This window comes from Crocodylus porosus, unplaced genomic scaffold, assembly GCF_001723895.1.
Source record: "Crocodylus porosus isolate Cpor-Errol unplaced genomic scaffold, CroPor_comp1, whole genome shotgun sequence".
Taxonomy (NCBI): Eukaryota; Metazoa; Chordata; order Crocodylia; family Crocodylidae; genus Crocodylus; species Crocodylus porosus.
In genome coordinates, this window is record NW_017728906.1 from 34953731 (window position 1) to 35025819 (window position 72089).

Sequence of the window (72089 nt, forward strand, 5' to 3'; positions counted from 1 at the left end):
CCTTTTCTGTGCAAGTAGTCTTGCTGAAATCAGCAGCACTAGTCCCATAAGTAAGGGGCTGCAAAACTCGCATGACAGCTTGGCTCCACAGAAGTCTATGACAAAGCTCCTGGTGACTACAAAGGAGGCCTAACTGATAGACATGTGTTGTCTACTGGCTGTAGGTAAATCACGGCAGTGCAAGCTTCCCCTGTTTTGGATTTACTGGCTGTAGGCAAGGAGGGTGCTTCAGTCTTCCTGTCCATTCAGTCCTTAGGCTCCGTTCTGAACCTTCTACTCAGGATATCAGTAGTCTAAGGAGGGTAAAAATGGCAAATCATTTCATATAAGTCACCATCGGGCAGTAGTGACCTCTGTATGGCAAGAGTTCTACTGAAGAATATTCTCTGCCCTCCCCCTCCAAGGAGGTCTAAAGGGAAGGTGCATCTTGTACCACGAAGTTGTGTAATTAAAAAAATAACTGAAATAATTGTAATAAAAATTGACCAAAATCCAACCAAATTTATGTTAATTTTTTTCTATCATTTTATCTCAGTTTGGCGGGGGAGGGACAGGGTACCCTATACACAGACACATCACATACATAAAAAATGCATACCTTCTTCTGAAGATCTTCAAATCCTTCATAAAACATTTCATAAATTGGATATCTTTGTTCAATTGCTTTAGTTCTAGGCATGAGTTTTCTACCATAAGCTCTGATCCTGCTGCTTCTAAAGTCATTGGAGCTTTGTCATGGATTTCAGTGAAAGCAAAAATCAGGCCCTCTGTAGGTGCACCTACATGTGCAATTAAAGTGACGCAATAAACTCTAGAGCAGTTTGATATGGAGTAAACTGCTCCTGGGTGCAGCATCTACACATGCACCAAGACAGCAGCAATTTGAACAAGGGTGAAGCAGGCTTCCAGGCTGACCGGGTACAATTTATACCTGCAGTGATCATCTACACGTTTCAGCACAGTAAATTACTCTGTCATAAGATAGTACTGTCTGCAACAGTACTATCTTAAGGAGGAGTTTACTGCATCCTAATACCAGTGCATATGTAAACATCAATGCTTTACTGCAGTCTACTCTGCAGTAAAGGGCACATGTAAATACACCCACTGGGCACACTATACGTGCGTATTAAGGTGAGGCAATAAATTCAGGCACACATTGTGCTGGAGTGTATTGCTCCTGGACATGCCATTTGAACATGTACCCAGGATTGCAGCATGTTGAGCCAGGTTGGAGCAGCCCCAGACAGTAGGGGGCTCAGGGGACCAGGCTTGCCAGCCCAGGGCTGCTCCAAACCAGCTCAGCATGCTGTGGAGGAGGTGGCTGAGGCACGAGTGTGCTCCACTGCTGGGCTAGCTGGCAAGGCAGCCCCCAATAGTAAAGCACCCTTGTGCTCCATCCAGCCAGGTCAGCGTCTACATGTGTGTTGCTGTGTATGAAAAACCTCTGCAGCAGGACAATACTTGTATTAACAAGTACTAACCTGCTGTGGAGTTTATTATTTTCCTGAGGCCTAATAGGGCGCCCTATATAGATGTAGATGTCACACATATAGATGCCAAGATGTTTACTATGGAGCTAATTAGGCAACTCCACAGTAAACCTCTCCTGTAGATGTATCCTGTGAGTTCTTAAATAAATCCCATATTTCAAAATTAATACAACATGTAGGGGTGTTATTGGGTAAGAAAATGACAATCTAGGGAAAATCAGGGAAGCCTGATAGCTTGGAAATCTTCAGCATTTGGGAATATCTGTGGGTGTGTGAGTTTTTTTAAAAGTATAATTCCTGTCTTTCTAGACATACAACTGTTATAGTCAGGAACTTTGCCGATTTTTCCCTCTGGTGCCTCCTTACTTAGGGTAAATCCAAATGTAGGTTAAAACATTAAAAAATGACATTCGGGGGGGGGGCACAGAAACCTTCAATTTTGAAAATGAGGCATAACTTTGGTACTTTTGAAATTTTTACCAGCTGTAAGCATACTCTTTACCTTTCCAACAGTAATCTACAAAAATAAAATGGAAACAAGTAGGTTACAATTTACTTTGCTGGATACAAATTATCACTCTTCCATTTCTGTGTGGCTAACTTAGAGAGATGTGTCATGGGTGGCAAAGGCTGAAAACAGAGAATTTGGTGGTGAGGTGTTAACAGGGATAGAAAGCTGGAAAGATCATGCTGATCGCCCTGTGCCACTAACCTGGAAGAAGGGATCCAGCACAGAAAAGGCCGAGAGGAGTGGGAGCAGATTATTAAACAGAAAATGCAATTTCAAGGGGAATAAAATTGTTAACAAATTCAGGTTGAATGTGACAGATATTTTCAATGGAGAAAGAATCAGAGAAGTCAGAACATTTTAACATTGTATGTTTTGATTTTTCATTTCAAAATTATATTTTTATTTTGAAAACTAGTAACATTTTAAAAAGAGCATTTTTCCAAATATATTCATGTCACTGCAAATAGCTGGAAAAAATTATTTCAAATCAACCTGAAATAAAACATCGTGGTTTGTTTGTTTCTGTGTTTTTGGGGTTTTTTGGGGGGGATCTGTTATTTTTTAAATATTTTTTATTCCGTTTAGCCACTGAACCAAAAAATATCAATTACTTGCTTGGGTCTATTGAGAACCACTTTTTAATAGCATCAAACTTCAGTACAAGCCTAAAAACGAGCCAATGGAAAAGTGGCAGGCTTTATGTGCTTGATACATTTGATTGAGGTATAAATTTGGGTTAGTTCTAAATCAAATTCCTTGATTTCTTTAAAAAAAAACCATAAACATGTGTTTATTGAAAGCTATTTTTAACTTAATCTTTAGCTATACTCCACAAGTCTGTGCATCTATTATAGAAAGCCAAGCTCAGTTTTAACAACCAAATATCTAAAAGGGGAAGGAAATTATCAGACTCTGCTAACAAACAGTAGCCAATTTTTATTTTGGTAAATGATATTCTATTGTCTAGATGCTTTCTTTAAATCTCATCACATTTCATTTTTTATTATTTATTAGATTTGTATGCTGTCCTTCCAGACAAAGACTCAGGACAGCCTACTGTAGGACCATGATGTTTTGAAGAAGTAAAAGGAAACTGCTGCAGTATTTTTCTTGGTTTTAAACACTCTATTTCTCTCTGTTTGTAACAATTAATTTTTGTGATTAGTTTTATTAGGACTATAGATTACTATAGGGGAAATGCATAGAATTTCATGAATACATGAAAAAACAGGTCCAACAATCTTGTTAGTTCTCTGCTGTTGGATACACATCAAACAGATGGATAAATTAGAATTATATCTTTAAAGATAGATAATATTAATTTAGAATAAATTAGGGCATTAGTCATGCAATTCTCTCAACAAATGGTAACCAGTTTTAATTATGTGCCATAATTGAACGATACCCTCATTTTGTGACCTTTTCTTTGTTTCAGTGCAAATATGTAGGGAAAAGTAGTCAGAGCACTTATAGTGCTGAACAAGGAATGTATTAACTTTCATGTATATGATGTGTAACATTTAAAAATCCCAGAGGAGGCATCTTTGTAAAACATCATGCAAAAACTCACTATCAGATAGATAATTGCTGCTGTTATGACACTGACCTATGGATTTCCACCTCTGGCTGTGCTTGATTACTAACATGCTACTAACGGCAGTAAACACAAAACTCCATGTGTATTAGTTTAGCAATTATGACTATCCACCTTTTTTAATGGTGCGTAACATTTATTTAGCGTCTTTCATCTGGAAGGATCCCAGAGTACTTAAGAAAATAACATCTACATTGTACACCGAGAATCTTGTTATCCACCATGTCATTAAAGCACAGGAACTGTCTAATTAGGCCCAGTAACACTGTACTTTAGTTAGAACGCTTTATCAAGTTAAAATTTCAAGGGTAATCAGTCACAAAACCAAAGCATTATTCTTCTTCCTCCTGGGAAACTGACCACCAGCTGTCAAATTCATCCCAACATCCCCCGGTAGCACAGTGCTCTGGCTGGAGCATTTTGATTCAGCAGGCAGAGCACCACCTACTGGATCACCAATTCCATTACCTGAAGCATACAGACCTTTCTCAGGTCTGGCTCTGACAAGCTTGTAAGAGTTAATAAGCTCAGAGAATCATGTGGTATAGCTGAAGGCCATGTTTACAGTTCTGCTTACATGCCCTTTCCAGAGAAGGATCATGATTTTCACATTATCTAATGAGCTTGTCATTTCCTGTACTAATTGTAACACAGCTAAATATTTTCTAGGTTACCTAACCAAGCTTCTACAGAATCACACTGTCTATGCCTGCGACGGGGATCACTTGAATCTGCAGTGTCCTCGACATTCAACCATAAGTGTCCAGTCAGCATTTTACGGGCAAGATTACCAAATGTGTAGTACACAGCAGTCTGAAACCACGAGGAAAGACCCTTTAAACTGTGTGGCAACTACCACCTTGCAGGTATTGCATACTGGAGGTGTTTTGTGTGTCTAGAATGTTTTTGGAGAAGATTTTTGGTTGTGCGCCCCAAGTGTGTTCCAACTATGTATGATGCTAAGTAAATTGAACAGGTTTCAGCCTGGCACGCAACACCAAGTGCTATACTTTGAAGAACTAAATAGGCCAGCAGAAATACCAGTCGAATAGGTTCTGTTATGTTTGCCCCGGGCTTTTGTAAATAAATGACACCAGCCCCAAGTGTGGGAAAGAATGCTGTCAGACTGGCAGGCACACAATATATTGGAAACAAAGTAAAACTATACTTGCATTGGCATTCACAGATGCAACAAACAGTAACTTTAGATTCACATGTGCAGATTCATCACATTCACATCTCACAGTTTCAGTATACCCATAGGCTGGAAAAACATTCTCTGGGTTCTTTTTATTCCATAAGATACCTATTTTTTCACTAAATATTTTATATTCTTAAAACTCTCTACCATAACCACTGTTGTTCTGGCCAAGGAGCACTAGGCTGAACAAACAATCTTATTCAATCACAAGAGCCCGTAACTTCTTATCCCTGGGCAGCTGGATGTACAGAACCAAATTTATCTTTGGTGTAAGTCCATAGACACACATGGCAGCATGCCCGCATGTTAACATAACATTGCTTATTAAGAGCTTCAGATAACCGGACTTGAACCAGATCACCAGCATGAACCTACCATCAGGCCAGGGCAATGTATTTTATCATAAGGAATACCAAAGTTATTACTATACTAAAGGTTGCTTCACATGTATATTAAAGAATGGTTACCCTAACTTACAGTTCATAAAGTATTGCATCCTGTCAAGGGAATCTTTCAAATGAGCCCTGGGAGTCCTATCTGACAATGCTGTCAAAAGCTTTATTCATAATGGTAAACTAGCCTGGCATTAGGCCCTGATTCAGCAAGGCATTGCTGATGGGAAGTCAATAGGATTGAATATGTGCTTAAAGTTAAGTTCTTTAACAGGCTAGGGATGCTTGGATAAATCAGGGTCCTAGTGCTGATAGCTATGCCTGTTGACATGGCAGTGTAAATTCCACTCCCATGATTGCTAGGTTAAAGAGCTCTGTTGAGCCATGTAGTACAATACCTGTTACCAGTGCTGTGACAGGGGTTTACAAGTGGCTTGTACATGCAGTACTGCAGCTAGTATCTAAAGTTATTCCATGAATGACCTCTAGGTCATGTGAAGGTACAGCTGTCCATTACAGAAAAGTAGGGTCAGATCAACGGAGTGATGCCAAGGATTTTCTTGGGTTCTTGAATCTTCAGGGTCTCTCTGAGGTTTCCATGGACAGGTTTTCTTGAACAGACTACACAAGTCAGGTAACAAATACACTTTAAAATAGTATAAACTTTCACAGATGCTTTCCTTTTCATTGATCAAAGGCATGCCCTTATTCTAACAAAACTGGAAATATGTAAGCTATGAAAGTGCCTGGCTTTGAATCCCAGAGAGCTCTGACTGTCAAAGAGAATAGACACACACTGTAAACTCAGTTCTTGGAAAAGAACTCTGATGATCTCATTCTCTCCCTCCCTTTGAAATGGAGGAGGAGTTCTGCATAATCACGATGCTATTATCTTACATAAAGGAGGAAGCAGAGTGGGCACTTTATACCGTAGCCTGCTACTGAAAGGGTAATGACAGGCTAGATCTGCCACCTCTATGTTAATCACCTGACCCTGTCTAATGATGATGACTGCTTACATTTTAGCCTGGTAGAATCAGTGAGTGCCCTCTGCAAAAAAAAGAGATACCCAGTATCAACAGAGGAGTCAGCATAGGTGTTAGTACACACAACTCTCACTAAACTCAATAGTTGCTGGGGCCTAGATGAAGCTGTTGTGACTGAATCCAGTGAAGGATTTTTAGGTTTTATTACCAATATTTAAAAAAAACCCCAAGTGTTATGTTCTCTGTGTTTTTTCTTGCCTTTCAGTCAGTTTCATATTAATGTAATGTTCATGAAAACTGTTGCATTTAAAGTTCTCTTTCTCCATCAAAGAGGAATGAAAAGAGCCAGAGTGTTGTAAGATGACTGTGCTGGTAGTGCTTGCAGGAAGGAGAGGATTTTTCAGTCCCTGGCAGCAGTTCTGAGTCTGGAAACAAGAACCCCAGCCAGTGCTAATTATGGTGGTACCTCTGTCATTTGGATATTTGATTTCAATTTCATCCCTGCTGTTACTCCACTAAGGTCAGTACAGTGACACCAAGGATGAATTTGGCTCCTTTGAACTAGAAATTGGACAGAAAGGGCCCACATGATTTACACTGGCATTTACAGCTATCAGACAGGAGTATATTATATCATTACTGACTTGGGCTAGATTATAATTGGTGATCTAGAGACTGGTGATCTCATTATTACTGTTTTCTAGATGCACAGGGATAACAGAGATTACTCAGAAATAATGCTTGGGAGAAGAGCCTAAAAATTTGAAAACCAAATTTGAACTTGATTAATATATAGTTTCACCTGAACTATTTTCACAGAATATTTAGCTTATAGAACTGCATTAAAAATCACCTTTGTCAGCATCTATACTACTTAAACTTTCCAACCACTGCAGTTACTGATTTGCTCCAGCAGTAGTAGCAAAGTGGGAACACTTGTGTAGATGGGCTGCTGGTGTTACAACTGTGTCCATTCTAACTTGGACAACAGCATGGTTATAACATTGGCCTATCCCAGAGGCCTGAGAAAGGGTACTGTGGTACCCAAAGGCCTGCTTATGACCTTCCTAACCATGCAGTTGGTCCAATCAAAGATATCACCCCCAAGAATTCCTGCCTCTAGCATATTTCCTGGACTATTGTGGCAATAACATCACGTTAACACTACGAGAGCATTGGTGGTATTCCTACTCTAGTTGCAACTACTGATGAAACAACAGCAACAGAAACATGGGGCTGGGGTATTATTATGAAAAAATCTGGTGTAGATCAAGATTTGGAGATAGATAAACACACACACACTCTCTTAAAGTAGTTTGACCACATCTATGGTAGCTAACCAGGTAAAATTTGAACCTGATTTAAGTTCTTGTTCAGAACGGTGCTTCATATTTGCATAAATCTAAAGACATGAGTAGTACCTATTGAAGTCAATGGGTCTACTTATGTGCTTAAAGCTGGGCATGTGCCTGATTCAATCAGGTCCTTAATTTGAACTGCTTAAAATGAATTCACATGAGATTTTCAGCTGGAATTTGAAGCCCAGCTTATACATGGCTTCTTCACACCTATCATATACTGTCCTTAATATAGTTATGACAAAAGTCCAATGCTGGCAAGTGATTTTTCTCATGTATAAAACAAAATACAACTAAGCTTTGGTTGCTGTATAGCCTCGTATCTTGTTTTCAAGACTATCCTTTCTGCCCATTGTTCTAGAAAGTACTGGATGAATGCCAAAACCAGAGAGCCTGCCAACTCCTTGTCAATAGTCGGGTTTTTGGACCTGATCTATGTCCAGGAACCACTAAATACCTCCTTGTCTCCTTTAAATGCAAACCTAGTAAGTAATTTCCACAACAGGCGAGTGCATTTTTGTGTGCATTTAATTATTTGTGTTGGTTAGAATGCCACTGCACAAAGCTTTGCATAAATCCAAATGAAGTTCCAAGGCTCTTAAGATTAATAGCAGACTGTTTTTTTGTACGTTATCGCAGCTCTTCATCTTGTGTACAATATGAGTGAGTGTGCCTGCTGCTGACTTAACTGCCGGTGCAATTTGTCAGAATCTAAGACATAAGGTTTAAAAAAATTGGAAGAGCTAGTATTTTAGAGAGGGAAATCCTAACATTTTCACAGAAAGATGAGGAATGGAGAACAAAATACAACTTGGATTAACTATCTGAATATTGAGGGGTTAGGTGTCATGGTGATGAGTTGGGGGAAATGTCTTGGGAATTAGAACCAAACCTCAGAACCTTTTGAAGTGCTCTCAGCACTAGCCTCTATGCCTAGCAGCAACTTGAGGATAAGGATGCACAATTCACTGCGTTACAGTGGTATGCAAAATGTGGTTAGGTGTCAAAAAACATTTATCAATGGACTGCTTCTACCTCAAAAAAAAAGCAGAGATGCTACAAATGTGAGGGAGACATAAAAACGGTGGAAATAGGATGGCACATAATCAAGATTTTAAGGGTTGCCTAATGAAATACAAGCAAGTCCCAACTCCCTTTATATGCAGCCTTTATTTGTCAGCTAATTTCTTGCCTAACAAAAATGGGACTTATGTAAAGGGAGTGGATTTCCAAGGCAGTTCAAAGAGGACATCCTGTGCTTAGAAGAAGCAGCATGGAAGTAACAAGAGAGACAGTTGGATCCTGAGCATTGAGACTAGTGTCACTGGTGGAGCTAGAATGTGAGTGAGGCAGCAAAGCAGATAGGGGCAGAGTTGTGTCAGGCCTCGAAGTAGCAGACAAGAAGCTTGAGCTTGAACTGGAGGAGCAATTGCTAGCTTTGAGAGACCACTGACACACTGAGCTCCATCATCCAGGAATTGCTGGACCAATGGCCAGTCTGTATCTGCAGCTTATTTTCTAGTACTGAAATCTCATTTTGACTTCTTCAGTACTCATTTTGGACATATCTTGGATATTGTAGTTAAGTCCAAGTCATTAAAAACCTTTTTCATTTTCTTGGTCATGAGAACATAAGGACTAAAATTTACTGGGTCAGACTGTAGGCACAACTAGCCCAGTGTGGATGCTGAGGGGAAAGTAAACAGGGCATGCCCAGAAGCCTCCATCCCCTGGCTCCTCTCCCATTGCAGCTTACAGAAATCACAAAGATTGGTAAATGGACTGGGATTTTCTTAAAAAAAAACTGAAGCTACTTGATATTTTTCAGGTATTAAACATTAGATATTTTATACCTATGATTCTCTTTGTGATTTGACTTTTACAACAACTAACAATAAGTGTATTAATGGACAGCTGTCTTCAGAATGAAATAAAAGGTTTAAAGGTTGGGGTAAACAGTCTAGTCTATCCTGACAGGCAGACAGTGCTTTATATTGTAAGCACATCATTAACATACTCAGTCCCAATTCTAGAAAAGATCCTATTCAGGAAAACCCTTATGCACAGACAGGGGCAGATCCAGGATCCGACAAACAGAGGTCCAGGGGCAGCAACCCACACTGCAGGACTGGTTGACCCCAGCTTCTAGCTACTTCCCCTAACCCCAGCAGTGCAGGCAAACTGCCCCTGCAAGTGCCTCCATAATCTTTTTAAAGTCCCCAAAGCAGCTAAGAATCCCTCCCTTCCCCTCTGTTCTAAGAGGCATGTTCTCTTCTCCGCTTCCATAGCTCACTGTCTAGGGGTGAGGGAAGCTTGAGAGCTGCTCCTGCCTGCTTCAGGCAAACTGTGTGAAAGCTGGGCTCAGCTGGGACAGCGGCAGTAACAGTGGTAATGGGTAGGGGGGGTTCTCCCTCCCCTGCCAGCTCCTAAGGGGATCAGGCAGGGCATGGGAACACACCCTTCTGCCTATCCCTGCTATCACTGTCACTGTCCCACCTGAGATTGGCTGGGGTGGGCAGGACGCTCTTGAGCTTCCCTCACCTCTGGGACAGAGGGAATGCAGCAGCAGCAGATGAGCAGGGGGAAAGGAAAGAGAGGGTACACGGTTCTGAGCACAAAGCAGAAAGGGGGGATTTCTCACCTGCTTTAAGGACTTTAAAAACATCCCCAGAGAGGCTCCAACTTTGCAGTTCAGACCATAAAGGGGGTGCAGCCATGCCACTACACTGCACCCTCTCTGGATCTGCCTCTCTGCACAGGTGTCAGCCCCATTACATTTAGGCACAAGCTGAGGCAGTGCCACAAAACCCTTAGATTTCAGCAGACTAGAGTTTTTCATCTCAGGAACGTTACATTTTCTCTGTTAGTGTGCCATACCCACAGAAGTCTTCACTGTATTTTTGTCCTGGGCAATGATGTTGTCTTGTCCTAATTACATCAGCTTATGCTGTTGTTATTTGTGGTGTGATAGCACCTAGGAGCCTGAGTCACGGACCAGGGTCCATTTGTACAAGACACTGTCCACAGAACAGGCCTGTTAGTCTGCCAGGTCACAGAACAATTATTAGGGCTGTGCGAAGCTTCGGTCACCAATTCGATTCAGAGGACATTTGGCCCAATTCGGCAGCCAAATCTCCAAATCCTAATCGAATCAGGAAACCCATTAAAAAGGTCTGAATCTAATTCAAAGCCTCCAAATTGATTTGGAAAACATTCGGAGATTCAGATCTGCTGGGGAGAGGCAGGCACAGCCATGTGGCTGCAGGTTCTCTGCAGCTCCTCCAGCTGTGCCTGCCGCTCCCTGGGCATTGGGAGCTGCAGAAGAAGCCCCCATGGCTGCCCTGCCCGGCCTCATCCCCCGCTTGCCCCAGTCTTGTGTGGCACGTTAAAAAAAGCCCTGCACTCAACGACATTGGCAGCAGGGATCAGGGCCTCTGGGGGCTCGGGGCAGGGATCGTTCCCCCCCCCCCCCCGCCTGGCACTGATGCAATAGCTGCCCCATGGCACAGGTGCAGCACAGCTTGGCAGGGTGCCACATGCTGCCTGTGAGACCGCTGGGGCCAAGTGCTGCTGGGCTCTGGCTGACGCATGGAGCCGCCCCAGCTCCTAGACAGTGCATGGCACCTGCACCATGGGGCAGCTGCTGGGGTGCCAGGCGGTGGGGGGGAAACAATCCCCACTGCCCTGTGCTGTATGTGTGGGGGCTCTGCCATGAGGCCCCAGAGGCCCTGATCCCCTCTGCCAGAGCCAGTGGGTGCAGGGCTTTTTTTGATTCCCAGACTGCTTCAGGGAGAGCAGATGATTAGGGAGCGGGGACTGCATGGTGGGGCTGTGCCGGGACTAGGCTGGGGCCTGGCAGGTCAGCCATGGGGGCTTCTCCCACAGCTTCCCCCGCCTGAATCAGCACAGAATCGCCGATTCTGATTTGGCTGAATTGAATGGGGACAGTGATTTGAGTCACCAAATTGAATCACTGTCCTCTGAATCAAATACTTCCCTATTTGCACAGGCCCAACAATTATTGTTCTGGTCTTGCTCTTCACTTGTGCAGCAGCATGTGGAGAAGTACCCAAAATCAACAGCGAGTCAAATTTTAAAATATTTTTCATTGACACTCTCTAACTGTAATTGCTGTAAAGCTAGAATGGACGGAACTGGAGAAGAGTCCCTGGAAAACCTGTTTTTGATTATTTCTGTTGTAGTTCAAGGAGGATAGCAAAATTTATCTTGTCAATAGATACAGTTTCCAACTCTCCATTCCCAGCTCAGTACTTCATATCAACATCTCCCTTTTAGTCAATACCATGGCAGATAATAATAATAATGGTTCCTTTTTCTCCTTCTCATCTCCTTCCTAATTCTGCCACGTCTCATAAAAGAAATTAAACAGGATAGGTTGAATGCTGATCCAAGGCTTGTCTATGCTCAGTGCTGTTGGTATATGCTGTACGAATGGAGAGAGTTAGGGAGAACTGCTCTAGAGGAGATGCAGCTTATTGCAGTGAAAGACTGCTTTGGCCTGTCCAACTTAAATGCATTTTATGAATGGAATAAGCCAGTGTTTCTCAACCTGTGGTACATATACTCCTGGGGGTATATTAAACACTGGAAGGGGGTACATGGGTACCGCCTTCTGAGTTTGGCTTATTCCCCTGCTCGGTGGGTTGGAGGCATCTTTGCCTGTTCAGGCCAGAAGTTATTTTGCCATGTCGATCAGTAGGTGGTATGGAAGGTACGAAAGGTTGAGAACCACTAGAATAAACAATACCTGCAAAAGGACATTTTTGCTGGTATAACTGCATTTATGTCAGCATTTTTGCTGGCATTGTTTGTCAGTTGGGGAGGCGGGGGGATGCAATATCTCCCCCGCAAATTACACAGTTATGCCAGCTAAGCTTTTAGGCATGGACCAAGCCAAAATCACACCTGTGAAAACACAGACCTCAGTAGAGTTAAAGGGCTATTGCAGAGAGAAGCATTTAGCCTAAGCAAATGAACCATCCTTGTGCCATCGCACAGCTATATGCTATGGCACCCAGAGATGCAAAGGGTTGAGGCAGTGAGCACTGAAGCAGACATTTGAAATGAGTGCAGAATGTGACAGTGCCCACCGGCAAGGCAACAAGGGATGAGATTTACCTCTCTGAACATTATTGTAAAGGCAGCAAAACAATTAGGAATCAAAGTTGAGGGTGCTGCACTGGGAGAAGAGATGGGGGAAGGAGTTACTTTTTATTAATTTTAAAAGGGGGACAGGAGATCTTGAATGGAGGGAATACTCTGCAGGATTTCCTGTCTACTCTTGGTTGTGTCCCGTGTAGGTGTGCCATGACTCATTAAGGGTAGAGCTGGTATGAGTGGGGCGGGTTTTGTCATGCTTTTAGCCATTAACAGTCCAACTAAGTAAACTGTCTCTTAAGATAGCATTGTTGTTTCCTTCTGTTATAGCTGAATATAAAACCAAATCGGCATGTGAAAACCAAGAGCTGAAACTCCACTGTCACGAATCAAAGTTCATTAACATCTATTCTGCCACATATGGTAGGCTGGCTCACGAGAAGGACATCTGCTCTACAGAAGCGGACCACGCCCCTCCGTTTGGTAGGTTTGACACGGTTTCTTTCAAGAAACCATGGGTGCATCTCTAGAAAAAGAGAACTTCAGACAGAATAGAGTCCTTCAGAAAAGCATCTGTTTCACATAATTTACAAATACTTGTAAAATAATTTGTTTTTTTTAAACACAAACAAATCCCCCATAATGAAGGGCAAATAAAAGATCAAAAGTGTAGACGAGCTATGACATTCGCCATTTATAAAGTGTTCAACAATAGCTTAAAAAATTGATTCCACTCTCTGTCAAGAACCTTGTTAATTTATTCTAATAATATAAAATCCTTAGTCTGTCTATCCGTAATGTTTTATTTACACTCCGATTGCCTCGGCAGCCAGAGTGCTCTGGACAGACAGAGACGCATGGTAGAGTGCTGCCATGACAGCGGGCACTGAGGGGCCGGAGTGGAGGCTGGCCTCAGCTCCTCACCCCCTCGGCTCCTTGTAGGCAGAGGGCAACAGGGACTGGGGCACCGCCATGACAGAGGGGTTGGAGGAGGGGAGGTCCCCTCACTTGGAGGCAGCAGGGGCGCTGGGTGCTGGCTGCTCGGTGTTGGCCTCACCCCGTCACACATGGTGGAGCACCACCATAACAGCAGGGGACTGGGGCCAGCCCCCCCCTCCAAAACAAGATCCAGTAGAGGGGAAGGCAGCAGGGAAGAGGGAAGGAAGGGAGGGGAGCAGGCGTGACTGATGGCTGCGTGCCTGAAGTGGTGGGGGGAGCTGCTGCGGCCTGGCCCAAGGTTGGGGGGAGGAGAGAGGGGACCAGATCTAGACCTCTGTCCCCACCTGCCCTCTTCCCCCACCCCCAATCATTCTTGATGGGCAGTTTGCTAGTATTAAATCATCTCTTACTTGCTTTCTGTCTTCACTTACCTTTGAGTGAAGGTACCTTATTTGTTCTTACCTTACTTCACATAGCCAATATACTATGACTCATCTTATTCCCTTGTGCTTCTGTCTATCACTATCTGTCATCTCCCGTCTTGTGCTTAGATTATAAGCTTTTGGGGGCAGATTCCATCTCTGTTGTGCACTCGGTGTTTGTATAGCATCTACTGCAATGGGGCAAGTCTGAATATTACTAGTACTGACCCTTTTTGTTCTTAGACTGTGAACACCTTGAGGCAGGGAAAAGCCCTTTTCAGTAGATGATAGGACTCCAGCATATTGCCAGTACTGCTCAAATAAATAACCACCAGTCAGTAACTTCAAGCCCACTGTCTCAACTGGTATGTGACAGAAAATAAATTAAATTTAAAATACTGTTGCCTCAACATTAGTTACCTTAATAACCTGCAGCTATAGGAGCACTGGAGGCTTGTATTATAAACAAAATCCATGGACAGCATTGAGAGGGTCCAGAGGAGGGCCACTTGCATGATCAGGGGGCAGCAGGGCAGGCCCTACGAGGAGAGGCCAAAGGACCTGAACCTGTTCAGCCTCCACAAGGGGAGGCTGAGAGGGGATCTGGTGACCATCTGTAAACTAGACAGGGGGGACCAGGAGGCAATGGGAGAGTCCCTGTTCCCCCAAGCACTACTGGGGGTAACAAGGAATAATTGCCATAAGTTGACTGAGAGTAGATTCAAACTAGACATCAGGAGGCGCTACTTCACTGTCACGGTGGCTAGGAGCTGGAACCAACTTCCAAGGGAAGTGGTGCTCGCCTCTACCCTGGGGGTCTTCAAAAGGAGGCTAGATATGCACCTAGCTGGGGTCGTTTGACCCCAGCATCCTTTCCTGCCCATGGCAGGGGGTCGGACTTGATGATCTGCTCGGGTCCCTTCTGACCCTAGCAACTATGAAATTATGAAAGATTCAGAGGGTGACATCCAAGACATTTGAGTGAAAGGCCGCAATATTTAGAAGGGAGTACAACAGTGATGTGCCACTTAAGTTCCTCTGTAGCATCATATGTGGAGGGCTGCTGGAGGATGCAAGTGAGGAACATTTGTGCTGGCCTTCTCAATAGTTTGTTCACTATTGTGAAATTCAGATGCAGACAATCTGAGACACTTTTGAGACATTAGTCAATCCCAACGCAATAAACACAGAACATTCCCTTTCATCCTACTGCTTCAGGGGGTGCAAGGACTGAGCCAACAGGGTATCTGTTACAACAATATGCTTGGACTATCTAATCTGAACATTGACAGGTCAGGGCTTCAGACTGCCTAAGTCCCTGATCTTCTGAAATCCTTCATGCTTACCTGGCATTTTAGGAGCTGGCACACCTGTATTGTGAAAGAGATATCTAGGCACAATTTATGATGAACTCACTCAGATACCACAGTTCTGGGTGCAGTATAAAATCCAAACAGAGCTAAATAGAGTATGTGAGCACTCTCTAAAGGTTGCCACCATGTTTATTTCTTGCAGGTCATCCACCTGCAAAAGTTACTTTAATACCCGTGTTGGCTCATTTGTAGCTCACAGATGAAAACTTTGGAATATTACTAACTAGATAATGTTTCTCCATTATTAACAGTATGACATCTGCTATATGAACCAACCCCTCTTTCACCCCCAACCTCCAAAGCAAAAAAATACCATATAAGAGGTAGAGAGTCTGGAGTCCCCATGAGACCTTACTATTTTCACTGTTACTGAAGTATTGTAGCGACAAGTGGCAGATAAGTGAATGTACTTCAGAAAGTATCTTTGTTAACTTCTTTCCCTACTGGACGTGTGATGTTGCTTAATAGGTTTAAATTTTCAAGTGTGCCTAAGCAATTATGCACTTAGAAACCCATTAACTTTTAGTGAGACTTAAACTCCATAGGGATGGATTTTTTAAAGTAATTAAGTTCCTGCAGATGCAGATGATAGATGCCTGGTAGATTTTTGAACAGTGCCTACACATCTGTCCCTCACCAAAATCAATGGCACTTTGCTGTAGAAACACTATTGAAAATCCAAGTCAATTTGGCTAGAGTCAGTAACAAAATCAGTTTAGCTAAACTAATTTTGACTGCTTTTATTTCAGAATCAGAGCATCCACATGTGGGCTTGTACCAAACTAAATCAGCTTCAGTTCATAGCAGTAGTTATTCCTGTGCAAGTTTGTGCATACATCTCTTGCCATGAAATAATACCGCTGAACCTTATTGCCACTTTCTTTGTGTCATAATGCAGACATAAGAAACTGATTATTTTTTCACCAGGAAAGAAATCCCCTTCAGGCTTCTCCAAGATCTGTGGCAAGAATCCCATCAGTTCTGTTGGGACTAGGGTTTTCAATCGGTTGCTCAGTACTAGGTCAAAGCACCCGTGGTGCTCGGCACTGAATTAATTAGATTCTTTGCTAGGTTTTGTTGACCTTGAACTGCACAGAATATAGTTGATAAGTAACTAGTTACAAGAACAGAGACTGCTGTAGTCTCCATTCTTCCTTTTCAGCAAACAGTTTATCAGAGCAATTGACCAATGTTCAGAGCTCTGGTTCAGGTGGAACCCAGCTGAAGTACAGGAAACTTCAAAAGTTAAAAATGTGTGTGAAGTGTGTGCTTCTCTGGTATCTAAATACAAGTTTAAAATGCAAGGCCCTGATCCTTTGGGTGACTGGGTTCCCTAAATGCTTAGCACCATACAGGGTCAGGCCCTATGGTGATTATTCACTGCTTCTTAGAAGCAGCTCCAGCCTCCTAAGACTCAGCTTCAACAAGCACTGCAAGCACTCTGAGGATCTGGTCCTAACCAGGGTGATGGAAATGCTTGAAGTCCTGCTCACTGATGCAGCTTAGTTTATTATGTCCTTAAGGGAGGGACTGTAATACTGGATAAAGCTTGATGGATTTATTTTCTCTCTGTCGAATGTCTTGGTCAAAAGAGTGCAGCCTTGGGGCAGCAGGGGATACTTGTGACTATGGGTTGAATTGGATGGACAGTTTTAGTCAAGGGAAAAAAAATGTTGAAAAAATTTATTTTGACATTTCAGAAACTTTGTGTCTTTTGGCTACATTTACAAGAGGACTTAGGATGCCAGTCAAAACAGTGGAAGAAAAGGAAGTGGGACTGGAACCCCGATATCCAAGCCTTCCCGGGGAGTGCCTCACACTCTGACCATAGAGAGTCACTCTTACATAGTCCCTCTGGCCCAATGAACATTTAAATATTTTATACATAGTGGAACACTTCCAGCAGGACACAGTCCTACCCCCACAGTGTCCAATGGCAAGACACTCATCTTTGATGTAGAGGACCCATGTTCAAGTCCCAGCTTTGAATTAGGCAGAGATCAGATTTGAACCTGACTCTTCCAAGTTCCAGGTGAACCCTGGCCCCAAGCTGTTGTGTATAACGTTAGCATACTAATACTGACTCAGTTTTGGGAATGATGGCAAATTCCACTTGTAAATCTAGCCCTTCCTTGCAAAACATTTGCTTTTGTTTGATACAAAATACATTTTTTCCCATTAGTCAAACACAAGAAAAAAAAAGTTTAATTTAGGATGGATAGAAAATATTTTCCCAGTTTGGACAATGAACTGAAAAAATCATTTATTTACCTCTCTTAGATACTCTATTTGTTCTAGTTCAGGAGGCTGCTTCCTTTACTGGGTGGTACCAACTACTTCAAAGGAAGGTGCAAGTAACATTGCAGAAGGTTGTTATAGAATAGCTTGTCCACAGGAAAAGTTTTTTCCAGATGCTAATTTGGTAGAGGTTGGCCTTGATACAGTAGGCATTATTTCCCATTGCAACTGCACTGGAATATCAAACCTCTGAACCTTAGCCTGACTCCTTGCCCACTGAAGTTAGTGTCTATATAGCAAGGGTTGTCAGCCAGGGGCACATGTACTCCTGGGGGTACTTGGGAAGCCCCAGGGGTACATGGCAGTGATGTAATGGGGGGCACTTCCGGTTTCCCCACTGGGGCTTCCAGTTTCGCAGATGTACGTGGATGACACCCCTACCTCATTGATTAGCCAGGGAATTCCCTGCTTCTTGACTGGCCACCAGGGATACACCAACCAGAAAAGCTTGAAAACCCCTGCTATACAATATAGCACAAAGATATATAGAACCTGACTGCCCTTTTGCACAAAGGTTATCAAAGCCATTGTGACAGAAGTGGGAATTAGTTGATCCCAGTTTAATAATGGAACAGTTTTTCTGAGAAGAATTTGTGGTGCCAGGTATTTTTAACTTACTCCAATATGGCTCAGCCAGACCTGGAGTTTATAGCTGCTCAGTTTTGTGTAGGTCATTGTCTTTTCCCACACATTTTATTTTTAAATCCCTAGCAACATGTGAATGGGAACCAAATGCAAGAGAGAATTTGTTGACCAAAAGAAAATAAAGGGATGGTGCCAAAATAGAGTTTCCATAGAGAGTGCAAGGAACCTTCAAGTCAACAAACACTCCTAAAATTGTAAATTACTCCAATTAACACATGAAGCAGTTGAAGGGAGGTTTGGTGCTCCTCACTGGTCAGACGCATGCATTTTCTAAAGCGCTGAAGTCCAAGTTGTGCGTGTTCAATTCCTGTTGAGGTTAAATCCATACACAAAACTCCCATTTAAGAAAGAATTTGGCCCAGAATCATTTATTCACTGATTAATTTGTGAGGTATTTCTACACATAACTATCTTTACACTGGGATAAAAATACATCCAAGTCAGGTAAAAATTGTAAGTCACTGCAGGCAATCTTTGGAATATGCTTGCAGAACTGTAATTAGTCCCATGCTAATTAGATACACTTGGTTACTGTAAAACCTGAACACAGTGTACTGTGATGAAATCAGAATCTAGTATATCCATAGACATGTATTTAAATACAAGTCAGTAAGGGACAATTGATATATTTATCATCTTGTGAAGTCCAGCAGGATGAAAGCTCAAAAGGATGTCTTGTTAAGCAGCTACATGACAAGCTACATAACGTTTTGAATACACAGGTTTACTGGCCTATGAAATCCAAGAACAGTGGTGCCTACTCCTGAGTGCCATCCATTATCTCTTTACATATGCTAGACACTCGTGTAACACATCTCATAAAGCAAGCAAAAAAGCACTGGGCCAGTACAGAGACTGCCAGGAGCTGCTGCACCCCTACAGTGAATGTCATGAGAAAGGCAAACAAAGGGTATGAAGTGGTGCCAGGATCAGAGGGAGATTAATGAGACTCCTACAAGGTAGAAAGAGTGTGACAGCCATTTTGGGATTCTCCTTCCATTCTATGCTGGCAATAAAGGAAGAAATAAGGAGCTATTTGCAAGCTTGGTTGGGCATGTCCACATTCTTTTAGGATCAAGCTAGACAGCATAGTGCAGAAACACAGTATACCTATTCTGTGCCTGCTACACCCTGGATTAGATATAATGGAGCCACCTGAGGCACTGGGCATACACCTACCTGCATGCAAAGACAGCACACTTATTGGCATACACCTGGCACTGCACTGAGATGGCTACATTATATCTGCTTCTGGGTACAGCTCCTGTGCTGTTCTTCACTGTGGGATTTCCTAACCTATCCCTTTCACATAGTAGATTTTTCTTTTAAATACACAAATACAGCTTGGAGGAAGGATGGCTTTCCTTTGAAGCACAGAGTCAGTTTGTCTGTGGCTTGAAATCAATGAGAGATCACTTGCATACAGGTACACATGGATTTCAGTATATTTGCTCTGAGAAAAAGAGTGTAATTTTGATCCAGATGGAAATGCAATCCACACTCTTACCTGTTGTTTGTTTTCCAGCCAGTTCCTCTTTAATCTGTTCTCCCTCTGGATTTAATGAAGTCAGGACTCACACAGCTCTTCTAGTCTGAGCGCACCTGGTTAACAACTCTTCCTGTAAGCCAAGGGTTTAAATGTTACTATAATGGCAAAAACTTCATTCTCTTTCATTGCTATATTAAAGCTTGCATTAGAAAGATGCTGGATTAAGATTATGTGGTATCCCAACTGAACATATCCCTTCCATCTCCAGTGACTGTAATTTAAAGGACTGGGTTTCCCCCTCCTTGTCCTCCTGAGCTAGCTGAGGAACATAGGCCAGAAAAAGATTGAAAACCAAGCCAAGGCAGGAAGTCTGTTTCCATCAGGTTGAATAGATATTTATTCTCGAGGCTGGTTTGGTTTTAGAAAGGTGGTGAGGGTTAGACATTTAGCGTTTAATAGGTCAGAACCATGTGTTGGATCCTGAGTGCTGGATTTTGCATTCGAGTTGCAGCCTTCTCTCAGAGGGGTGAAAAGCACATGTATGAAGATGACCAGGCTACCCTTTGCTGCATGCCAACCGGTGCGTTAGACATAAATTTGGCAACAGAAAGCAGGTGAGGCTTTTTGGTGCATCACCGCTTTCCCTCCCTCTTTCATCCAGAGGTGCTGATTTTGAGATTGAAAAAAAGCAGCAGTTGGGTTTTGAAATTGTTTGTTCCCATTAAACATAAACATGTCTCGTTTCATTGTCCCTCCCCAAATACCTGCTGCAGTGCCACATGTTAGTGATAAGTTGATCAGCAATAAAATGATTAAAACTGGTGATATTTAAAGTGTCCCACTATACTTCAAAATTAACAACTCATTGAGGTAAACAGGGTAGTTCAGATTTTGCAAAGCAATTGTCACATTGTCTGCAAATTCCAGCCTAGTCATTGCTACAATTAAAAATCTGTGTCTTCTGCCATCATAAAGGCTAGCAACTGTGATACTTTTAGTGGAAGCCGAAATTTCTGAACTATTTGAAAGTGCATTCTGGATACCATTTTAAAACAAAATAAGAAATTCCTTTGAACCATCTTTATTACATGGGAGTGCTGAATTTGCCAAAGTGCAACAGTAAGCAGTTGAGAAGCTTGTGTTTGAGAATTTTGCCAATCCCTAAAGGCTAGAAGCTTAACTTAGACCTGCTTGCGCACAGGACCAAAGTGGATTAATCTTGTGCAAGGCTGATGCTGTCTGCACAAGCACATAGACTGTTGCTCTGCAGAGACAGGGCAATCTTTCAGTAGCATAAGGTATTGTACTCACCTCTAGGGAATGGCATGCTATAACTATCAGTAATCGCTGTAGCCTATTGCACTGCTCTGGTTGCTCATATTTGGATCTGAAATTGGAAAGGTATTAGAAACACATTTCCTGAACACAATCTGTTCCACATATTCACTAGAATCAACAACATGGCTGAGCCTTTTCTGATGCACAAGCTTGTCCCTGTGCATCACGTTCCTGAATAAATTACCATATTATTGTCTTTCTTTTTGAATTTGTGCTCCAGAATGGCATAGTCCCCTACCACCCGCTGTCAATCCCCATTCCCAGCAGTGTTGTGTGGACTCTATAAAGCATGAGCCATCCGCATTCAGTAGTGTGAAATTTCTGCCATCATTTTAAAAAGCAAACTCCTCATTCTTTTTATTGCAGAGACAGCCTGAAAACAGACAGTCCTGTAAGCCAGTGGTCAGGGAAGAGAGCAACAAGCAGCTGGGGTCCAGAGTAAGAAGCTGGTTAGGATCCCCTCGTCCAGGCCCTCCACACCCATAGACATGTTTTGCATGCAAAATAGGTCTATTCTTGGGTTTCATTACATTCACACAGTATCATAGACCAGCTCCATGTATAGCAGTGTGGTGCTACTATGCAAAATTAATACTATTTGGGGGAAGGCCTGACAGAACCTTGTAGCCCAGCCTTGACTAAAGAGGCTACTTAGCCAGTTCTTGTCATTTCATTGCATTGTAGGTTCTGTGTGGTAGGGAAGCGGGAGCCATCTGAAATGTGAGAAGCTTTAGGCAAACAGAAGATGAATAGCTGCTCATTAAATCCTGCACAATTTATGGCAACCGGGGTGCTGTGTAATTAGCATGCCTAAACATTTCTGACTACAACTAATTAGGAGCTGAAAGAGCCCTTCCTTCAGAAACAACACATTTTAATCCATTAAATAGCTAGAGTCAGGTCTGATATTTTACTGCAATAGAAACCTTTCTTTGTGAGGGCTTGTAGTCCTGCTCTAGCTGGGTAAATATCTATTTCACAAAAGCCACCAACAGAATTGGCACCTCTCAGGCTATCTCAGGAGAGGGGCCCAACAAGTTAACTGTCTTCTGGCCCTTGAGAGGGTTCTCTTAGGTCAGGTTACACTCCTGCCTTCTGTCATGCCCTTGTACAATAGAGGACTCTAGCAGGCTCCAGACATGTCAGTCAGACACATTGTACAGGCAGTTTATTTCAGACAGTAGCATTCAGACTTCCTAAAGATATGAAACCATTTCATTTTGCAAGAATAGGCATAAGTATGAGCTTAGTTTTAAGCCTGTGATTAAGCTTTTGGAAGTACTTATTTATGGGCTTCAGGTTAAGCACTGGCTTAACTACCCTGCTGAGCTGAGACCATAAAAAGAGTCCACATCAAAAACCATGCTGCTGCAGCTAGACTGCATCCCTCTTGTGGTCCACCCCACTTGTCGGTCTTTACCTGGCCCAACCTCATCTCCAGTCTCTTGCCTGCCATGACTTTGATGTTACCCTGTTGGTTGTTGGGGAAACAGTCCTTGGGGCTGGATGTACTCTCACTGGTCCTGGTCTACTTGATCAGGCCAACCCCACCTTGGGACCTTTGCTTTCTCTATGGTACTTCCCCTTTAAACTAGGGGAGGAGGGAGGTGTGCTCATGTAGGATTCCAAGGATTTGTTGGGGTTTCAGCTGTCCCAGCCTTAGCCCCTTTTTTCTCTGACCATACCATCTGCCTTGGTCTGTTGTTCAAGACCTCAGCCTTCTGAATATCATCCTTGCCTTGATGGCACCCCCCTCCTTTTCTGGGGGTGTCCACATTCATTTGTAAGCCTCTGCCCCTCTGGCTTGGGGCTGACTTCAAGTACCTATTGCAGGGAACTGCATTCAAGCAGTCCTACTGCTCATGGTCTCCTCTGCCCTTATAGCCACAACCCAGTCCCTCCAGTTTCAAGTCCAAAATGAGATAGCAAAAAAGAAACCACAAGCCAACTGATTCATAACAGATAGTCTCCCTCCCTTGGGGTAGTGTTCCCCACAGGCCTTACCTTTCATCAGAGCCATCTCATCTGCAGCTCCCTTGTGTTGCTTGTGACATCTGTCTACCTGCTCAGAGACTGGTCTTATGGCCCCTAGCTCAGCCTCTTTCCAGTCATCTGATTGGACCCTCTTCCTCTATCTGCTAGGGCCAATTGCTTCATTAGCTGTCTGGCCTTTTCATCCCTGGTTCAGTCTACCTGGGCCTCTGCACTGGTTGCCTTGCCTGGTTTCCTACCTATTCAGGTCACCCTATCAACAGGGGCAGGGGCTCCCTGTTACACCAGACCAAAGTTCCATAGCTGAAAACTGTTTTGAACATCTTATGCTGCAGTTACTTCCACAACTGCAGTATGGACATGCCTGTTTCAAGGAATATATATATGTACAAACTTGCAGGGTCATGTGTTGAAGCTATTCTTGAAAATGTGATCCTTAATATTCAGAACATACAGTTACTCCTAAGTGAACCCCATGCTTAGCCAGTATCTTTACTGGCTAGTGGAATACTGGAAAGATAGGGACACACAAAACCTAGACATGAAGCTGTAAACCCCTGTGAACCAAACTGTTTAGCAGCTAAACATTGCATAGCCTACAGGTAGCAATCAAATAGTTCTCTTTTGTTGTAATGCTTTCCAAGTAAAGTCCAGAGAAACTACATTGTCCTGCAAAAGAAAACAAGCCAATTAATTAGCATGAATAGTTGGACTGGGTCCATCTACCCATGATACCAGGCAGATCTGGAATTTCCTCCAGAGCCTTGGCTGCCAAGAGCCTATAGGGCTGTATAACGTGCCAAGAATGGTTCAGGGAAGACAAGTCCAAGTTTGACTGGAGGTGTGGCCTAAAAGGAGCTATTAATTTGAACAGCAACAGGGACCAACACGTTAAAAAAAAAAAGCAGCCCTGAAATGAAATGTGTAATTAGGATATCATTGAATTTTCAAGAAACAAGCAGAGCAGCAAACTCAGCCTCATGAAAAAACATAATACATATCAGTAACACTAACTGCAGAGGAAGAGAGGTTATAGAAAACAAAACTCAACTTGTAAGAGCAGCAAGAGCAGCCTTGTGATCATGAACTGTTCATACAAGGATCATCTGATAGTTTCTCCACAAAAGATTCCTTGGTGCCCCTCAGACTTACCAGGATAAATTCTGTTTTCTGCCTAAAGAGTCCAAAACATATCCAGCCCAATCTACTTAGTTTTTTAAGGTCCAAGATCACCAAAGGGTGAGAGTCTAAAACAGCCAAGTCCTTTTAATTAAAGCTCTTCTCTTAAGGAGTTGTGAGTTGATGAAGGTTCACTGTGATAGACATAACATGTAAGATTTTCAGAATACCTTCCAATCTAAAGATTTTGGTCTACCAACTTATGTCAAAAGTCTTTGAGTTTGGGGAATTAACAGTTTATTTGCCTAGTTGGGAGTGATTTCAAAGGAATGTATATTTTAATGTCACCCACAAGTCATTTGCTAAAAACAAAGCAACTACCCCTCACATACACCATAGTAATAATGCTGGACCTCCTGATTGTGATCTTAGGCCTATCACTTATTCATAGATGTTTACCTGTGATCCGTTTCTGCGAGCATCAAATCGATCAATGACAAATTTGTTCTGGCTCCAGCCCAATCTTGAAACTTGAGTTTTCTTTGTCAAGAATTTCAACAGTAAATCCCTGTTTTCTTAAATCTCCCTTTTCTTTTAAATGTGACTTATTTTTGCTACAGATCAAATCCTTTCTGATCCTTCATGCAAAGGTACCCTAAGGGTATGTCCACAGTGCAATGAGTACTGTGACTTCAGTGTAATTTAGATGTACCCAAGCCACCTTTAAACTAGGTATTTCAGTACTGGCTGTAGCAACATGAGTTCAGAACAAGTTGCAAAATCAGCTTGAGAAGTGCAGTAAAATTCTCTAGTGATTAGTCTGTACTGAGCTGTTTGGTACCGTATTGTACTGTAAGATTGATACTTAGCTGGTTAGATCATCATGCTCAACAGAAAAGACTTGATTCTAGTTGCAGACCCCTGGGGGACCCCATCTGATACCTCCTCCCAACTAAACATTGAAATGACTATTCACTGAACATAATGATCCAACCAGCTATGTATCTACCTTACAGTATAGTCTAGTCTGTATTAGCTTGTTAATAAGAATGTTGTGGAGGATAGTGTGAAAAGCCTTGCTAAAGGCAAGGTGTATCACATCCACTGTTCTTCCTCCAATCCACAGAGCCTGTGTCTCCTTATAATAGAAAAAAATCAGGTTGGTCAGGCATGGCTTGCTCTTGAGTCATGCTGGACGTTCCTGGTGATCACCTTGTTTTCTTCTAGGTGCATCACAACAAATTCCTTGAGAACCTGCTCCATGAGCTTTCTAGGTATAAAGGTCAGGCTGACTGGCCTGCAGTCCTCTGGATCCTCCTCCTTCCCTTTCCTGAAGGTGGGGACTATGCCCTTTTCCAGTCATCCAGAACCTCACCCTCATCCTTAGTGTTAATTGCTAGAGTTTACATGGTGAGCTGGCATGGAGGAGCTAGTGAGCTGTTAATTTACATACTAGCTTACCATGCACCAATTGCTCCACATACACAAGTCTTAAGATGCAATTCAGAAATTCTACTTAGGTCAGACATCTTCTGAAATCAAGTAGGGGTTCTGCCTGAGTATCAATGGCAGGTTCAGGTCCATGTATACACATGTAGTAAATATTGCCTTTGAGAACACAAGTATATGTATGTATAAACACTGGATATGTTTTTTCCTTTCAGACTGTTTGTCTTACACAGCTTTAGATGTTTTATCAAAAAGATGTTATGGGAAGCAAAGGTGTAAGATTGTGGTCAACCATAATGATTTTGGAAGTCCCTGCCTTCCTGGAGTGAAAAAATACCTTAACGTCAACTACACATGTGGTAAGAACAAATATGTGATCACTGAAGACTTCATTCTAGTTGCAGAATATAACTGTAATATAGAACTGCATATGCATATGTGTGTGCACATGCACAGGACTGGATCCTCAGATCTGACCTTTGTTCTTAGCATATGCAAAATCTATGACATTTAGGGTGTGTCTACATTCATTAATGTGCTGTAATTACTGGTATCCAGGTTGTAGCCATATTGGTCTAGAGGCAAAAGCAATCAAAACTTGTGGTGGAGGTGATACTGGGTATTAGACCAACTAGATTTTTGCAAAAATAAAATTTAATTGCAGGCTTTTGGACACAAACGTCTTTCACCAGGCTAGGAAAAAAGATTGTAAAAGTTCTCCTGGGTAGAAATAAAAGTTTATCTTTCATAGGAGAGTGGAAGGTATGGTAATATCTCCGGTTTGGAACAGTTCATTTTATTTGCAGTTAGGCTTGGAGAAAAGTTGGAATAGTTTGATTACCTTGAAGTTGTTTGGTGGTAAGCAGGATGTAGTCACATTAGTGCTTGGTTAACCAAATGCTACATGAATGCTCAGTAACTCAAACTATGAGCAGTAGCACCACCGCATGACTTTTTAGTGATGCTTACTGCGCAGTAGCCTAATACAGGCAATCCCTGCTTAACGCTCCTAATTGGTTCCTGAAATACTGAGCAGTAAGCGGAATAGTGTTAAGCAAAACCAAAAGTTTTTGATGAACCAAGATGGCGACCGTGAGCGTTATAACGAAACTCACTGAGTGCTAAGTGGAATCAGGTATCAATGTAAAACAAGTGTTAATAGCAAAATAGTGCTAAGCAAAACATCATTAAATGGGGGTTGCCTGTACTACTGTGCACTAGTGTATTAGCACAGTTTTTGCCCAGCATGCTACTGCACAGTGTTATTAGGCTACTGCGCAGTTAGTGTCTTCTGTAGATGCACCCTTACAGGACTAATACCAGAGATGCAGCTACAATCACATAGCTAGAGATTTACCATGACATACATTTAAATCACTAAAATATAATCTTGACAAATGCATTCCACATGATTCACCTATGGCTAAGCTAACTGCAAACAAGTCACCATTGCATTGCGTTAGCCCTTGTAAAACACTTCAGAACAATCACAGCATTGTACACAGGCACCAGTTCTGATACCTTATCCACCAGGGCACACCTCAGACCTTCAGCTCTTCAAAGGGATTTCCTTTCTCCTGGACACAGCCTGATTAACAGTAAGAATCTGAAATTATCCTTTTGCAGGATTGAGACTTCATGAAATCCATTTCTCAAACAGAAGAAAACAGGTTTTGCCCCCCTATTCTTTATCATTGTTTACTATACTTAAATTGCATGTGCGTAGAATTTTATGATTCTCTCTCTTTTAAAAATAAAGGTTTATTAATGACAGTGCCTAACAGGAATGAAGTTGATGGTTAAAAATATCATGCATCAGGTACTCTGAAGTTACTGCCTGCATGTATCCTTTTGTCTTGTGGCAAGTGGGAGGTATGCTGCAGTAACTTAATTCTCATCAGGCACATCTACATGACACATTTACTGTGCAGTTGCCTAATTAGCCAGGCAGTAAATGTTTCAGCATCTACACATGCACCCCTGCTAGGGCACATGAAACTAATAAAAGCTGCAGCAGGATAGGACTTTTAAATACAAGTCCTATACAGCAACGCACGTGTAGGTGCTGACCAGCTGGCTGGGGCATGAGGGTGCTTCAGTGCAGGGGCTGCCTGCCAGCTAGCCCCACACTGAAGCACCCTCGTGCCCCAGCCAGCCCCTCCACAGCACACTGAGCCTGGTCAGAGTAGCCCTGAGCTGGCAGGGGACACCCCAGACTCCCTGCCAGCCAGGGCTACTATGACCTAGCTTAATGTGCTGCGGTCCAGGCACACATGCAGACGTGTGCCTGGGAGCTTCCCAGAAGCAATAAACTGCGGAGCCATAAGCACTGCCACTGCCCCCTAATGTCACATGTAGACATGCCCATCAAAGGCTAAACTACTGCAGTTTAGCCTCCACGTACCGTGGGGTAAGAGCATTCACATGAGCAGTTACCATGAAACAGAGGATGTGCAGTCAAGTCTAAATCCCTTTCACAATGCAGTACAGTGTACCTATGCCATGCCCTTCATGTGCTTCCATTAAGTTTTTCGTGGGGCTTTGCTTTGACCTCTCTCCAAGAGACTCCAGAGACTGGAACTAATATTAACTTCTCCCCCCGCCTCCTCACCAGCTCTTCTCTCCATGGCCTGAAGAGTGAGGGAGGATGCAAGGATAACAGGGGAAGCCGATGGAAGTAAACCGTTGGTGGGAAGGAGGCACCAGTTCTTGCCAATATCACTGGGGCTCTGCAGTCCTGAGTCTCTGTTCTCTGTGTGCAAGAGAGAGCTGACCTGGGCTTCTTCTCTTCACGTGAGGAATATGCAGAATTAACCCCATAGGCATACACTGGATTTTTGGGCTTTCCCTCTGTTGGAGCTTTCGGTTTAGAAAGGTGCCAGAGTAGGTGACAGCTGGGATTAGATCTTATTTTGGATACACAAACTATGCATTTGAAGAGCAGAGAAGAGTGATCCTATAGTGCAGCAGAATTGCAGAACAAAGGATAGCTTGATTGGTGGAACATCAGGACCATTAAAAAGAAGGGGTCATTAACACCTGTGGAATGAAGAGTGCAGAAGGGATCAGGTAGATTATAATGAACCATGAAGTCAAGTGCCTCCATTAGCACGGTGTGACCCGAAGTGCTGCTGCCACTGCCAGGCAGTTGATTTTGAACTTTGGGTGGACCAGGAATCAAAGGGTCCCCTTTGTGTGTCTTAGGAAAGCAAAGTAATTTCTGTGCCAGAATGGAGGCAGGGGAATATTGGAATGGCAGCAGGGGACTGTATTCAGGACCAGGTTGCTTAGGGATTATTGAGGACCTCAGTATGTCAATGGCTACCTGCCTTCTGACTGACTTCAAACTAACATGGCTAACTACTTCTTTCTGTATCCTAGTGACTACCTGGTACAGGTACCCCGACTACAATTCTCTATTTCCTCAGAACTCACACCCCTGCTCTGGTCACGTGGAACAGGGGTAGAGTCCTGTCACCACTGTCACTCCCCCTCTTCCTGCTGGATTTAAGGCTGCAGGGTTAACCCTCTCAGAGATGTGTCTGAATTGGCAGTAGCTATATTGGCCAAAGAGCAAGGGAAGGGGGTGATGCTCATGATGGGATTCTGTCTCGTTCCCTATGGCCAGCGGGTTCAGTCCTGGCTGAGCTGGTGCCATGACAGGCAAAACTCTGTAAAAATCTTTTTTCCTTCATTCTGCCTTCCCAAACCAAGGTGTGTATCTTATTTGAGAGAGGATATGCACATAATATACATACAGTAAAAAGCTTAAGCAATGACATCCTTTGATCCTTTTATGAATTAATTACATCAATAATCACATTTTACTCTTTATTCTACACACCTTGGGTAGGGCAGTAGAATTGAGGCTCATATGTGGTGACATTACTGCTACTATTTGTTGGTGTAGTGACGTTGCCAGGATACATAGGGTAGAAGATAACATGCCTCTGTGTTGCTGGCATATTATAAGGACTTTTTCTGCCAACTACCACTAAATTGTGCAATTTGAAGCATCAGTAAGTGATTTGCAGATCTAATTATTTTACAGATCATCTGTGACCATGGGAAAGGACAGGTTTGGGAATTCCTGAAATTCTACACACACACACACACACACACACACACACACACACACACACACACACACACACACACACACACACACACACACACACACACGGTAGGGGCTCCTCTTGGTAAAAGAGCATTCAAGGGCAGACAGATGCAAGAAAAAACATTTTTAAGTACATTTGAGATCATGGCATTCAATCCAATTTCATTTTGTTGGTGTTTGCTGCACTGATTAATCAAGTTGCCTGTTGCAGCCAAGTGGAAGTGAATCTGTACACACTGCACTGGTAACAAGAATGGTGACATTTACCAGCAGGTCACTTTCTTAAGCCGTAGGTTCGTTAAAAAAGATTGCAGAACTATTTAGGACAAGGAGCAGGCCACAAAGGTCTGAGACCTCATTGCAGAGAAAATGCCTTTAGGACTATTTCTAATTTTGTTTCAGACTTTCATTTTACCTCCTTCCTCCTCCTCCTGAAGGAGAGAGTGCTGTCTGTCATGGGTATGGCACCTGGCAGTACTTTTGCTGGTCTTTCTGCAACACCGTAGCACAATTAGTTATCATTTGTCTCAGGATGGAGCCTTGCAATTCTTTCACTCTTAGACCTGATGAACTCAAATGTACTACATGGTGTTTACCATTAACTCATCATCCTGCAGGTCTGACTGTGTTTGGACCCCTAAGCTTCCTCCGGTATTACCCAGTAATATAACATCCAGATCCAACCAGTTTACACTTGTACAAAATTCTGCCCAGACCAAACCTAAGAATATGGGATCCCTTCATCCCACTTCATTTAGAAGCCAAGTGAAAAAGCCATATTTTGGAGACAGAGTAAAATATGCAAATAATACATACACTTATGGTCAGACTTTACCACATGATGAAATATTATGCTATCCATTAGTTTAAATTGTAAATGGTCTACTACATTCAAAACCATATGAAGAAAGAGGCAGCCTCAAAGCAAAAATGTGAATTTTATAAAGCCTATTATTAGTAGAAATGTCTTCATAAACCTATATTAAAATTAACCATGTCAGCAGTTGGAGGTTTTATTCTTCAGTTGGCATTATGCATCCTCCTGTAACAGGCAGCCAAGCCTTTCCAACCCACCAGGCAGTTGTGGACTCAGACGTTTGAGTAGACTCATTTTTGTGGAGATGAAACTTTAGAGCCCTGAAAGAAGGAGATGGGCTCTCCTTCCTTTTTGAGTCCACTTAGTCACTGTTTATGGACCTTCTCTTTGGTAAAATACACATTTGTTTCTGCAGCTTTTTGCCCAGTGCATGCATTGCCTCAGCTATCTGTTCCTGTAACACCCCTTTCCCCTTTAGTGCCCCAGGTTTGAGCTTCCACTGAATCCCAGCCCAGGGCCCTAGGCATCACAAGGGACCTGGAAGGTTTGCCCCACTCAATGCCATATTCCCTGGGCTAATTTTTATCTGTTGCCCAAAATCCTTTGTCTTTACCTCTCCAGTATTCCTCTTCTTTTTGATGATCATGACCAGCCTTGAACATCACCTCCTCCAGAACAGGTCTACAAGGCCTGTTCACTGGGAGCTGTCCAGCCACAGTCTGAGTGACTTGGAGAGTGTGTTCTTCTTTGGCCTCTCAACTTGGACTGACTGTTGTGTCCTGGCTTGCTGTCTGTATAGTCCTCAGATGTGCAGAGTAGGCTTTTAGTTTTTATTAAAGGGACCTCTGTCTGAATGTAACCTGAGGTCCTAGACAATACTATATTGCATGGAGTTCACAAACTGCATCACAAGCCCTAAGAAGTCATAAGAATATAAAAGGTGTTTTTCAAGAAGGAAGGAGCTGGTGCTGATTCAGATATCAGTGAGATGACTTTAGGAATAAAAGGAAGAAGTGGTGGTATGAGAATGGCTTTCTGAAAGGAAACATGTAGAGAGAAGGTTTTTGAAAGAAATGGAATACTTGTGCTGACATGGGCAGATGGAAAAGAGCCGTTTTCTGCAGAGGATTAGCTGAAGGCTTCACAAGGGTTTCAGATACTCAAGAGCAGTCTGAGCTCAGCAGAGATTTGAGAAGAGTAAGAAGGTGAGAGTTGGAAAGTGCTTTCCAAAAACAGGAAATGTCATAGCTCTTAGCCATAAAGCCAGTGAAGTTTGGGATCTGACCTTAGAGATAGGCAAGATTAAGAGATAGGAAACTATCAACAATTTCTAGAAGTGACATGCAACAGGGCTGGCTAAGCAGTGGGAGCGGGATGAGCTCCTTTGGTTTTTTTGGAACTGTACTTCAAACAAGAGTATGACTAGTATTACTGAAGAGTAACTTGAACAGGGGTCAAAGTTTGGAGGACTTGCTCATGGTCTGGAGGACTCACCTCCAGATCCAACCTACAAGGCCAGAAATTCATATGTAGAGTGAGAAAATAACCCTTGTGGCTGCCAGAGCCACAACACTGATAGCGCCAACATCTGGGGGGGTTAACACTGCCACCACTCACCCTGACATTAAACTACTCCTGTAGGGATCCCCATTGGGGATGCAGTTCTGTAGAAGTGGGATATGTTCAGGCTGTTTTAACCCTTAATGCTGCCAGAGCCGCTATGCTGGTGGGGTCAGCAGCCAGAAATGCTTTGTCTAGCCTGTGAGGAGTTTGACACCCCTGGACTTTGATGGAGCACAGGATTTAGTGGTGCAGACCTGCTTCTATAAATAGGGCTTGTCAGCATTATGGAGCCTCTGCCACAGTAGCTCTACAGGGACAACTGTGCCAGCACAGTTCCATAGCAAGGATGCAGTGTCTGGCACCAGGAGCCTCTCCAGTGGGCCCAAGCTAAGTGGACTAAAGCACATTTTCACCGGCAGTCAGGGAACTAAACCAGGGACAGCCGTGGGGGGCCATGGGGCATGATGCCAGATGTTGAGTAGATCTGAACTTAGAGAATGACAAGGAAACTGGCTTTTCCTGGCTTCTTTGCTTCAGTAATCACTGACTTGCATTTGCATAGACATTACAATTCCCAACCAGTTCGCAAATTCCTAAACCCTGATTCACTGTAGCATTTATCTACCTGTGGATAATGAAGCCTGCTGTGCTGAATAAAAACAGACTTAGACAAATGTATGTGTGCTTTGCTGAATCGGGGCCATACAGAAGCAAATGATTAACAAATTATTTTCTTTCAAAACTTTCCCTACACACACTTAACAGGGAGAAATGAGATTTGGCAGCAAAGGGAGTAGCTTATTCCAGAAAAAGAAAAGGCTCCCCAGGGAGCAATCAAATACCTTGTGGCTGAAGGTGGCCCGGGGAGCCTTCATCCCCTTCATATTTGTGGGGATTGTCAGAAAGGAGTAAACCCAAATAATTTTCACCAGACAAGGCACCTAGGCACTCAGATAGAGTAGCATAGATAGAGTAGCATAAAGGGTTCCAGCTTTTCTCATTTCCTCCCAGAGAATGCCAGAGCACAGACCAGTATGTTACAGAATATTTAGACCTCCCCCTTTCATGAAAACACTGCTCTCAAGAGATCTTAATATTTCAAGATAAATAACTGATATGGTCATAATGGTTGATCTCTGAAATATAAATGTAACATTACTTTTTTTTTCCCTGAGCAATGCTGAGTCTCTCTTTCTCTCTCAAAATATATTCCATTTAATAGATTTCTACCTCCTCTTTTGAAACAGCTGAGTCTCTAAAATAAAGATATCAAATTATTCCCTAGAGATGCATCCCTTGTGGTGATAATCTTCTCATAATAACATATGCATCCTTTCTAGTAACAGACACCATACGGCCTCTGGCCCTTTTGAACATAAGTGTTATCTTGATAATATCTTACTAGCTCTCATTTATAAACACAGCACCATGGGATTCCTTGTCTGATGCCTTTCCAATATTTTAGATCATATTTTCTTATCTCACGAGTAAACACATTAGTCTTTTTTCATACCTGCCAGCCTGGCAAATCCAGCTTGCGATCTGAAAAGCAAGCGGTGCATTTCCCGACTTGCACGTCAACAAAAAAGATTCTAAATCAGAACTTGCTAATAAATTCAGATATGCAAGCTAACACAGAACTCACCTCACTCTTTTATATATTGGTGGGGTTTTTTAATGCTAACAGGAAGGAAGAGTCCTTTAACAGTAAAGGAAACAACCTGGACTCTGAGCCCCAACACAAGGAGAGGTTGTATTCAGTGAGAAGGGCTATTTTTATTTGTCAGAGAAGCTCTCTGCTTTCAGCCCCCAAGCTCAGTCTCCCTTTCTTTTCCCATCAGCCTTCTTTTACACTGTTTATTGGCAAATGTATGTATGGGGGATAGAGGTGAGCTCCATACTTGTAATTTCTTCTATTTTTTTCCCCAAATCAGTCTGAAAATCCATCAGTCTGTCTTCATCCAGCACAGAGAACAGGCGCCAAGATCAGGATGTCTGAAGGACTCATTCATCTGACATGGAATGTGTGCTCTCTGGCCACGTACACGGTGTGCTTTCTGTTAGCTCTTTTTAATCCTTTCATGAAGAGCGTGAAAGCTTCCAAAGAAAGTGCAGGAGAACAAAGTTAATTGAAAAGAAAAGAGTTTCAAACCACCTATGCTAGGAGCTCTTTCCGCCTAGCACACTATCCCTTAAGTGAAAACAACCACGCTGTCACTAACGCACCTCATATGGGTGAACTTTAAATACCTTGGGGTTAAAAATTACGTTCTCATCACAATTTGATGTTTCTTGCAATTCTGACTCATTCTTTTTCCTGTTCACTCCTTGGCACTACCAAAAAAGCAAACATAATGACGATGACAATGATACCAACAACAATCATGTATCTGATTATTATTTTGGGGTATAGTTTATAAAGCATTTGTCGTGCCTTCAGTGTGTTTAAGGTAACATTTAGGGACAATGGAACATTCTTAACATTGTCATTTATGCAATTTTCCTTTCCTCTTTTTAGTTCCTAAAATCATACTTACAGCAGTTGATCCCATGGTCGCTAATCTAAATCCTACTCTGAATCAGAAAGATAGCAAATATGGTAAGTTCTGTGGTTTATCACAGTGGTGCTCAATCTTTTTGTTCCCTGGGCCATGTGACTGGTGCAGAGTGGCTCTGTGGGCTAGATCCACTCCATGAGCCTGGTCCATTGCTAATGGGGCAGGGCCCAATCTGTCATTTACTGGATCAGGCCCTGGTCCCACACACCATATGATGGCTGCAGCCTCATGTAGGATCAGTCCCACATCCTCAGCTTCAGCCCATCATGTGCTGGATTGGGCCTTGCCACCCTAGCCCTAGCACTTACTTGTCCCAGCCTCACAGGTTCAGGATTGGGCCTAACCTCCAAGGCTCCAGTGTGGCACATGCAGGATTCGACCCCACTACCTGTCCCCCACCTTGGAGTGTACAGGATCAGGCCCTGCTGCCCACCCCCAACCCTGGAGCTTGCAGGACTGGGCTCTGCATCACCGACCTGTGTGCATGCAGGGCCATGTCATCTGGCCCACAGGGCTTGGAAACTTGGTGGCAGAGAAGAGGTGGCAGCATCAATTGCCACTTCTTCCCTCATCCACCAAGTTTCTGGACCCTTGAAGAGCCCCCTGTCCTGGATCACAGTCTGCAGGTGGGATCTGGCCCATGGGTGCAGGCTTGAGCACCCCTGATTTAGCATCATCATCATAATTTATTTTAAGTGAAATAGCTAAATTGATCTCAGCAGAGGATAGGATAAGAGCAGGTAAAAAGTAATGAAATCATGTGCTAATATAGTTGGCACTTTGTGCCGGGTGTTGTGTAAATGGTGACTAACAGAATGAATCCTCCACAGGAGAGTCCACAGGGAGTCTGAAATAAAAACTCCATTCAGGGACAGACTCTAGGACCTGCTATTTAATAAGCTATTGTAGGCCAGATCCAGGAGTCCCTTTCTTAGGTCAAACCCCTGTAGAAACCAATGGGACATTGTCTTGAGGAAGGACTGCAAGACAAGGCTTTAAGTTTTAGAGGTGATGTCAGTAAGCTTGTAGCCAGGAGTCTTTCATGCACCTATCAAAGGAAACTAGAAACTGAATGGATGTGGTCAGTGAGGGGTTACCTAGCTTATCAGGGTCCTCAGCATGACTTCAGACTAACATGGCTAAGTACCTCTTTCTGCCTCCTAATGACCACCTGGTAAATGTGTCCAGGAGCCTACAATTCTCTATCTTCCTCAGAACTCACCCCGCTAATGTGAAGTGTAGTTCAGAGCTGCTGAATTTTCCAGATTTAAATGGGAGCTGTGCTAAAGCACAGAGAAGACTTTTGCCTGAAACTGAATTTTCAGATCAAACAAGCTAAGCAGTGTGGTTGTACATACAGCCAAAGTCACTCTAAATAAACAAACTGCTGCTTATACATTACCTATGTACTTATACAAGACCAGGTAGGACTTCAAGGACAGTGGGGTCCAGGTCCATGACCTGGGCTTTAAGCCATTCAGTAATACAAATATTAATAAGGAACGTTCAGCTTGCAACAAAAATGCTTCCTGTTTTTTCACTGATGGTCCTCTTGTGCTTCTCCTACAACCACTTGAATCCCTTGGGAAGAATGGCAGTAGATCTTACATCTTAACAGATTTCATTCTTATTTAGTAATTTATTAAAGTTAGACTGGAAATAAGGAAACTTCATCTAAAAGCACAATTACCTGCCAATCAATCCTTGTACTATATAGTGAATTATAACTAAGCCAATGAGTGGTTGCCAGCTGGCAATAATTTTCTCACTAACTTTAGCAACTGGTGTGCGAAACTGCTCAGCCAGTGCTTGGAAAGTCCTTGCACTTATACCATGGCTTTTGTCAGAAGTTCAGTTAGACAAAAAAATAGTTCAAGAATTATTTTTAAGAAAATCATGATTTCGTAACTACATCAACCTAACATAATCCGACTAAATTAGTCTTGCATTTTCACTTCACAGATGTCAACTTTGACCCAAAAGGATCAAGAAGTCCAAAGAAAGATGGAACTATTGTTAGCAGCTCTCTGGCTACATTTGCCTACATTCGAGGTAGGACAGTTTTTACATTAGAAGGGAGGGTGGTGTTTTTGTCTTTGATTATGAGTGTTGAAGGTGAGGCAATTATAGCTTAACTGATATGCTATATAACATTTTCTATCTTGAAGGATTCCAGATTCTTTTAGAGTGAGAGAGAAGCCAAGACATGTAAAATGGGTCTTTTCAATGGAAACAATTGGATATTGAGCATATTTTAAAATCAGGCCACTAATTTAGGAGCTTACTTCAGGGCACTCTTTTTTGGAAATATTGGTCTGCATATATTTTGTATTACACACACACACAGGCCACTGAGACAATAAGAAAAAAATCTCCCACGTCTTGGGTAGAACATGACAGGAATTCTAGCTCAGCAATACTCAAAAACTGTACTTTGGAAAAACAACTGTATTATCATCAGCTGAAAGAAGCCATGGAGGGAGTTTTAGAGAGAGAGACTTTAATACAGGTTTACGTTTGGGTGTAATTCTGAAGCTAACGTTCTTGCTCTTGCAGACGGTGTCATGAACGCTTTCAATGAACACACACTTAGGGTTTTAGTTGCATCACATCTGAAATGGGACAAGTACCACAACACCTCCTAGCACCAGATGGGGCAGTCATTAAATAGTAAATCAGAAAGAAGGGTGCTCTTTACTGAGTTGTTGTTATCTTTACCTGCAGCACACCTAGGCACTGCAGGGCTTTCCTCCCTGGTCTGATTCTGCTTTGCTTATGAGATTTAACAATCACAGAGTCATGCCTACAGATTACAGCACAGATTCTCAGCATTTGCAGTTTTGCAGGTGACACATTTTGAGGGAAGGAGAAGTTGCAAAGGGCAATGCTACTACTGTGTACAGGTTACTACAGCCCCTAAGGTGCACTGCTTGCAGCCAGAGAACAGGGGCTTTTTTCTAGGCCACATCCACTATAGCAATAGGGCTTGAAAAAAGTGGCAGAGGCCCTAGTGGGTGCTTCAGTGTTAGTAAACTAGTACTAACTATATAAAACATGGCATAGTGCTATTAGGGTGTTAGTATTTTTGCACAGCAATTAAAAACAAAAACAACAGAATAGGCAGGTTTCAGATCCCAAGTACACATTTTATTCTCTATGGCAGAATATACCAAAAAAAGCACTGGCCTTCCCTGACATAATGCAGGGCTCTTTTCGAAACAGTACCTGCATTTTGCATCTGGTCTCTACCTTCATTTCAAGTTTGGTCTTTTGTGTTTAATTTCAGATCACCCTGAAAGAGCTGCTTTGCTGTTTGTTTCCAGTGTCTGCATTGGTTTAGTCTTCACACTGTGTGCTTTGGTGGTACGAGTGTCATGCACTAATGACTTCCAAAGACTGCACAGAATCAGAACTCACTTTGAGCCGGGAAGCGATCAAGCAGATGGGAATAGTGAGAACGATGAGGAGGAAGATTCTTCAGATTCAGACTTTCCAGATGAACTCACAAGATTTTGCAGGACTCCTTACTCAGGTTATAACTCAACAGAAGCAGCAGAACTGGCTGAAAGAATAGAGCGCAGAGACCAGGTAATACAAGAAATCTGGATGAACAGTGGGTTGGATATGACCCCTCCTAGAAGTATTGATCCATTTTATATTCCTAAACAATAAAACATTTATTTTGGATTATACAAACTTTTTTTTTAAATGTACCTTCTGTGAAGGAACATTTGTAACTATACATAATTATTTGTAAAATAAAAAGAAATATATCTATATATAAAATAAAAGGGACATTTTCAAACTCTAAATTGCAACCTATTCAAAAGTACTGTCCACAAGCATTCAAAACTTGTATTTTGTTTTACCTTTTTGACTATGTGCAATTGAATTCCCATGTGCAAGTTAAAAATACACCTTTGCAGTAAGAAAAGTATAGCATAACCATATGTATTCTGGCATTTGTGTTCTGACAAGGCTTATTGTTTAACAGGTTAATTAGTGCAGATTGGTATAACCCTTAGGAAATGCAATGTGCTTTATCAGGGAGATTTTTTTTTTTTTTATTATCAGTGAGGCAAAAGTGACAAAAAGCTACACACACATGCCTGAGGCTTTTCTGTTTCAAACCCAACATTTCATGCAATAAAACTGACCTTGCTAAAGGTAGGGTCAAAGTCAGCTCAGACAGTTTAGTTCATAAGGGATGTATGCAAAAGAAATGCAGAGGTAACCAAGGTCTGCAGAAGGCCTAGAAGCTAAGGCAGAGTGAAGCCTTGTGTTTTATAGTTAGTTACTTCCCTTTTTGGCATTGGAAGTCATTGGGAGCACATTCAGGGCTAGGCTGTGATCCAACCGCAAGGGCAAGGGCAAAGCTGAGGGCAAAAGAGCTGCATCACAAAGGAATTCAAGAGTTTGAAATGTGCCTGTTTTGAACCAGATTTTTTAGTTTTCTATGAGGGAAAATTTCCCCCCATAATTTTAATTTCTGGTCATTTGAAATGTTTCCTTTGAATTTCATTGCTTTATTATAACATCAGATAATATAAAATAAACACAAACTAAAACAAACAGCTATTGGTTTATTTCAGCTTTGGAGAAACAACCGTTCTGGCAGTTTTCATTTCCAAGACAAAATTCCAGCGAAATCAATCATTTCACGAGGCGGTTATGATTTTGCCAGATCAGCATGCTCTGCAGGCACAGGGCTCTATGCACATTTTCTGACCGCTGGCTTACAGAGAGCAGGCCTTGACTTCAGAGGCAGGCCCCTTGACTTCAGTGAAACTATGGTCGGGAATAAGGTGCTCCATACTTTACACGTATGGCCCTGACTTCGGATCTTTTTTTTACATACGTACAGCCAGCATACGACTGGCCCACTGGGAAAAAAAAATCCATAAGTAGAGAAGGCAGATACATTTGTACCTGAATGCCAAAGGGAACCAGGAGCCTTCAGTGTCAAACTACTGAGAAAAGGATAAAAATAAAAGTATTAAAAGACACTGGTCTGGGACCAGGAGCGGATGGAAAATTTTGAAAATGGGGAGTATGGTAGAGAGTTCACTGGTACAGGATGGAAGCGATCAGCTGCAGAGACCAGAGCTCTGGGTAGTGGAGAGCTCCCCACATGCACCATACATCACACTTTCCTGGATCCGCCCCTGCCTGGAACATATTCATTTGTTACTTTTGTGCATCCCTGAAGTACAAAAATTAAAGAACCTTTAAATGCGTAAGAAAAAAATGAGTCCCCGCTTAGAATTAACAGCATGTTAAGGTGTTTTTCTAATTCTTGTGACAATTTTTTAATGCAGTTTCATTTGCTAATATTAAAGGATATATGTACAGCCAACTGATCTGAGTTAAAGTTATTCTCAGCAAGGGTCTGATAAAGTTCACAGTCTTTGCCTAAAAATTGTTCACCGCCTGCTCGCATTTGGTTTAGTTCAATCAAACAGAAAATTAAATCAGAAATTTATCTAAGCTGAAAAGGCAGTCTTCCTGCCTTTAAGTAAAATGTCTCCATAACTTGAACTACAGTCTGTAGGGATTTAGCAGAACAAAAGGAGGAAAAATGTCACTTCCTATTGGTAATACTTATGAGTTCACTGCACTGTCCCTGTGCAGACTCTGTGCATCTCTGTACAGTGAGGTAGTATGAAATCCTTTGAAAGAAAAAAAAAAAAACTATAGGGCTTGCCATTTCCTATTGTTTTAAAGTCATACCCAAGCTTGGGAAAGATTAGAAAAGAGGAAAGGAACTTGCTCAAATGACTAAGCAGCAATTGCACGCTGAACTGGAAAATCTTAACACTGATTAGCCTCCTTTTAGGGGAAGGAACACATATTAAAGAGACATAAAAGAATGCCATTAGCCTACTTAATTGAATTTGGACACTCCAAAATTCTGTGCACTAACATATTCAATATGCAGCACACTACATCTACAGCTTGTCTTCAGCTGGCAGTAGAGAGTTTCACCACTAAAATCAGTCAGTTACTCTGATTAGAGCTATTATGTTTACTGAATAGATTTTCGAGGATTTTTCTTTATCCCCTAAAGGTGAAAAGCAAAAGCAAACACTCCCCCCCCCCCGAAGTTTTCTGTTGACCTACCCTGTGAGTAGGTGTTGGAAACCTGCAAAGCACTTATTTCCTTTGAGTCATGGTAACAAGTATGGCTCAATAATGTCATTCATAACAAGGAAGAGATTGCAGTATGTTTTCGACTAGAGGGGTGCTAAGGGAATGTAGAGATGATCACATACTCCAGTGTAATTTAGATGGGTTCTGTACAATGGTGTGAATTATTCCAGGGTATGTAATGTATACCGGGCAGATGCACAGTTTATCCTGGCATAACTTGGCCTATAGGCTGTTATTATTGTGCCTTGCCACTTGGTAGTGCAGGAGCAGAGGGTAGTAGCCTGTTCACCTTGAGCACATGGCTACAGAGGCATGAGGTAGAAACAAAAAATGCCTCAACCAGGTGTAACATACACTGCCGCAGTTTTACCCTAATTCTTTCAGGGATAATCCTCCATGGATTGGGTGAAGTTACCCAGACAGGTGTGGGTGTGAATTCAGATTGAGAGAGTCCTGGACACATGCAGAGGTGCAATTCTAGCACCTGGAGAACTTTTAACCCCCACAAGACCTCCATAGTGTAAGGTAGCAGGGATTCCTAGGCACCTGATTTCCTTCTAAGATCTTTATCAGATCTGTCCGTTTCCAAACCTGATAAAGGTCTTAGAAGGAAATCAGGTGCCTAGGAAACCCTGCTAAAGTTCTCCAGGTGCTAGAATTGCACCTCATCAGTCGCTGCCCTGAAGAGCCTCTGGGCTAACTGCCAGGTTGAGGGTACAAAATATACAGACGGGCAAAGGGATCATGGGCCACATCTTGGTAAATGGTACTAATTTGGTACCGACTTGCACAATGTTCTTTTCTGAAGGCAGAGGGCTTTTCCCTGCATATTATTCAGAAGAAAATATATTTTAATATTGTCATGTTCAAGTGTAACAACCATGGGAATATTTTGCTAACAACTGGAGTCACTGGGACTGCCTGCTAAGTTGCTGCCCTTTGTCTGCACAAATCTTCTGCCCAGTCAGCCCCCTTTAGCACTGTCATGCCCCATGTCTCGGAGTCGTTCCTTCTCATTTCTTCTTCCCTCCTACCCTAGCCCTCACTCCATTCTTGCTGCTTTTCTACTTCTCTACTTCTCAACCAACATTTTCTTCTCAGTGTCACTTTAACTGCAGTGGTCAGGTTAGCTTTCTTGTTGGCTCCCATTCCCCACCTCCACCTACATAAAACTCTAATCTTCTCCATATAAACCTCCACCAGTCTCCCCACCTCTTTCCTAAATAGCACTGCCAGCTTTTCCTTGCTTTCTCTTACCCATCGCATATATGATCTTTCCCTGTCTTCTGAAACAACACATTAATGGTCAAAGTATAACATCTATTTAAAGTACAAAACCTTAAGGGTAACAATCTGTAAATCTGCAGTTCTCAACCCAGGTGCCACAGAACCCTGGGTTGAACTGAGATCCTTTCAAGGGTGCCGGAGGGTAATGCTAGCTCTGTTAAGTGTGCAAATGTGATTCACAAGACAAACCCTGACACTTCAAATAGGAAGAATTTTTAAGAACAGTCTGACCTGTTATGAGCTTCTGAGCTTTCCAACAGAAGAATGACTCTATCATTTTTCCTGCTCAAAACACAAGTGAAAACAAAGAGGTGGCATTTTCCGTTTGAGTTAATGAGGGGCACCTTCAAACTAACCAGGTTGAGAATGACTGCTATAAATCAATGTTGAGGATGCTGACAGAAGTAAATGTTTCTTGCTGGCTTGGAAGAGTTTAAAACAGGTATTACTTCAGCCATGGGATCAGTTGTTATGGTGCTGCACAGCTGGAACACTGCTGCACTGCTGTGGCTGCATGCAGTTGTGGTTTGCCAGCCAGGAGGTCCTGCAGTGACCTGGGGCTTCCCCTGCCCCTGCCAAAGGGCAGGGGAGTGGGGAATCCCAGCAGTAGGGGCCAAGGTGCTACAGGTGTCAGGGTCTACAACCCTGATCCTTTAACCTCTCCTCTTCTTCTCACTGGAGTGGACAGCTAGAGGAGATCACAGCTGGAAAGTCTAGCAGTGGCAGTGGCGGGGAGGGTACCCAATAGGGGTGTGCAAAACAGGCCCCATTTGATTCAAATTTGGCCTGAATCAGAGACAGTGATTCGATTAGTTGATTCAGATCACTGTCCCCAATTCAATTCGGCCAAATCTGAATCTGAAGATTCAATGCTGGCTCAGAGAGCCAGTGATTCAGTCATAGGCACAACTTCAAATGTTTTTTCTACATACCTCAAGCTACCAGGCGCAGCTCATGAACGCTGCAATGCTGGGGTGCATGGAGCGTCCCACAGGAGTGCGGGGGGGCTCTCCGCATGCTTGGCAGCAAACCTGGAAGTGATTGGAAATACTTGTGGTCCACTTCTGGGTCCACCAGGGAGCACACTGGAGTGCCCCCCTGCACTTCCCAAGATCAGCAATTGGCCACGGAGGGACCCTGGATGCCCCCCCAGACCCAGGAGGCACCGGTTGCCGAACTGGGGAAGTGTGGGGGGCCCCCCACTGTGCTCCCCAGCAAACCCAAAAGTGGACCGGAAGTGCTTCTGGTCCACTTCCAGGTCTGCTGCTGAGGAGCCCCCCACACTCCTGAGGGACACTCCATCGCAGCATTCACGAGCCGCCTGGTACCTTGACGTATGTAGAAAAAACATTTAAAGCTGTGTCTATGTCCGAATTGCCAAATCTTTCTGAATCAGTTCGAATCAATTTGGAAGGTTCTGATTTGATTCAGAAAGATTAAAGAGTCCCTTGATTTGACTCAGATTCAGAGATTCAGCCACTGAATTGAGCTGAATCTCCGCTGAATCAAATCAGGGACCGAAGCTTCACACAGCCCTAGTACCCAAGTGCTGGAGCAGGCAGAACCAGGAAGTGGGACATGGGCGGCCAGTCTGCCAGCCAGCCTACCAGACTATCTACCCTGCTCTCCCTTCTTTCCCCCTTGGAAGGGCAATGGGCAGGGGGAGAGCAGGGAACCGTAGGATTCTGGGACCTATGAAGTCCCTGTCCCCATGAAAATATGAGAAGTGAAATACTTCATCATAATACCTCAAGTAGGTGCTATAGGATGCTGTATTTTAGATAGCTTTAGTCACTTCTGTAGCCTTTCAAATGGCTTGTACTTTTGCACAGCTGGCTCACTGAAGCATTGCCAAGGCATTGGAAATGTCTCAACTGCTACTTCTGTCACATCCTCATGGGTTTGTGAATGCAGTTTAATAAAGACTACTAGGCAACAGGGATTATTTGGGGCTCCATGAGGAGCAGGCTGTCACCCTTTTGAAAAAACAAAATGTTCTAGGCAAATCATTGCTGATCCATCACATGTGCAACCTCCATTAGCACATTCAGGACCTTGCAAGAATTGTAAAGCCCAACAGGAGACCTGCATACAGGGGCCTGGAGAGGCCTTGGGGCTGAAAAGCCTCATGCTGAGTATTCACTGCATTTAATTCTGGATTTATGTACTGGCAGATGAGCATGGTTTGTTCAGCTGTGTCAACAAGCATGAATTTCAGCATTTCATTTTAAGATGGAGAAAAATAGGACAGCGTCTACTTTCTTGAAGGTAGGATTAGTAGTATCATTAGTGAGATTACAAGAACGATCTTGTGTTTAGGACACTAGCTTGAGAGTCCTGGTTCTGCCACAGATGTCTTGTATGATGTCAGGCAACTTGCTTCAGACATATCTACGTTGCCTCTGTAGTGAGCCCATTAGTGCTGTTTGAAATATGCTTTGCTCACTGATTGCTACTCAGTGTACAAAGCTCCAAAATTAGGGACCACCACCAGTTTGTTCTAGTTTTGAGAACATGCCATGTAGGGCACTCACAATAGTCTGAGAACAACTCCAGGCCTGTATGCAGGGCCTCACTGAACTGGTTGCACTGATTTCTGGATTTGTCATATGCAAAGCAAGAGCAGGTAAGTGGTGAGGGCTTCTTGCAGTGGAAGACCTGTCTCCCCATGTTCTCATTCGCTCACATCAAAATGGGACTGCTTCCCTGCCTCATACGGGTCCTTTGAGGAAAAAGACATCAAATAATTTGTGAGTGGCTCAGAGGCCATATAAGGAACTTATGGGCACATCCATAGACCCCAGGTGGGTAAAAGTGCATTGGTGGACCTTATATGAAAGTGTTTCATTATCCACTGCAGTCTCTATGCAGCTTGTTATACTCATTGCAACTAAGGAACATTAGATTTAATCATTTTCAAGTCACTGTGACAAGTCACAATAATGCAAGAAGCAAAATCAGATTGGGCTGATGTGGCAGAAAAAGGCAGTTTTGCCTTAAGATAAGGACAAGGGGAGGAGAAGGTCATAATTTCCTCCTGTTCAAGCAGAGTTTCTCTTCCTTAATTGTTTACAATTTGAATGCAACTCTGCTTCATTCATTTTCTTACCTCTAAATCTTCACAGCCTCAGGAGAGTTATCAGTGGGTGTCCTGTTTGCTTCTCAGCTCCTATGCTAGTTGTTGTTAAGTATCATACCAGTTAGTCAGCTTTGAGTTGATTGTATTTTCCTCGGTGTTTTCACTAGAAGTAAGATACAGTTACCAGATCCTTTCCCTGTCACTGAAATCATAGCTTGGCTGAACAAAGATTTAGTGTGAGAAACTTAAAATAAGTGAGGAACAAATCTGACACCGCAACAAATGACTTACAACTTCATGGCAAACAAAAGTATATACAAATTAAACAGAAACTAATCAGAACTGAGAGATTCATTTTCAATACAAAACCAGTTTAGCTCTATAATTGCAGGAGCAATGTTAAAAAGCAATTGACTCTTCCTAGCTACCAGCAGGATGCGTAAGTTGAGAAACAATGAGAAGCACAGCCAGTACGTACTTTGTTTCCAGGCTAAAGACAGAGACACAATAACAAGTGTGGCATAGGTCATGAGCAGCACCACAGGAAAGCTAACAAGATGAAGTCTCAACAGTACAATCTGTGCTGCTAAGAAGCTGCCAAAGAAGACAATATTACAAAGGAGAGCCTGTAAGCTACTCAGCTAGTCAAATCTGAAATGCCCATGCCAAAGCATGAAGGAAGTCGCAAATAAGCCCTTTTAAAACTCAGGCTTTTTATCAAAGTTCATTCATCTGTTCCACATACAACACTTGTTTGACACCAAAACCAAAAGCATGCAGCTGCACCTCTGTGGTTTCGCAAGAAGCTATTGTGATCAGCAGAGCAGTGCACAGATGCTTGAAAGGTGCCACAAAGGAGAAGACAACACAGAGGGTGTTGTACGGCAGAAAAACAGTTCCAAGGTCTCCCACATCTTTAAGTGACAGCACCTAAAATATTTGGGAAAACAGAAATGTGTGTGAGTAGGAGACGGGGAGCAAAGAGAGGCAGGTCTGGAAACCATTCAACTGATTTTGGTTGAGACAGTGAAGCTTGCAAACAAAACACCCAGAACCTTTGTAATATGACCTCTCCCTCTATCACATGGCTGCACAGAGCTGCGCTGGGAAACTCTGTTCAGCTGCATGGTGACAAGAATTGTGCCATACTTGTGAAGCCAAAGCCTAACATGGAATTTCTTGGGCTCCCAAAGGCCTCATGAAAAGTGCTCTAAAGTCAGTGGTAGTCTGCCCAGTGCCTTTAATCCTTAAGGGGCTTTACTGAGTCAACAGTTATATTTCTATGCAGAACTCTTGCCAGAGGTGATACCTTTTATTAGATCAACTAAATAGTGGCAAGCTTTCAGGCTCACTCACCCTTCTTCAGGCAAAGGAGAATGCACCAAGTGTAACATTTCTCCCAGGTAGAAATGAAACTTCATATTGCACAGGAGAATAAAAAGATGTTATATGTTGCCCTGGGTGGAAAAGTTCATTTTATGCAAATTAGGCTCAAAAAAAGTTCAAGAAGTCTGTTTACCTCCAAGTTGTTTGATGGCAAGCTGGGTGTTGGAATTTTTCTTGCTTCTTGGTAAGATGTTTCTTCCTTCCTGTTCCTGTATCCAGTGAACAGAATTCAGCTTTGTGGCACTTGTGCTTTTGGAATCTAACTCAGAATACAAAAATTATTTGCTGAAGCTTTGCAAACAGTAACTGGGCCCAGTGTGCTTTGCAATGAGCAGAACCATAGGACATGACATGGTAGTGTCTCAAGATCCATGACATCGGTAACATTGACCTGCATTGCCCTGAGAAGGGAATGAAATATATGACATGATTTAAGATTCCAATAAATACACACAAATATATTTGCCTGTACCACTATCCTAATTCTCACACCTTCCCTAGGTGTGTGAAAATAGGATGGCCGCTCCTTCAGATACATACTCCTGTCCATATGGAATGCACACATCCATTCAGTTCTAATAACCCCAAGTATATTTGAATGATTGCACATTTGGATGCCCATATACCTGTTGCTCCTGGAGTTTAATACTTGGGTATTAAATACTCAAATTAATCGCATGTCCGAATATGTGGAATTTGGCACGTGCAAAGCAGCACAAAAGAACTCATTTGCACAAGTTTTATTTTAGTTTAGTAAAGTTGTATCTTAAAGAAAACTTTTGGAACAACCAGTCTCTGGGACATGCCAGTTCTTTCCTGCCTGTCAAAATTGTCTAATGTGCATTCATTTTGGTGGCTTCCGAGTTGGAAGAAGGGGTGAAGATGGACTCTAAGTGGGTGGGTTCCTAGTGGGGAAAAAGGAAGGCACCATAGGGATTCACTATAAAGAACAATTCAGATTGGGGCCCAACTCCTTGGCTACATCTGTACTGCAACTAGATGGTGTGACTGCAGCATGTACATACATACCATAGCTAGTCTGAAGCTACCTAGCTAGCTATGCTGTCTCCAGTTGTTGCTGTCATACCTCCAACTGCAACATATGTAGCCTTAGGGTCTGAAGCTCTCTATTCTCCCAGGACAGAGCCCACCGTGACACTCCCTTACTCTATGGGAAACAAGGCAGTTCCTTAGGGAACAAACAATTACTGAGATATCAGGAACAGAGATAATACTGAACCTCATTATGAATTAAGACACAATTACCTTTCCAGTGCCATAGTAAGGCAACACCTTCAATTCAAGTCCACGGACTCAAATAGGTTATGCAGATTACCTGAGTTATGTAAATAATTCCATTTTCCCTCTGTGTTTTTCTTCTCAAACTCAGGTCAACTACATTCATTGACCTCCTAATTGTTATAAAGAGCATTACAATTTCTTAGATACTGTTCCTAAGTCCTGTACTATTTTGAGTCATCGGTAGCATTTGGATTTTCTTTTGCAGATCTAATAAATGCAGAAGTAACAGTTCTTTCGCTGAACGGGACAGACAGACAGAGCCATGCCTGGGGGGTGTGGTGCCCAGGGCATATCAGTCTGTGGGAGGTTGAAGGGGGGGGATGACAAGTGGCCGGACTGCGGAGTGGGGGGAGGCAAGTGGCCAAAACGTAGTACCGGCAGCACGGAACGGCCGCGGCAGGGCCCCCCAAAGTGAGCTGCCCCACTCGCCCACCCCTAGGGACAGCCTCGCAGCCAGACATTGTGAGAAGAGACAGAGGAAATGAAAGTACACCCAAACCAAAAAGTTCTCACTGCTATATGGAAAACTGTGGGGAGTGGAAGGAGGAGAAATGGTGGGGGGGACACAGACTTAAAATTTACAGGTTATGTTTCGAAGAAAAAAAAAATCACACCAATCCACCACAGCACACTATTTAAATAACATCTAGTGGATGACCTGAAAGTGGTCAGATGCGTAGCACTTCTGTACTGCTCATTTGAAGAAAATTCATAAACCTTCCAAAATTCCTAACTGCAACATTTAAAGTAATTATATTTCTTATTAGCCACCCCCTATTGAAAGGTATTCTCAGAAACATAATCCTTAGGATAAAAAATAATTGCTAGGGTTTTTTTTACGGAAGTGCCAAATTTCCTATTTTTGCTATAAACTTCCTCTTTTTAAATCCAAAACAGTTTATCTGCTGTGCAGGGTATACCTGTTCCTGTATAATGTGAGCACAAGAAAAGACCTTGAATCAGGCAGACAGCTGCCCTGTGGTAAAGACACAGTAACTTCACATGCTAATTTTGTTCAATGTTACCAACAGAGGGGGTTTGTTCATGAAGTTTTATGCCATTTATAATACCACCCACCACACTGAGAGCTGAGGTCGGCTTGGGCAGACATCATTTGGGAATACAGATCTTCAGTCACTCCTGTTGGAGATTCTCTGTTTTGTTAATATATGTCTTGCATTAAAGTGCAACATTTTGTGGAGGTGCTCATAATACACCTCCAAACATGTGGTGCCTGATTCTCTTCTCATTTTCACTGTTGTTAATCACAAGCAAATCTACTGAAGTCCATGGAGTTACGTTAGTGTGTGTATATATATATATATACATACACACACCTAATATGAGAGAAGCATCAAATCTTTGTTTACATCCTCTTTCTGATTTGGGGGGAATTACTGTTCATTCAGTTCAGAGGGTGGGGAGTTCCTGAAGTACTGTATGTGAAATATAGAAGATAAAAAGGTGTTTTTGGTTCCTTCTGAGTTATTTGTATCCTTGTGCAGCTCTCTCAGGCTCTGCAGACTTCTACCCAATTCATACCTTCGAAGTCAAGCACCACTTCCAAAGTTTTCAGGTCAGAAATTTGGCTGGATTTCTCTTCAGAGCTAGTTAATCCTATCTTAATTGAAGAGCTGGACAAGGTTTCACCACCTCCTTTCAGATTAAATTGCTGTCTTTAAATTGCTTCAAGCTTTTGCTTGCTCAGCGAAAAAGGAGCTAAGAACAAGAATCAAATAAAGGCCCTCCACACCTTCCCAACTCCTTTCCAGGCATCAGTGCAGCGTATCTTTTCATTAGGTCTCTGGGCAAACCTATAGTTAAATTTTTCAGTTTTTGAGGGGGGAAACAGCGAAAACAACAGGGGAAGCTGCCACAATGGAAGATCCCAAAATCATTAGCCGTATTCAGACTGTACATTAAAATATTAGTTTTATCTTTTTTGCTTAGCTTTCTACCTACCAATGTAACAGCAGGGAGAGAGCAAACAAATTTAAAAAAAAAAATCAAGTAAAATAAAAAAAGAAAATGTGATTATTTAAAAAAAAAATAACCACAAAATGGAAAGGTCAGCACAGGTTTATTGCCTGAAGCTACTTACTCATCTCAAATGCAGATTATGACTCAACAGGATCTGTTTCAAATCCCAAGATTATTCAATTTCACTTGCAATACTTGTTTGAACAAAAACAATTTCAATATTCCTTTGCAAAAAATGCCTGCAGAAGTCCAGAAGGAATCAGAAAAAATTAGTAATAAATAAAAATAAAATGTTTATTCAAATTAAGCAAATATAGGGGTTGTGGTGATATCTGATTGAGTGCTTAAGATCAGTTATTTTTTAAATCTCTCCAACAGTTCATTTTGCAGAGATCTGTGTTTTATTTAGTGCTCTTCCCTGAAAGCTTATGTAATTTGGTCATAAAAAATAAGTAGATCTCCAAATACTTTTTACCATTAACAACACAAAGTAGCATCGATTCTCTTGGCTTCTTTCCAGCTAAACAAAAAGAATCTAGGAGTCACTAGAATAATGCTGCTATTGTGTCTATGTACCTTGTACAGTCAGTATTTTTAAGATCTGCAATACAATATAGTTTCTACAGCGTGTTTTATTTCATATTGTATGCTATAAGCCCAATGACTTTTTGCTTTTTATTTAAACAATTCACTGATAGAATATTGTAAACCACAGACTCAAAGGCATAACTTCAAGTGCTCCATGGGGATTTAGCCTACAACGGTAATTAAAAAGTCTCTGGTTAAGTTTTCAATGATACACCTCTCAATGAGACATGGAAATATAATAAAACTTCTTAGACTCCTTTGATCAGTGTGCCAACAGTAATGAGAACTCCAAGGAGAAAGGACACTAGTGATATTAAAAGACAATAAAATGGTACCATATCCTAGTTTCTTTCTCCGTTGTAGACTTTCACAGTTATCAAAGAAATTAGTAGAAGAATTATAAGCCTTGTAACAATGACTTTAGTTACTCATAGTCCTCAAAGCCTATACAAAACAACTATTCAAAATAATGTTAACCTAAGATGAAAGCACTTTTTTTAAAGAATGGATTCATTTGGATACTTTCAGCCTTCCATTAAGGCTGATCCAAAACATCTGGGAAACTTCATGCCAAGGTCACTGATCTCAATGCATTTATAATAGACCAAACTAAAAAGTCAGGAGGAACAGACAAGTAACTATCCCTCTGAGGAATTAGAATACATATATACTGTCTGTCTGGCATGGCTTCATGTTAAGTCGTTTTGGATACACAGTACATTGCACTTAAATCTTTTGATAATTTTTAGAGTATTTTAAAACATTTTCTCTAATGGGGCTGCAATTCATTTGTTTCCCCACCCCCATTGCAAAAACCATAAATTGGAACGGAACAAAAAGGTAATTCCAATCTTTCTCCCAAAAGATTGTATATGTGATGCTGTTATACAAAGGAAACTAAATCTGCCTGCAATGACAGACTGAATTATTCATATACAAGTTGAATCATTTGAATGTTTAGAAAACTTACTTCAGGCTAAACTGTCCAAACAAGGAAAATGACAGACTTATGACAGAATTAATGTCATGGAGTATGAACATTCCCAATTCATTATGCCTGCTGATGGTATTGGTGCTAAAGAATAAGATACAGATATTTTAAACTCAGAGCACTCCTGCACCTTCTTTGACCTCTACAACTAGGGAATAGCTTTCATAGATGCTTCTCAAGCAAATCCCAGGACGTCATTCTCCCCTTGTACTCGGTCTTGGTGAGGCCTCAACTGGAGTACTGCATCCAGTTTTGGGCTCCACAATTCACAAAAGGATGTGGAGAAGCTTGAGAAAGTCCAAAGAAGAGCCACGCACATGATCAGAAGGTCAGGAAAACAGACCTTACAACACAGGCTGGGAGCTATGGGGCTCTTTAGCCTGGAAAAGCGCAGCCTTGGGGGTGACCTGATGGCCGCCTATAAGTTTATCAGGGGTGACCACCAGGATCTGGTGGAACGTCTGTTCACCAGAGCGCCCCAAGGGATGACGAGGTCGAACGGTCACAAACTCCTGCAAGACCGTTTCAGGCTGGACATAAGGAAGAACTTCTTTACTGTCCGAGCCCCCAAGGTCTGGAACAGTCTGCCAGCGGAGGTGGTTCAAGCACCTACACTGACCACCTTCAAGAGCAAATTGGATGCTTATCTTGCTGGGATCCTATGACCCCAGCTGACCTCCTGAACTTTGGGTGGAGGCTGGACTTGATGATCTTCCGCAACCCCTTCCAGCCCTAATGTCTATGAAATCTAAATAACTATAAAAGATTCATTCACATATGCACCCAAAAAAATAGCAGATTAGCAATTCTTTTATAACTGACTCCATTTTCTTGCAGTGTAAAACTGATTTCCAAATTGTTTTTATAAGAATGAAAAGGCAAGGTATTTTATCTTTGCAAGTTAAAGACCATACAGTAAACCTCCATCTGTTTGTTAGTGTTCAGTTGAACTCTGTGCTCAAAGCTACCCCATACCATAAGTGCAAAATCCCTTGAATTTTTTAAATTAATACTATGATGATCAACATAGTCAAGCAATTAACAATGCATCAAGCAGCCCAAAGTAACATCACATTCCAACTACGTGAACTCAATGAGCATTTAAGTGTAGCTTGCTCAAAGTTTTTCACTTACAATTATACAAATGAAACACTTAAAATCTCCATGATGATGTAAAAATATATGGAAAACACCTTCTCTCTCACATCCACCCTGCAATTATTCAGAGAACTAAGAGACTTGTGCTGACAGTTCCCAGATTCGCATGTCTGGACAGTGGCAGCCAAACTTTCTAGCAGGGGGCCACTGAGCCTGGAATTCATTTCCTTCTTGTTCCAATAGACCTCAAATTTGTTTACCTTCAGAATATGTTGCAATGCCAAGGAGCTGGTTAAGTGGGTAGGTTATTGCAGGTCAGGACATTTGTAGTTGTTATTGTGTCAACTGTTCCCATTATAGATTAGTATCCAGGTGGCAGGGAGGCTGCAAGCAGCTGCAGTAGGACCTGGAAAAAATCTGACATTTAGTATTTACTGTGGCCAAAATATCAAACATGGGTATATATTTAGACCCTGGCCTCAGTTTCAGAGGCACAGATCAGTCTTAACTCCCTTGAACTTTAATGCAATGGACTTAAGCCTGGTTGACAAAGTTGTATAGTATACATATTCATCTGGCCCTATGGGCTGAATCTGGACTGCAGGGTTTTTGGTACAGGCCCTACTGTGTGGGCACCAGTAGCTAAGGTGTTCATGCTGCCACTCCTCAACCACCAGAGCTGCAGGCCGAGTTACCTGTCAGCATGGACAGTGCCAGAGGGTGAATTCCCCTGATTTTAGCTGCTAGCAGCAACTGAAAACATTAAACTGAGCAGTGATGTTGGCCCGAGTTCTCGATACACTGACACTGCAGCTCTGGCAGTCACGGTTATGGGGTTAAGCTACAGTAGTGTTAACTCATTGGCTGCTGGCAGCTATGGCAAAAAGCCCTGATGGCAAGATGACCCACCTCTGGTGAGCAGATCTGGCTCTCAGGCTGTATGTCTGACAGCCCTCAAATAGTACCCTAATATCCCCTCAAAACAATCTCCAATCTCTCACCAGACCTCTTCTTCCTCCAGCACAGCAGTTTCCAAACTGTGGTACATGTACCACCAGTGGTACTCAGATGACCTGGAAGTGATATGTGGAAAGCCAGGGGGGCAGGGGAGGGGTGCACACAACCAGAGCCCAGCAGCAGCCTGCTGCACACAGCCAGGAACAAAGCACTGCATGTGTAGCAGCACCTAGTAGGTAAGTGTGCTGGGGGAAAGGGGAGGGGTAGATCAAAGCTTCCATGGTGAGGGATGTAGGGGGGCAGAGGCAGGGCCTGGCATGAATGGGGCCCCAGGGTGGGTGGTGGGATGGTCAGAGCCTGGGAGGCTTATCCAGGGGCTGGGGGCACACCCAAGGAGACACATGTGGGGTAGGGCTGTGCAAAAATTTTGCAGCCTTTTCTTTTCGGAGGTGTTTCAGGCCATTTTGGTGCTCAAAACACTGAATCTGAATAGAAATGGAAGGCTCCAAAATAGCTCTGAAATGAAAGGGATGGTCCAAAATGTTTTGGAGAATTTTGGAGTTTTGTAGCCGGATTTATAGGGAAACAAAAAACTAAGAAGAGGGAGGAGGAAGAGGGCGGGAAGAATTGCTCTGATATTGATGTCTAGCTCCCAGTTTGATTTCCCAGCTCTCTGATTGCTTCCCCCACTCTCTGATCATTTCCCCAGCTCTTCCCAGTGGAGCGCAAGCTCCAGGATCTGCGTGTGGGGTTTCAGCAGGCTGCCACAGTCACCTGGCACAACCTGTGCCAAGTGCCAGGAAGACTGCGGTCAGTGCTGCTGCTGGACCCAGCTGGCAGCAGAAGCCTGCTGAAACTCAGTGTGCAGGTCCACGGCTGCCATGCAGGAGCCGGGGTGGGGTAATCCTTGCTGACCCCTTCTGCATGAGGGGGCTCTGCCACGAGCCTTCAGAGGCCACAATCACCTCTGCTGTAGCCAGTGAGTGCAAGGCTTTTCTTTTTTTCTTTTTATTCAAGTGCCAGGAGGCTGGGCCAGGTGGGGGATGGGGCCAGGCAGGGCAGCCAGAGAACGCAGTGCAGCCAGCATCAAAACTCCAAAACAGATTCAGCCGAATCGAAATGGGACAGTGATCCGAAACACTGAAATGAATCACTGTCCCTCCAAAATGCCAAATCCAAAACCAAAATGAAATAGCTATTTTGCACAGCCCTAGGGCACACGCCCCCCAGATCTGTGTGTGGGGTAGAGGCAGGCTGCTGCTGCATGCTGGGCTCTGCACCACACTGCTGCTGGCCTGGAAGCCTTTCACAATGCCATGTGCCTACCACATGCTAGCTGCACTGCGTCCTCTGTCCACCCGGTGGCAGCAGGCACATAGTGTCCCATGCAGCTCTGGAGGCAGCTGTAGCATGGTGCAGAGCGCAGTGGCAGCCCACTGCTCCCCAGGGACTCTCTCCTCTTGGGCCGGTTTGCCCCATCCCCCTGGCAGGGCTAGCACAAAGGTGGCCTGGGCCTCTGCCTTAGTGGGGGGGAGCCACAGGAGACGTCCCATGGCTGCCCTGCCTGGTGCCATCCCCCACCCAGCCCAGCCTCCTGACACTTGAATAGAAAGAAAAAAAGAAAAGCCCTACACTCACCGGCTACAGCAGCAATGATTAGGGCCTCTGAGGGCTCGTGGCAGAGGTCCCCAACGCAGCGCAGGTCAGTGAAGATCACCCCCCTCCCCAGCCCGGCTTTCACATGGCAGCCATGGATCTGCGCACTGGGTTTCAGCAGGCTGCTGCTGCCAGCTGGGGCCAGCGGCTGCTCTGCAGTCTTCCTGGTGCTCAGCCGGGGCTGTGCCAAATGACTGCTGCTGGCCAAATTTTTAAATTTTAGCAGTTTTATATGGCTACTGTAAATGGATAAAACAATGCTTTATGATTACTAAAGAATCTGATGTTGTTTAAATACACTGTTACCTATGTGTATGAAGAATTTGTGGGTGGTCCTTAAGGCTGTATGATTTTAAACTGGTTGTACACAAACTGTCAGAGTTTGGGAACTGCTGCTCTAATACATTTCCTGAAGAATGTACTAAAGATCTACAGGAAAAGAGCATTTTAAGGATGTCTGCAGAAGTGTATTAAGGCTAGCAAGGAATGGAAGTGGGGGGGGCAACACAGGGGGGAGTCGTACCTCATAGGCGCAACCACTGAAAAAATTAATCCAATTAACTTGATTCAAATTCTCTCTCATCCTCTCCTATATATAGAAAATCTGACAAATTTATTTTGATACAGAAATAAAGCCATTGATAGGGTCCCTTTCAAGAGTTAAATGTTCTGGTCTCAGCACCAAACTATTTTGTTTTATATCAAATAAAAAATGTATCAAGAAATCAAGTATGTGTGATTTTTATTACTAAATATGTTGCTATAGTAAAAGTAATCAATTTTTTTTGTAAGTATAGATAGGAATGCACTTTTAGATTCCTCAATAAAGAAATTATATCATGGAGATTACTATTTCCTTTAAAAAGCATTCTAAGTCTAGAAAAAGGGCAAGAAATTTACTTTTTATTTTCAGTTAAAACAGAGAAAAGCATAGCTCTCAAGTAGTCACCTGACAACTAAATGTCAGAACCAAATGATCTACCTCATCTTCCTACTAACCTTTTAAATATGATTCTAATCAAGTAAGCTTTGGTTCTAGGCACTGGATCTTAGTAAAGGGAATCCAAAATAGATTTTATTTCTCCTTTTCTTTTTTAGCTTGTGACAACATCTTAGGCTCTGATGAATACCTCTATTCATAGGGTGTGATAATTCAGATTCCCCTGTACAGTTCATTTCAAATAAACTAGAAAAAAAAAATCTCTTGAACACTGCCTGAATGCTATTAACTTTGAGAATTATGATAAGGACTTACACATGGGCAACTGGTGCCACCTGAGTCAGAGAAGGCACATGCCCCCACCCAGCAGAGGGGGGTGGAGGGGAGCAGGAGAGATCTCCTGCAGCTGATCTCACTGAGCAGGGGATCCAGCGGTGCTTCCAGAAGTGCCAGCAGCACTTCACCTGGTGTTCCCACACCCCAGTCAGCACTCACAGGGGGGGCACTGGTGCTCCCACCTGCCCCCCTTGCCTATTGCCTAAGCGGGGAGTGCTGCCTGTCAGGGGGTACACCATTGCTCACCACTGGACTTACATGTGGATTTTTTTACAGTTCTTGGGTAGCAGCGTACAACGGTGGGGCAAGTTGTACCCTGCAACTTCCCACCTCGGCCCCAGCTAGTTGTCCCTTCCCTTGCACCACTGGGGTCTGCACCCAGATGGAACCCATGGTTCCAGCCTCCACCCAGATAGAGCCCCTGGCACCAGGATGTGGGGGTTGCCTGGGATGGCTGCCAGCAACTGGGAATGGGAGCAAAGTCACCCTCACCTGTGGTGTATGCTCCTTAGTGAAGTCCCTGGAGTCCCAGGTGACTGAGCTTCAGGCCGATGTAGGCAGACTTTGTGCCATAAGGCCCACGAGCAGAAGACTGATGAGTACTACAGCCAGGCTCTTCTCCTGAAGAATGAAGAAGAGAAGGTGGCCAACAAGAAGGCTGGCCATAAAGACCCACCTGGAGCTACCTGGACACAGTGGTCTCAGGTTCCAGGACACGCAGAGCCAGGGCCACCCTTCCCCTGACATTGCAGAATAGGTATGCTCCCCTCATCATGCACGAGGAAGCTCTGATGGAGACACCAGAGAACGTGGGTAGTCAGTAAACTGCCACCCCCAAGAGGAGAGGCAGGGTGGTGGTGGGACTCCTTCCTATGGGATACCGAGGGACCCATCTGCTGTCCAGACCCACTAGCCAGTGAGGTCTACTACCTCTTTGGGGCCCACATCCAGGATGCTGCAGAGAGGATCCCTAGGCTCATCCGGCCCTCTGGCTACTATCCCATGCTTCTCATCCACATGGGCACAAATGACAACCAGGAGTAATCTGGACTGGGCCATGAGTGACAACAGGGCTCTGGGGACTGGGCTCAAGGGGTCAGGGGCACAGGTAGTCTTTCACTCTGTGCTCCCAGTTGCAGGCCATGGACCTAGGAGAGAAGGATGTGTCGAAGAAGTGAACTAATGACTGGTGGTGGTGCTACCAAGAGGGCTTTGGTTTCTTTGACCACAGCGCACACTTTGGGGAGAAAGGACTCCTGGGAAGGGACAGCATTCCCCTCATGTGGAGAGGTAAGTCCCTTTTCTTGGCCAGGATGGCCAAACTTTTAGATAGGCTTTAAACTAAGATGACTAGTAGGGACGGGGAAAACGCTGACTAGAGCATGCCCAGGGACCGGCACACAAGAAGGCTCCGAAGCTGAGGACACTAGGAGAGCCACTCTTGCAAGAGCTGAGGGAATGGTTCTCCCTTAGTGTGGCAGGAAATTGAGGGTCTCAATTAGAGGACTTAGGTGCCTGTACACTAATGCCAGGAGCATGGGGAACAAGCAGGAGGATCTAGCCCTCCTGGCCTCCAATGGGCATTACAATCTACCAGTGATTACAGGGACCTGGTAGGACTTCTCACATGATTGGAACAGAGCCATAGAGGGCTACACCCTGCACAGAAGGGGCTGAGTGGGGAAGAAAGGTGGAGGTGTAGCTCTCTATGCGAGACCAGTACACCTCATTGGAGGCCAACATTGGCTCCAAAAAAGAGTGGTTCAAAACCCTCTGGGTCAAACTATGGGAGGAGTACAGTGAGAGAGACCTAACTGTAGGTGTATACTACAGACAACCAAACCAAGGGTAGGGGCTTGATCTGGAGTTCTCTAGAGAACTAGCAGAGGCCACAAGTGCATGGGACATGGTCATCATGGGCAACTTCAGTTACCCAGACATCTCTTGGGAGGAACACTCAGCTAAGTCAGATTGCTTGCATTGTTTCTTGACCTGTATTGAAGAGCTCTACCTGACTCAGGAAGTGCACGGGCCAACCAGAAGTAACACTCTCCTAGACTTGGTCCTGGCCAAAGGAGACAATTTGGTGAGCAACTTGAATATAGAGGGTAGCCTGGGCGATGGCAACCATGAAACCATCACATTCACTGTCCCTCACAGGGCAGGCAAATCAGCTATCAGGGTTGAAGTTTTGGACTTCAGAAAAGTGAATTTCAACAGGCTCAGGGCAGTAGTAGGGGACGCACTGAGAGACAGGGACCGAAGGTGAAAGGAGTGTATGAAGAGCAATCGTTCTTCAAGATACGATCCTCAAAGCCCAGAAGAAGTCAATTCCCATATGGAGGAAAGGTAGCAGAAGGGCTGGTAAGTCTTCTTGACTTAACAGGGATATCATGGTCTTCTTGACAAAGAAGAAAGACGCATACAAACAATGGAAGCCTGGGACAGTCCCCAGGGAGGACTATACAACAACAGCCCGCGCTTGTAGGGAGAAGATTAGAAAGGCTAAGGCGGTGACTGAATTTAAACTAGCAACAGAAATCAAGGACAATAAGAAGTCCTTCTTTAGAGAACAGGAGGAAAACAAATGGAAGCATGGGGCCATTCCTTAATAGCTCAGGACAGCTGGTTATCAACACTCAGGAGAAACCTGAACTCCTGAATGACTACTTTGCTTTGGCATTTCACCAGATCAAGGGGAAAAATCATACTAGATAAGGTTCAAAATGGGTATGTTGGGAATGACCATCTTTGTACTGTTGACATTGAGCTGGCACATGATCAGTTAGAAAAGCTAGATGTTTATAGGTCAGCAGGACCAGATGAACTTCATCCAAGAGTGCCGAAGGAGCTGGCTGAAGTCATCACGGAACCTCTGGCAAAAACTCTTCCAAAACTCATGGCACTCAGGGGAGGTTCCTGAAGACTGGAAGAGGGCCAATGTTGTACTCATCTTCAAGAAGGGGAGGAGAGAGGACCTGGGTAACTATGGGCCAATTAGCCTAACTTCTATCCCAAGGAAAATCCTGGAAAAAATCATCAAGGAGTCTATGTGCGATAGGTTTGCAGAAGGTAGGATTCTGAATGCCTGCTAGCATGGCTTAATTGTGGGCAGGTCTTGTCTTACCAATACTATCTCCTTCTATGACCAAGTAACTCCCCGCCTGGATAAGAGAGAGGAGGTCAACACTGTATACCTAGGCTTCCAAAAGGCCTTTGATCTGGTATCCCATGATGTTCTCACGGGAAAATTAGAGGATTGCAGACTTAACGGCTCAACATTTAGGTGGGTAGGACCCACAGAGTTCTGATGAAGGGATCTGTATTGCTGTGAGAAGTGGCCAGTAGTGTCCCTCAGAGGTCCATGCTTGGTCTAGTGCTTTTCAACTTATTTATCAATGATTTGGATGTGGGGGTGAAGAGCTCACTGGCCAAGTTCACAGACAACACTAAGTTATGGGGGAGTGTGGTCACACTTGAAAATAAGCTGCAGATACAGGCAGACCTAGACAGGCCGGCAAGTTGCACAGATTAGAACCAGATGAAGTTCAACATTGAGAAGTGTAAAGTGCTCCATCTGGGGATGAACAATCCCCAACATACTTACAGGCTCGGTGGTGCCAAAATGACTAGCATCATGACTGAAAGGGACCTAGGGGTATTAATAGACCATTGTATGAACTCGAGCCGTCTGTGCAATGCTGTAGCCAGCAGGTCAAACGATACCCTGGCATGCATCAAACAATGCATCTCAAGCAAAACCAAGCAAGTGATTCTTCTGCTTTACTCAACGTTGGTGAGACCACAGCTGGAGTACTGTGTCCAGTTCTGGTCGCCACACTTCAACAAGAACATGGAAAAGCTTGAGAGTCCAGAGAAGAGCCACCTGTATGATCAGAGACTTGCATGGCAAGTCATATGGGAAGGCTTGGGTCTCTTCAGCCTAAAAAAAAAGGTGGAGAGGGGACTTGATAGCCGCTTACCACTATATATATCGGGGAATACACCAAGGGTTCAGCGTACAACTGTTCACCAGGGCACTCTTGGGAAAAACCAGAAGTAACAGCCACAAACTCCTGGAAGACCATTTCAGGCTTAACACTAGGAAAAACTTCATCACGGTTAGGGTGTCCAGACTATGGAATAAGCTTCCTCCGTGGTGCAATCACCTTCCCTGGAAATCGTCAAGAGGAAACTGGATGGTTACCTTGCTGGGGTCATCCCCCAGGGGAGGCGGGGGGGGCAGGAGGAGTGGGCTCTGAGCTGATGTGGGGAGGAGGAAGAGAGGTATGAGACTGGGCCCGGGGGTGGGGGAGAAGAGGGAGAGGACTGAGCCTGAGAACAAGCTGGCCTGCCACAGCGGCTGTCATAGGATAGACTGGGCCTCCCCCCTCCTTCGGGCCCAGTCCCAATCCCAATCCTCCTCCCACCCTGTTGCCCCAAGCCCGCTCCTCCTATCCTCCCCGTCGCTGGGTCAGCCCAGGCCCGCTGCTCCCCCTGCCACGGTGGCCTGACTTCTCCCCAGCCTCAATCCTTCCCTGTATCAGGCCTGGGTTCACTCCTCCCCCTCCCCCACCACCACCATGGGGGTGTGGAGCAGCGGGCCCAATCCAGCATGGCACTGGGGGCTGGGGAGGGCCAGGAAGAGTGAAGGATGTGTCAAAGAAGTGAATTAATGACCCTGGTGGCGTTGCTACCAGGAGGGCTTCGGTTTCTTCAACCACAGCACACACTTTGGGGAGAAAGGATTCCTGGAAAGAAACAGCATTCCCCTCACGTGGAGAGGTAAATCCCTTTTCACCTCTGTGTTGGGCCCAGTTCCACTCCTCCCCTATCTCTCCCATGTTGGCAACTCCTCCGCTTCTCCCATCTCCCCGCTGCCACCAGCTTCAGCCCAGGTACACTGCTCCCCACAGCAGCCCAGCTTTTCCCCACCCTTGGGCCTGGGCCCGCTCCTCCCCTCCCTCCCCACTGCTGCAGCAGGGCGTGGGGAAACAGGCCTAGACCCCAAGCAGCAAGAGGGAAGCGGGGAGTGTGCCCAGATGGGGTGGGGCCCGGGGCTCCATCCCAGTCATTCCTGATGGGCAACTGGCTAGTTTTAACACAATAACATTGAAAGAAAAAAAAAAAAAATGTTATAAAATTTTGAACAAGGAATTATCTGGCTTCCAGTCTTACAAATACATTATATTTCAAAACCCCTACCTCAACAAAGAGCTATTTTCATTATCTCATTCTCACTTAGTAGTAATGTTTACCTTTTAAATTGGACTTCTGTCAGCCTATACATAAAAATCTCATAATTCTAACAAATGATAAAATGAACTGGACTTAGTACCTTCGCTTGTAATTCCAAATTAAAAACAGGCATGTAGAGGAAAAGTGAAACATATAAAAATATTGCCTAAAAACCAATTAATCTAAAATTACTGGCTTAATATTAACCTTGTTAACATGCAAAGCAGCAACCAAACCCACTGATTTTGTATTAGATTCAAGATGCAGCCTATGAACGCTGACTTTCTACAGCCACACTAACTTTGATAAACTGTACTGTTTGAAACAATTACAAAAAGAAGAAAATATGAAGACTACCAGCACAGGCATCTAATTCATATTTATTAGCTATGAATGTTACTATGAAAACAATTCAAATATTTTAAAACTACAGCATTTAAATAATTAACTACATACTTCTATTAAAGCAGAATTATGAACATTAACACAATGGGTTGTATTCAGCTATGTACCCCATAGCTGCTAGAGTTTTTAATAGAAATATGATACCCAATAAAAAGGCTGGAAACATCAGCTTGTCGGAGAAATTCTAATACACAGGGGGTTATTAATGTAAGTCAATTTTTATTTTTGAAGAAGCAAAGGATGTTTGGAGAGCTTCATCTCGGTCCCCACTTAATGTCTTTAACTCCATGAAAATGTCTTTTCAAAGCATGACTGTCTGCCCATTCAGCATTTAAAAACGAGTCGTCATCATCTTCCTCTAATTTCTGCAAATAAAATTTTTGCGAAAGAAGTAACAAAAAAAGCTTTAAAGAAAATACTGCAAAAATCACCACTTGTACTTATTTCTATTTGCATGTCACGTAACATAAAATAAAATCATGTTACCTTGAGTTCCTCCTGCTTTTTATGATAATACAGCATCATCTGTTTTTGCTCTTCATTACTAATCAGTGGCTCACGAGCTGGGGCCCCTTGTCCTTTCTGAAAGTAGGCAGTAAATGTTATTTATAATGCTATTTTCTATTAAACAAGTTGCATAAGAAGCTGTTAAACAAAGACAGCAGCAACATTTCCTCAGGGAGTCAGCCTTCTCATGCTCAAGTCTGGATTTTGGTGCTTCAATTAAGGCACTTAGTTTTGAAAATCTTGGCCCAGAATTATCAGGCTTGTAAAATTTAAAGTCATGCTCTCCACAAATGTGTCCAGCATTTATATACAACATTCTCATGAATATGATTCTCATTTTCCTTATTGCACAATAACTGTGGTTGGCCAAAATGTATGGTCTCAATGGATTTCTGGTGCCTGAGAGACAGACATGAGAACATACTCATTTAGCCATTAGTGGCTGGTGGGGGTGACACCTGTCTCTCAGGTTAGATCAGTAGAGGACTGGGTGTCAGGCCCTTTTCTTTTATGGGGATTAAAAGATCTGAAGAAAACTCCTTCTCTTAGACTTCCAGGGACACTGCTTCCACTGCTCCAAGATTTAAGAGAGAATTCGCTACTTTGTTGGTACAGTATTTTGTGAGAGGGGTCCCTGAAGAAGGCAGGGAGTGACTACAATTGAACAGAATACTTAAATTCATCATTTCTAAAATAAATTATCTAAGATTATTTGATTCCAGTCCTCTGTAAAATAAAAACATGTTTACCAAAGAAACGGAACACAGTAATTAGCTTTGAGTGGTTCTGAACAGCTGCTGGAAATGACATCAAACTGCTGTCATGGGATAGATGTAAAGTTTGTGACAGAAAAAGGCAAAGAGAATTTTGCACAGAAACCTTTGATTCCTCTTCAGTGGCTCCAGCATCATCAGTGAATTACAAATAGAGGGGTTCTCTCTTGTGAGCCTCAGATTTAACTTACTGTTTCTTAGGAGGGTCCATATACCCCTAAACAAGGAAAGCATACCTCTCGGATCGCTGACAGATGCAGGGTTTCCTGTGTACTCAGAATGAGCAGATTGTAATATTCAAACTCTACTGTCATCTAGATCTTGTTTTGTACACCTCAAGATTGGAGCTATGAAACCAAGAGCATAGTGACAGCAGTGGTGAAAAAGAATGCAGTCATATCTGAAGTACCTAGAGCAACTTATAACAGAGTTCAAATTACCAGCTGTCCTACAGATCCAAAGGAGAGCTCAGTTCTTTCATAAACTATGATACCTCGTCCCAATTAAGGTAATTATATTTTGACTAGTGTTGAGACATGAACTTGAAAATGTGACACTGAATAATCTGTTTGCCAAAGAAGCTTAACTTTGATAGGTCTGTATTTTTAGGAAAATGAACACTCCTCATATGGTCAAACCACCTTATTTGGATTCCTTTTGGAAATTTTGTTCTCCTTCTCCAAAAGAGCTAGAGACAGCAATGGTGGGCAAGGTTGTACAGTGATTGCAAGATAATGTGGTACAGAAGAGAGCCATGAACATTGGTGCTTAGAACTCAGTTGGGGTTGGTGTTCAAGATATGGACAGTGAAACCATCAGGAACATGTACACCGGTTTTAGCACTTCTTGAGCAAGGCTCAGACAGCACTGTGTTCAGAAAACCACTGGATTTTGCAAGGTGTTAGAAGGCCACAGGCAACCTTTTGTCTGAATGCTCCAAGGAAAACCTTGATTCATTTTATTAGTTCCTGAAGACAAAGATCTGTGTACACTGTGGGAAAAAAATGTTCCCTCCTACCTTTTTCATATGACTAAGCACAGGAAGACTTAGCTACTCTGTCAGTCTCAGTAACTGGAAAATTTGATTTCTTTGTGTAGTTAACCAGGGACCTCAGGGTTGAAATGCAACTCACAAAAGCAGCAGCTGAAGAAATTTGTTCAGGCCTTTTTTATTTCTTGGAGAAAACATTTATTAAATGCTCTGGGAGAGTTTAAAGCTAAGCCTCTTTAACCTTCCATGTCTTCCTGAAGGAGGAAGAACAAAATTAATTGTCTATCAGGGATGTGCCCAACTCCAAGGCAAAAGAAAAAAGGAACCATGAGGACAGATCGCTGAAGAGAAGACATTGCAAGTCCGTGTGTGCATAGGGCATTTTGAGGACTGGAAACTGTTTTATCCATAATGCCTACATAAATCACAGCACCAGGGAAGATCCTACCACTATTTTGAGAAGAACAAGTATAACACTAAATCCATGTGCTAACATAAACAGGAAAGTCATACAGCATACAGAGAGATGGACAATATAGTGATCTGGCCTTATCATTACAGGTAATACAAAAGAACCGAGGGCTAGTTAAGTCTGCTCCATCCTTTCTGCCCTGGGGCACTAGCATTAGAGCATGCAGGGTGCAGGCATGGCCAGTGGACAGTGGTGTCCAAAAAAATTAATTTCATGCACATAGGGTGCAATGCAAAGAAAGTCAGAGCTGAATGATTACTCAATGAAGAAAATTTCAGAGCAATTTTCTTAAAATTAGGAAGCTATATTGAATTTTCCAGCCAGCTAAGGCTTTGGTGCCTACCATTTTTGCTGTACTTAGCAAAAATATATTCTGAAGTAAATAAGGGAAATATTTCACTGAGGAATAGAGGAATTCACAAAGCAAAATACTTATACTGGTCGGAACTTTTAAATCAGTGTTGGTTCATATAATTCACAGACCTCAGTTAAAAATTAACCTGATACATATTCCAAATTACTGCAAATTCTCATCATTAAAAAAGTTGACAACTGATGCTGAATCATACAGAGCCTTACAGTACTCTTTAAGCACTTTAATGGTACTTACTTTCTGTATCTTCACAATGATTTTGGTTTTCTCATTTTTTCCTACATAATCTGAAAGTTTGTTTGTTCTTTTTAATTCTTTTGCTGCCCACCACAATTGTGCTTCTGTTTCTGCAATAACTTCAAGTCCAGCCTGTGATAAATTTTAATATGCAAGGAAAAAAAAAAGAAACTTTTAATTTTTGTGTATACAGAAAATCTTGCATCAGTACTCCATAATCATCTGATTGGAACATCCTTCTGAGACACCTATGGTTTTAACACTTTTAAATCAGTGTAAAATCAAGGGAATTACTTTAACTGGGCTTTCTGTTGTGTGTTACTGATAGTAATGTAGTCTCTTGTTTCCTTCAAATAACTATGCTCAATTCTCAGTTCAGCTTGCTAACTCAAAATATTTTATTAAATCACACAGATGATCTAAAGAACATAAGAAATGCCATACTGGATCAGACCATAGGTCCATCCAGCCCAGTGTCTTGTACTTCACCCTCACAGAATAGATGTTAAAGAAAAGAGAATTTATGCAGGGCCTATCCAGACTGATTTGTGCCCTGCTCCTTTTCCCCTCACAAAAGACAGAAACTATTAAAGATGGACAAACAAATAAAACAGCATGAACTTAAAAATTTAAGTTAGGCAATTTAACTGATTATAGGATCACCCATTTAAATTTTCAGTTAACCGAGTTGCCTGTACATTAAAAAAAATTGTAAAGACACAATATTTAAAAAACAACAAAATACTATCAAGTAAACAGGCAAGACTTCAAATAATTAAGTAAAAATGAAGAATTTCTTCTTCCTTGCCTAGAAAAGCATAAACTTAAGCCAGATGCTCATAAAGTAGTCAAAATATGTTGCTGCATACATGTGTTCCAGATAAATCTTCTTTATCTTCAAACTCCATTCTAACTGGATCATATGGAGGCAATCCCATTGGATAAACAATCATCACTGCTCCTCGGAGCTGGTCCACTGCATCTTTCACCATTTCCATACCAATGCACACATTAGCTTGAACTTGTTTCTGAAATACAGGCAAGAACCAGATACATTTAAATAACAAATTAAGAGGAAAGAGTCTGTTTGCATTCCGTTCATGAAACTTGAGTTGAGTAAAGCCAACTGGTTGAACAGAAGCTTAAGCAAAAGCATGTCACCTTTGATTCTTTTTTTTTTTAAAACACTAATTCCTGAAACAGCTGCATATTTGAATAAACTTTTGTCTTTTGATTCTATTTGGTTAGCAAAGGCGGGGTCATTTCAAGTATCATTAAATGCCTGCTATACAATTTTAAAACAAAAAAATTATAGTATCTAGGGCAGTTGTGCTCAATTTATAATCTGTAGGCTGAATCTGGCCTGCCAGCCCCTGAGACTCCCCAAAGGTCTTTAAATTTGGGGGTGGAGTAGCATTCCTCCACCCCCCAAATTTCCAGACTTGTGTGAATTTCTGTAGGCCATCCTGTGCACTGGATCGGGCCAGCATACAGGGAAGGTCTGGAGCTGGATTCAGCCTGCTAGATGGGCTGAGCACCCAAGAAATGCAGAGTTCAAGAAAGTATACAGATGCCAAAAGAAAATGGGTGGAAAAGTTCTTATTTTGAACTTTTGTGATGAAACTTGTAAAAAAGGTAAATGTCAAATAAAGGTTAGACAAGGGACATAACCTGAGTTTTCATACACAAATGAAAGACAAGCAGCAGCAAAGCACATACAAGATATACTCTTAATGCAATGCTTGGCATAACTGGAATTATTTACCAAATAAAAAGAAATAAAATGAAGCTGAAATAGAAATATTTTATTTATGAATATTGCATCTCCAGTGTTCAGTATTGGTGGGTTAAAAAAAAGGAGACTAAGAGAATAACGCCTCCTTGTGGACATTACTAGTTGATAGAATTATAGAAAATTAGGGTTGGAAGGGACCTCAGGAGGTCATCTAGCGAGTCCAACCTCCTGCTCAAATCAGGACTGTCCCCAATTAGATCATACCACCCAACACTGTCTAGCTGGGTCATAAAAACCCCCAAGGTTGGAGATTTCACAGCCTCTTTCTGGGTAACCAGTTCCAGTTCTTCCTAATATCTAACCTCAACTTTTCTTGCTGCAGCTTGAGATCATTGCTCCTTGTTCTGTCATCTGCCACCACTGAGAACAGCCCAGCTCCATGCTCTCTGGAACCACCCTTCAGGTAGTTGAAGGCTGCTATTAAATCCCCTCAGTCTTCTCTCCTCCAGACTAAAATAAGCCTAGTGGGGGGCCCAAAACTGGACACAGTACTCCAGGTGATGGCCTCACCAATGTTGAAGCAAAATTCTGAACATAGGTTCTGCCAATGTCTGAACTTAGTTTGACTGAGAGTGGAAAACTCCATACAGGGTCAGAACTGCCCTTTCTATGACCTTTGGGCTTGTCAATCAACCATGACCCAGTTTTCTGTGTTGCTCATGCGCAGTAACAACCAAGCCCTGATCTGACGCATGCTCAGTCTTTCTGTGACATGAGGTAATCTGGCTAGAACATTCTGTTTGAGGAAAAATTTGATTGGCTAAAAAAATTCATATTTAAGGTTAGGAGCCCCTCCTTCTGGGGGGAGATCGCGCTAACTGGAGACAGAGGCTGGTGCTTCAGGGACTGTCTCGCAGTCAGGCTTTAGGGCCTATTGATCTCCTTCCCCGATTGGCACTTTGTACTACTAGATTGATTGCGGTTTTGATTTCCTGGTTTCCGACTGATCTTCACCAATTACCGACTACGATTTGGACCATCCCACTATGACTTCACCTCAACATTCTGGCATCCCGACCTTGGCATTATTCTCCGACTACCCGATTGTCCATCATCTGGGACTGGCGTCACGTCACATCCCTCTACGCGTTAGAGCTTTGTTTGTTTGTTTCCCAATTCATAAGCCGTTAGCTATCCTAACAGCTAACAGCCGCACCTATCCCCTGCGGGTAGAAAGCAAGGGCTCGCTGTGAACCTCGTGGGCCAACAGACCTGTTATATTCGTCGTTACTGTAACTGAAGACATCGTTTCCTACGCATCTAAGCGTAAGTCAAATAAATTTCACCTTGTTCAAGAAACGGCTACGCTTCAGTGCCTCAGTTCTCCTCGCCAAAAACCCAGCCTGTTTTCGTGTCTAATTGCCACTCTGGCCCACCCTGGCTTGGTTCATCCCCCCGGGACAACTAATACTGAATAGAGGGCAACAATCACTTCCTTTGATCTGCTAGTAAGGCTCTTACTAATGCAGTCCAGTATTCCATTAGCCTTTTTGGCAACAAAGACACACTGTTGGCCCATATTCAGCTTAGTGTGCACTGTAACCCCCAGATTCTTTTCTGTAGAGCTGTTGCTTAGCCAGTTGGTCCCCAGCCTGTACCAGTGCATGGGATTGTTCTGTCCTAAGTGCAGGACTTTGCACTTCTTATTAAACCTCATGAGAGTTCTTTAGCCCAATCCTCCAATTTGTCAAGGTATCTCTGGATTCTAGCCCTGCCCTCTAGCTTATCTACTACTCCCCCCAGCTTGCTGTCATCTGCAAACTTACTGGGTGTGTAAACTTACTGCAAACTTACCCTCTCTCATCTTCTAGGTCATTGATTAACTGAACTAAACCAGACCCAGGACCAACCTGTTGCCACACCTGATACTGGCTACCACCTAGATATCGAACCACTGACTACTACCCTCTGAACCCAATGATCCAGGAAGTTTTTTATCCACCTTATAATCCATTCATCCAACCCGTACTTCCTTAGCTTTCTTAGGAATGTGAGAGACCATATCAAAACCTTGCTAAAGTCAAGGTATATCATGTCCACTGCTCTTCTCACATTTACACAGGCAGTCATCTCATCATAGAAAGCAATCAGGTTGGCCAGGCATGACTTGCCCTTGGTGAATCCATGTCGACTGTTCCTAAATCACCTTCTTCTCTTCCAAGTACACAGAAATGGATTCCTTGAGGACCTGCTCCATGATTTTTCTAGGGACTGAGGTGAGACTGACCGATCCAAGAATGACTCATGCCTCCCAGCAGCTGGGGGGGCATGGTGGCAACGGTGGGAGCACAGTGGCAAGTGGGAGCGTGGTGGTGGTAAAACGGGGGAGCTCCCGCAGACGCCACTGACGGCAGCAGCAGAGTGACAAGCACCGACCAAGGGGCAGCAGTAGCAAGTGGGGATCACAGACTGCCCGCAGACTCCACCAGCAGTGGAGGTGCACCACCACGCTCAGGGGGTGCATGTGCATCCGTGTGTACCCCCTTCACATTGTCTCTGCCTGGATCCTCCTTCTTTCCTTTCTTAATGAGGGGCACTATATTTGCCCTTTTCCAATTGTCTGGGACTTCTCCTGCTCACCATGAGTTTTTAAATATAACTGGCCAGTGGCTCTGCAATCGCAGGCTTATGCAGTACACCATTCCTTAATCTCAAAGATCAAATGTTGTTCAAAATACACCTCTTCATTTTCATCAGTCTGGATCAATTCTTTAATTTGATGTCTTATCTTTTTTTTGTATTAAAGTTAGCCCACATGATATATGAGAAAATAATAAAACAATTTTTCACTTCAATCTGAAAGAAACACAGAGCACTTAAACTGTGTCTTCCAAACAATTTCATCCACTATTAAAGTCTAACAACTTCCGGGTAAAACACAGCAATACAATGCAATAATTTGGACTGGAAGTGACAATCCAGTATCAAAGTAGAAATTTCTTTTATACATTCCTGAAGAACAGAGACCAAAAGTGCAGTATTTAATTCAACAAGAGATACAGAAATCTGTATCAGTAATATAAAAATATTTTTCCGTATATTTAGAAACAGAGCCAATCAATCACAAAACATTTTAGGACACAATGGTTCAAGAGAAAATGCAAGTTCACCAAGCCCAAAATATTTAATTTGAAACACCTCAGGTGTGACACACTTCTGAATCCAAGGTGGGTTACAGCTCCAGAGCCAGAAACTCTGGAAGCCCCACGGAGCTGCATAATGAAACTGAAAAGAATGTTAATTTTACAGCCATTATTTATCAATTCCACTGAACAGCTGCAAGATCTGGGGCTCTGGTTTGTGAGAAGTTCCTGGGGGCGGGGCGGGGAGAACTGTTTTGGTTTGAAGTGATCCAAAACAAAACCTAACAAACATCTTACAACTCCTGCTTTCAACCAGTTCTGTTTAAAATGATATTGCTAAAACATTTCATATATGCACAGAACAATGATCAAACTTGTCCATAAATGCCTTGAGTCACTGAGGGCAGAGGCCCCTTGCTGCAGAAGCAACTTGCAATAAATTGAACTAAAAGCTGCTGAGATTTCCAGTATGGTCAGAATGGCTGAATGACAACAGTCTAAAACCACAGTCCCTGTAAGCACGGGTACAACTACAATGGAAGACCATAACCAAGAGTGGAACTCATCTAAGATGTCAATGGTCTCTAGGCAGAACATGAATAGTGTACCAATGTGATTTGGAAAGTAGCGACTAAAACTGAGAAGGTTTATGAATGAGCAATAATTGAAAATCAATCTATTATCAAGTTGCAATTTTCCCTTCAAGAAAACGTTCAAAACTTTTACTAGGTGGGAACCTAAAAATTTCCATATGACATTATGGAACCACCACATAATTCCTTAATTCACAGCTTTAAACAATCAAGATGGACTGGGCTCAAGTCTCACAGATGGTAATCCCAAAAGAAAACAAAATTTAATGTGATTAGGGAGAGTCAGGAACCTGTGGCTCTGTCATAGTCAGAAGATGTGACGACTAACCCAGAGCCGATATAGCTTAATGGCAAAGATAACAAGAGTCAAACTTGGGGGATCCAACAATCCCAAAGTCTGAAAAAATAAGACAGCATTGGTATCAAAAGATGTGAAATATTCCATAAACAGGAAAATATACACTTTTGCACGTCTGGTTTACAAGGAAGAGTAAATGAATAAAAAGCTATTTAATTTACACCTCAGTGTAAAACAAGTTGTGTGTTAATATACAAATACTTTTAAAATGAATTCAAGTATGTTAGGCTCCAGTTCTGCAAAAAAACATAAAACACACACTTAATTTTACACATGTGAAATCGGTGCAATTACATATAGTCTTACAGTTAAGCATTCACACAGATTTCTGGCAGAATCAAAAGCTTAACATGGATTGGCCTATGGTAAGAAAAGATCAGCATAAATAACATTTTGAAACAATAATTATATATATAATTCCAATAGACCTATATTAATGAACAAAAGGCATTTTAATTTAAGTAGTTCATGGAACATAGTTAATTTTTCACTTGAAAACTTGACAAGCATTCACATAAAGAATACATCAACAACAAAAACATTAAGAATATGTGGATGGAAGTAAATGGGGTTTAATCATTTAGTATGAAGTATGTGCATTCCCTTGGAGTTTAATATCTCATTCTGTCACTTGCTGAAACAGCTTGCCAACAAGCCATTAAGAAAATGATTAAGAGTAGTTTCACAGTTATTATACTTATCCTAGTTTTTATTATACTTTTCATTATTATATATTACTACT

The 72089-nt window shown here is 42.8% G+C and overlaps 2 protein-coding genes and 1 long non-coding RNA gene across 3 annotated transcripts in view; 1 reads left to right on the top strand and 2 right to left on the bottom strand.

Annotated features, from left to right (window-relative positions):
• Positions 1 to 3777: 3777 nt before the first annotated feature.
• Positions 3778 to 40123, top strand: EVA1C (eva-1 homolog C). Its single transcript, XM_019528825.1, has 7 exons — positions 3778 to 4464; positions 7897 to 8020; positions 12984 to 13136; positions 25933 to 26076; positions 34733 to 34813; positions 36735 to 36824; positions 38059 to 40123. Exons 1-7 carry the CDS (start codon positions 4156 to 4158, stop codon positions 38442 to 38444), a joined length of 1287 nt encoding a protein of 428 aa, XP_019384370.1. The 5' UTR covers positions 3778 to 4155; the 3' UTR covers positions 38445 to 40123.
• On the bottom strand, positions 38480 to 41517 carry LOC109305768. Its single transcript, XR_002099707.1, has 2 exons — positions 39841 to 41517; positions 38480 to 39739 (listed from the first exon to the last, which is right to left on the bottom strand). It is a non-coding gene; the product is annotated as an uncharacterized LOC109305768 (long non-coding RNA).
• Positions 41518 to 62120: 20603 nt separating this feature from the next.
• CUNH21orf59 (chromosome unknown C21orf59 homolog) overlaps positions 62121 to 72089 on the bottom strand; it is a 15839-nt gene continuing 5870 nt past the window's right edge. The window contains exons 4-7 of the mRNA XM_019528826.1: positions 66388 to 66546; positions 65519 to 65650; positions 62652 to 62747; positions 62121 to 62530 (exon numbers count right to left, since the gene is read on the bottom strand). Of these exons, the coding sequence (XP_019384371.1) occupies positions 62420 to 62530; positions 62652 to 62747; positions 65519 to 65650; positions 66388 to 66546 (498 nt within the window). The 3' untranslated portion in view covers positions 62121 to 62419. The remainder of the gene's footprint in view (positions 62531 to 62651; positions 62748 to 65518; positions 65651 to 66387; positions 66547 to 72089) is intronic.

What these genes read in the sequence shown, in the direction of transcription:
- EVA1C (XM_019528825.1), top strand. Translation starts at nt 4,156, where the DNA reads ATGTTTACAGTTCTGCTTACATGCCCTTTCCAGAGAAGGATCATGATT. An exon ending in GGACCACGCCCCTCCGTTTG is followed by an intron (nt 13,137 to 25,932) that starts GTAGGTTTGACA and finishes TTTTCCTTTCAG; the next exon opens with ACTGTTTGTCTTACACAGCT. An exon ending in TACATTTGCCTACATTCGAG is followed by an intron (nt 36,825 to 38,058) that starts GTAGGACAGTTT and finishes GTTTAATTTCAG; the next exon opens with ATCACCCTGAAAGAGCTGCT.